Below are 72,089 nucleotides of genomic sequence, written 5' to 3'. Positions count from 1 at the left end.
AAATACGGTAGTTTAGTTGGGAAATGTTGACTCAATTTAAAAGTCTGACATTTTCGACGATACTTTGTCGACATCATGTGGAGAGAGTGAGTAAATCAGGTCGATGACCTTTAATTATGTGTGGGTCTAAGTGGATTCAAACGCAGCATTTATTTATATGACCCAATGCAAACAACCTTCCCAAGTCATGCTCCCAAAAAAAAAATGAAAAAAAATCCATCTAACACAAAATAGTCACAAATAACCTGCTCACCAAACTTTGTGGATATTTTTTTTTTTTTTTAAAACACGTCCATGCACCATAGAAAATTCTAAATTACAAAGCATGATGGGGAAAATGCAAAACACTCTCTACACTTATCTATGTTAGGCACATTTTAGCTGCTTGATATCTCTGATTGATTATAATAATAGTAATCCAATTATATTAAATATACATACCATTATATTAATATATGTACTATATATGTACATGCTGTATATATATATATATATATATATATATATATATATATATACATACATACATACATACATACATGCATATATATGTATGTATATATATATACATATATATGTATATATACATACATGTACACATATACATATATATATATATATATACACATGTATATATATATATATATATATATATATATATATATATATATATATATATATATATATATATATATATATATATATATGTCTTAATAAGGTTATCCAAAAAATAGTGCTCGATACCGTAGTAGAGCGCAATATATGTATGTGTGGGAAAAAAAAATCACAAGACTATTTCATCTCTGAAATAGTCTTGTGATTTTTTTTTCCCCACACATACATATATATATACATACATATATATATACTGTATATATATATATATATATATACATACATATAAACACACATACTGTATATATATATATATATATATATATATATACATATATATGTATGTACAAACCCCGTTTCCATATGAGTTGGGAAATTGTGTTAGATGTAAATATAAACGGAATACAATGATTTGCAAATCATTTTTAACCCATATTCAGTTGAATATGCTACAAAGACAACATATTTGATGTTCAAACTGATAAACATTTTTTTTTTGCCAATAATCATTAACTTTAGAATTTGATGCCAGCAACACGTGACAAAGAAGTTGGGAAAGGTGGCAATAAATACTGATAAAGTTGAGGAATGCTCATCAAACACTTAATTGGAACATCCCACAGGTGAACAGGCTAATTGGGAACAGGTGGGTGCCATGATTGGGTATAAAAACAGCTTCCCAAAAAATGCTCAGTCTTTCACAAGAAAGGATGGGGCGAGGTACACCCCTTTGTCCACAACTGCGTGAGCAAATAGTCAAACAGTTCAAGAACAACGTTTCTCAAAGTGCAATTGCAAGAAATTTAGGGATTTCAACATCTACGTCCATAATATCATCAAAAGGTTCAGAGAATCTGGAGAAATCACTCCACGTAAGCGGCATGGCCGGAAACCAACATTGAATGACCGTGACCTTCAATCCCTCAGACGGCACTGTATCAAAAACCGACATCAATCTCTAAAGGATATCACCACATGGGCTCAGGAACACTTCAGAAAACTACTATCAGTAACTACAGTTGGTCGCTACATCTGTAAGTGCAAGTTAAAGCTCTACTATGCAAAGCGAAAGCCATTTATCAACAACATCCAGAAACCCGGGGCCCGAGATCATCTAAGATGGACTCATGCAAAGTGGAAAAGCGTTCTGTGGTCTGACGAGTCCACATTTCAAATTGTTTTTGGAAATATTCGACATTGTGTCATCCGGACCAAAGGGGAAGCGAACCATCCAGACGGTTATCGACGCAAAGTTGAAAAGGCAGCATCTGTGATGGTATGGGGGTGCATTAGTGCCCAAGACATGGGTAACTTACACATCTGTGAAGGCACCATTAATGCTGAAAGGTACATACAGGTTTTGGAACAACATATGCTGCCATCTAAGCGCCATCTTTTTCATGGCTTATTTCAGCAAGACAATGCCAAGCCACATTCAGCACGTGTTACAACAGCGTGGCTTCGTAAAAAAAGAGTGCGGGTACTTTCCTGGCCCGCCTGCAGTCCAGACCTGTCTCCCATCGAAAATGTGTGGCGCATTATGAAGCGTAAAATACGACAGTGTAGACGCCAGACTGTTGAACGACTGAAGCTCTACATAAAACAAGAATGGGAAAGAATTCCACTTTCGAAGCTTCAACAATTAGTTTCCTCAGTTCCCAATCGTTTATTGAGTGTTGTTAAAAGAAAAGGTGATGTAACACAGTGGTGAACATGCCCTTTCCCAACTACTTTGGCACGTGTTGCAGCCATGAAATTCTAAGTTAATGATTATTTGCAAAAAAAAAATTAAGTTTATGAGTTTGAACATCAAATATGTTGTCTTTGTAGCATATTCAACTGAATATGGGTTGAAAATGATTTGCAAATCATTGTATTCCGTTTATATTTACATCTAACACAATTTCCCAACTCATATGGAGACAGGGTTTGTATATATGTATACATACATATATACATACATATATACACAAACATATATATACACACACATATATATATATATATACATATATATATATATATATACACACATATATATATACACACATATATATATATATATATATATATATATATATATATATATATACACACACACACACACACACACGTACGTATATATATATATATATATATATATATATATATATATATATATATATATATATATATATATATATATATATATATATATATATGTGTAAAAGTTAAAAAGTTTTAAAGTTAAAACATAATGTCATGGCTGTCTTGAGTTTCCAATCATTTCTACAACTCTTATTTTTTTACATGCAGTCGGTTTTCGGCCCTCAACCAATATGTATTTAGCCATTTGGCTCCCAAGTCAAAAAGTCTCCCCCCCCCCCGTCCTAAGGGAAGCACCGTTTAAATCTCAGTTGGCGCAATGAGCTAACATTAGCTTATAGCTAGAGATGGACATACCGGTAACTCTGTTGTTACCATGGGAACGTAGAAAGTGAGTGTGAAGGACCGTGCTTTGATTGACGGACTTTGAGTGTTGTCATTTGTTTACACAATGTGGACTTCACTCATTTGCCATGGATAGTAAATCTATACGGCTATTCAAGCTGTACACGGACTACTCTAAAGTGCATCATATCTGCCGTGGTACAGGATTCCAATGAAACGTAAACAACTCCAAGGTTTGAAGTAAAAGATCCGACAGTGGCCGTGAGATCCGTGGTCATGGTTCAAGCTCAAACAAGGTCCTCAAGGGTGTTTAGAGTTTTAATTAAGCCTCTGGGCACTTTTACCACTCTGCACTTTAACGACCCAACTACGACGTAGAAAGTGGGAATCCAAGTCATCCATGTCAAACCAACATGTTTGGACTATTGGACGGCGGCCATGCTTGCCAAGCGGAGAGCAGCACAAGTCGTTTACAAGGCATCCGACGGAGACCAAAACCCATGATGAGCTTTTTGGCTCGATCGAGGATCCGTCCTTGGATTGCGAGGCACGGACATAAAAACAAGTGAAGGGGAGAAGGGAGTGCCGCGGGTCCCATTAAGGATAATAGGTCATTAAGACTCAACTGGTTAAATCACGCATGCCAGAGTGAGGCGCCAAAAAGCGCTTAGGAAACCGCCCCGGGATATTAAGAGATGGTCTCTTTGGGAAAAGCCAATCATTTTTGGATCAGGTTTGTGATGCTAATAGAATCTGGAAAGTGCTTTGAAGATCCTAACTATCCTAAAGTGCACCGCATCATTGTGAGACCTATTTTTGGTTACCTCCCTTCGCTAGGAGGGAGTCACTATATTATACCTCTCAGCAGGGTGCCATGCATCCACATCTAACCAAATACATTCATATTGTTCCTCTTGTATTTGTACTTTGGATCAGGCAGGTCTACCTCACCAAATGCCAGTGAGTTCCACATACCGCATTTGTCGGACAATAAGTCGCAGTTTTTTTTCATAGTTTGGCCGGGGGTGCGACTTATACTCAGGAGCGACGTATGTGTGAAATGATTAACACATTAGCGTAAAATATCAAATAATATTATTGATCTCATTCACATAAGAGACTAGACGTATAAACCCCGTTTCCATATGAGTTGGGAAATTGTGTTAGATGTAAATATAAACGGAATACAATGATTTGCAAATCATTTTCAACCCATATTCAGTTGAATGCACTACAAAGACAACATATTTGATGTTCACACTCATAAACTTTGTTTTTTTTTTGCAAATAATAATTAACTTAGAATTTCATGGCTGCAACAGGGGCCAAAGTAGTTGGGAAAGGGCATGTTCACCACTGTGTTACATGGCCTTTCCTTTTAACAACACTCAGTAAACGTTTGGGAACTGAGGAGACATTTTTGAAGCTTCTCAGGTGGAATTCTTTCCCATTCTTGCTTGATGTACAACTTAAGTTGTTCAACAGTCCGGGGGTCTCCGTTGTGGTATTTTAGGCTTCATAATGCGCCACACATTTTCAATAGGAGACAGGTCTGGACTACAGGCAGGCCAGTCTAGTACCCGCACTCTTTTACTATGAGCCACGTTGATGGAACACGTGGCTTGGCATTGTCATGCTGAAATAAGCAGGGGCGTCCATGGTAACGTTGCTTGGATGGCAACAAATGTTGCTCCAAAACCTGTATGTACCTTTCAGCATTAATGGCGCCTTCACAGATGTGTAAGTTACCCATGTCTTGGGCACTAATACACCCCCATACCATCACAAATGCTGGCTTTTCAACTTTGCGCCTAGAACAATCCGGATGGTTCTTTTCCTCTTTGGTCCGGAGGACACGACGTCCACAGTTTCCAAAAACAATTTGAAATGTGGACTCGTCAGACCACAGAACACTTTTCCACTTTGTATCAGTCCATCTTAGATGAGCTCAGGCCCAGCGAAGCCGACGGCGTTTCTGTGTGTTGTTGATAAACGGTTTTCGCCTTGCATAGGAGAGTTGTAACTTGCACTTAAAGATGTAGCGACCAACTGTAGTTACTGACAGTGGGTTTCTGAAGTGTTCCTGAGTCCATGTGGTGATATCCTTTACACACTGTCGCTTGTTGATGCAGTACAGCCTGAGGGATCGAAGGTCACGGGCTTAGCTGCTTACGTGCAGTGATTTCTCCAGATTCTCTGAACCCTTTGATGATATTACGGACTGTAGATGGTGAAATCCCTAAATTCCTTGCAATAGCTGGTTGAGAAAGGGTTTTCTTAAACTGTTCAACAATTTGCTCACGCATTTGTTGACAAAGTGGTGACCCTCGCCCCATCCTTGTTTGTGAATTTCATGGAATCTACTTTTATACCCAATCATGGCACCCACCTGTTCCCAATTTGCCTGTTCACCTGTGGGATGTTCCAAATAAGTTTTTGATGAGCATTCCTCAACTTTATCAGTATTTATTGCCACCTTTCCCAACTTATTTGTCACGTGTTGCTGGCATCAAATTCTAAAGTTAATGATTATTTGCAAAAAAAAAAAAAAGTTTATCAGTTTGAACATCAAGTATGTTGTCTTTGTAGCATATTCAACTGAATATGGGTTGAAAATGATTTGCAAATCATTGCATTCCGTTTATATTTACATCTAACACAATTTCCCAACTCATATGGAAACGGGGTTTGTATAAGATTTCATGGGATTTAGCGATTAGGAGTGACAGATTGTTTGGTAAATGTATAGCATGTTCTATATGTTATAGTTATTTGAATGACTCTTACCATAATATGTTATGTTAACATACCAGTTGGTTATTTATGCCTCATATAACGTACACTTATTCAGCCTGCTGTTCACTATTCTTTATTTATTTAAATTGCCTTTCAAATGTCTATTCTTGCTGTTGGCTTTTATCAAATACATTTCCCCAAAAAATGCCACTTATATATGTTTTTTTCCTTCTTTATAATGCATTTTCGGCCGGTGCGACTTATACTCCGGAGCGACTTATACTCCGGAGCGACTTATAGTCCGAAAAATACGGTACCCAACGTTCCCTCTAAGGTGCGCGCCTGCGCAATTGCGCACTGCTCAAGCGTCCTCTGCGCACAGCAAATATATGCCGCGCACCAAATCAAATCCCATCTGAATTCTAAACAAAATAAACACATTTATTCTGTGTAATTTTGCAATGCAAGCGGCACTAACGGTGTTCGTCAACACCGTTCAATTGAACACCGTTCAATTATTGTAACGTCTATCGAGATGCTTCGAGGACAGGAATTATATCGATCACTTTATTGAGCAAAACTGTTTATATTCGACCATAACCACACCAAAACATCAGTAAAAAACTTATATCTCGAAAAACTAGTCATTTTCTGCCGTACAAACCAGGCCAAAACCAACTTGTCATCTGTTACCAACACCCATACCACTAAGCCACTGGTGCGTTTATGGCCACACAAAAAGTCGGACAACTCAAACACCACACAAAGTTACACTATGACTCCTCGGTCATACGTGTGCTTATTCTACTGTCATTTATTATTAATGTTAATTTATTGATATTAATCATGGAATGCTGTTACTAGAGAAAGTTACAGGAATGCACACTTCATCCCATGCTTACATTTCATTGTGCAACATGAGGATGTTTAAAGGGGAACATTATCACAATTTCAGAAGGGTTAAAACCATTAAAAATCAGTTCCCAGTGGCTTATTTTATTTTTCTGAGTTTTTTTCAAAATTTTACCCATCACGCAATATCCCTAAAAAAAGCTTCAAAGTGCCTGATTTTAACCATCGTTATATACACCCGTCCATTTTCCTGTGACATCACATAGTGAAGCCAACACAAACAAACATGGCGCATAGAACAGCAAGCTATTAGCTCGGATTCAGACTCTGATTTCAGCGGCTTAAGCGATTCAACAGATTACGCATGTATTGAAACGGATGGTTGTAGTGTGGAGGCAGGTAGCGAAAACGAAATTAAAGAAGAAACTGAAGCTATTGAGCCATATCGGTTTGAACCGTATGCAAGCGAAACCGACACGACAGCCAGCGACACGGGAGAAAGCGAGGACGAATTCGGCGATCGCCTTCTAACCAACGATTGGTATGTGTTTGTTTGGCATTAAAGGAAACTAACAACTATGAACTAGGTTTACAGCATATGAAATACATTTGGCAACAACATGCACTTTGAGAGTGCAGACAGCCCAATTTTCATCAATTAATATATTCTGTAGACATACCCTCATCCGCGCTCTTTTCCTGAAAGCTGATCTGTCCAGTTTTGGAGTTGATGTCAGCAGGCCAGGGAAGCTAGGGTCGATATTCTTCTCTTGATCATCTTCGGTGGCATAAGGGACGGTGTGAGCCAAGACATCCAGGGGGTTTAGCTCGCTCGTCTGCGGGAACAAACTGCCGCCATTGCTTGCCATGCTACCGAGGGCCTTTGTCCCTGAATTGCTCACACACTCCGGCAGATTCAATGGGGGTCTGGCGGCAGATTTCTTTGACTTTATCGTTGGAAATGCATCTGCTTTGAGTGTCGCAGGATATCCACACATTCTTGCCATCTCTGTCGTAGCATAGCTTTCGTCGGTAAAGTGTGCGGAACAAACGTCCAATTTCTTGCCACTTTGGCATCTTTGGGCCACTGGTGCAACTTGAATCCGTCCCTGTTCGTGTTGTTACACCCTCCGACAACACACCGACGAGGCATGATGTCTCCAAGGTACGGAAACAGTCGAAAAAAACGGAAAATAACAGAGCTGATTTGACTCGGTGTTTGAGATAATGGCGGATTGCTTCCCGATGTGACGTCACGTTGTGACGTCATCGCTCCGAGAGCGAATATTAGAAAGGCGTTTAATTCGCCAAAATTCACCCATTTAGAGTTCGGAAATCGGTTAAAAAAATATATGGTCTTTTTTCTGCAACATCAAGGTATATATTGACGCTTACATAGGTCTGGTGATAATGTTCCCCTTTAAGGGGAACTAAATGCGATCTCTGAAAGGGGTACACATGATTTCCAAAGCAGGACTCCCACCCAGACATATTGTACAATACTAATCCATAGATTATGAAAAACAAGATTTCTTTTATTTTCATTACAAGTGGGCCAAATCACTAATATTAGAAAATGATCTCATGAAAATGACTCCTGTCATTTAAGTGTTATTATAAAAGATTGGTTTGAGACAGGTGTGCTGCTGGTGATGTTGCTCACATGTGCTCCACTGAATGCTCAGGTAGTTTTTGTGTTTGCTCACACACATGAACAATTAGAGGGAACATTGACGGTACCCTCATTTTTTTTGTAGCGGCCTCGCCACAGAAACACTTGTCCTTCGCCACGTCGCTGATACGTGTACAGGGGGAAGGAGAAGGCACAGACAGGAGGGATGTCGTTTAAGCTCTATGCTTATTTTATATATACATAATAAATGAAGTGTGTGTACTAATCCAAAATGTGTGCGGTGTGTGACTATGTCTAGAGATTAGCTGTAGGGGACAGCGTGGGGAAGTTGAGAGAGTGGCCGTGCCAGCAACCTGAGGGTTCCTGGTTCGATCCCCAGCTTCTACCAACCTAATCACGTCCGTTGTGTCCTTGAGCAAGACACTTCACCCTTGCTCCTGGTGGTTAGCGCCTTGCATGGCAGCTCCCGCCATCAGTGTGTGAATGGGTGAGTGTGGAAATAGTGTCAAAGCGCTTTGAGTACCTTATAGGCATACTTGCCAACCCTCCCGGATTTTCCGGGAGACTCCCGAAATTCAGCGCCTCTCCCGAAAACCTCCCGGGACAAATTTTCTCCCGAAAATCTCCCGAAATTCAGGCGGAGCTGGAGGCCACGCCCCCTCCAGCTCCATGCGGACCTGAGTGACGTGTTGACAGCCTGTTCTCACGTCTGCTTTCCCACAATATAAACAGCTAATGATGGAGGGCGAGTTCTTGGTTTCTTATGTGGGTTTATTGTTAGGCAGTTTCATTAACGTCCTCCCAGCGCGGTAACAACACACAACAACAGCAGTCAAGTTTTCGTCTACCGTAAAGCAGTTCGTCTGCCGTAAACAGCAATGTTGTGACACTTTTAAACAGGACAATACTGCCATCTACTGTACATGCATATGTGACCCACCCATAATGTGTCACATTGTTGTGTTGATTTATTTATTTTATTTTGTGGTTTGAATTCGTTTTTGGAGCTGTCATTACACATTTATCAGTATTCACATTGGTCAGTAGGAGGCAGTAGGGCGTTTCTTCCCAATTGAATGCTATCACCTGCAGACCGGAAGTGTCTTGTCATTCTGATGAGTGACCTGTCTGTGAACAATTGAAACGTCCTGTGTGCTTTTTAATCCTGTATAACAGGTTAGTTTTGGTGAATCAACTCACTGAATAATATCCATGTGATCTTTATAATGGTGGAGCCTAACTCTAAAGTGTTTGTGAGTTGTAGTTTGTATTTGTGAATGAATCCAGTGCACAGCTGCAGTAATCAATACAAAAAGGCGACGTGAGTGCGCAATGTTTATATAGGAACTTCTGATCCTAATTCAGACTCCCAAATTAGAGCTCCCGTTTTCTTATTGATTTTATAATGTATATTTGTATAATGTGTGTGTTCTGAAATAGTGACAGAGAATAGAACAAGGATGGGCAATTCAACCCTTAACTCAACAATGAGTAGATTAGTGTTATGTGTGTGTATATGTGTAAATAAATGAACACTGAAATTCAAGTATTTATTTTATTTATATATATATATATATATATATATATATGTAATAAAAAAAAAAAAAAAAAAAAAATATATATATATATATATATATATATATATATATATATATATATATATATATATAGCTAGAATTCACTGAAAGTCAAGTATTTCTTATATATATATATATATATATCTTAACCAAGCCCCTCTCCCCCCACCCCCCGAAATCGGAGGTCTCAAGGTTGGCAAGTATGCTTATAGGTAGAAAAGCGCTATACAAGTATTTACCAAGTATTTACCATAGTGTGTTGTACCGGTAGTGTTGAAAGAGAGGCGCGGAAGTCCAATAGGGGCGAGGCAGGCACAGGCAGGAAGTCGGGGGCTATAGCCAGGCGTCAAAAATCTGTGTCCGGGCGGGAGGTCGAGATCCAAGATGCAGTCAGGGAACCAGAGGGAATGCGGGGAGCCGAGACTCACCGCTTGTGACGTGGGAACGGTGGCAGGCTGCAGAGAGGCGACAAGGAGGACACGAGACAAATAAACACGAAGGGGGGAGAAAACACAGAGAGAGAAATGAATACATAGAGCTTGACAGGTTGGGCTTACTTAGCTACGTTCTGGCCCGGAACGCCAGGTCCGCACTGGCTTAAGAAGCCCAGGAAGCTCATCAGCGACAGGTGTGATGAGTGTAGGGATGATGTTTGATAAGAAATTATCGAGTTTGAGCCTATTATCAAATCCTCTTATCGAACCGATTCCTTATCGATTCTCTTATCGAATCCAGATAGGTTGTTGCATCTGGAAAAAAACACAATATTTGGTTTAACAAAAGCTCACTTTTATTATATAAGAAAAAAATTAAATCTAATAAATAAATAAATATTGACTGTAACCCCCTAAAAAAATTTAAAAAAATAAAAAAATATTGACTGTTGTTACCCAAAGTATATTAAGTGGTATTTTTCAGAAAAACAAATATATACAGTAACATTATCAGACACATACAAAAAGGCTCACCTTAACGTTACCGTTAGCCACCGACTATGCTTAGGTAACGTTAGTCTAGCTAACATTACTGCAGTCCTGGTTGACATAAGAGGTTACGTTACTACAAGTGAGCAGATATGGAAATTAACCGGCAACAGTTAACGTTAGTTACTCACCGGCGTCACCGCCACTGTAGCTGGGACTTGGGCAGCTGGCAGAAGAAGAGGGGCGTTCTTCATCGTCTCTGCCGCTGCTTCTCCATGTGTCGAAGACACGACACGGTTCTCGAACTTTCAGGTTATGCGCAGCCTGAACATGTTTCAACACGCTTGTTGTGCTCCCCCCGTTACACGAGAGCGAAGCCTGGCAATATTTGCATATTGCCGCTTCCTCTTTTGTTTTTGGTGAAATGAAGCCATGCCTTGGAGCGCTTTTTCCGGTCCATTTTTTTTTCCTGCTTTCCCTATCTGCGCCTAATGACTGACCTACGTGATGTCATTTCTTGTGATGTCCCACTGGGCATTTCTTGTTGGGACGGGATTCGTTCCCAGCGATTCAAATAAAGAACCAACTCTTTTTTTTTTACTATAGTGGTCTCGATAACGGGTACCGGTTCTCAAAAAGGGATCCGAGTCCAAGGACTCGGTTCTTTTCTTATCGAACAACCGGGAAAACCGGTTTCGAGCATCATCCCTAGATGAGTGCTGATTGATTGCAGCTGCGCACCGACGCAGCTTCTGCAGGAGTGGCGCGCATTGGAATGTGCCCGGGCCGTGACAGTCGCACTTTAAAGTCTGCAGCTTCGCTCAATATTTTTTTAAAGCATATTCTACGTATTTTTGGACTGAAATAAGTATTTTGTAGCCAAAAAATGGCCAGAGTTACAGTAGTGTTGGCCACGACATGAAACCAAACCAATCAGAGCGTGTCGTTCAGTATCGTGGCCACTGATTGGCTCAAAATAAAAAAGAGTGTCAAGGTGACTACATGGATGTTATTTCATGTCTGAAGAGCTCTCGTAATGTCATACTTGCCAACCTTGAGACCTCCAATTTCGGGAGGTGGGTGTGGGTGTGGGGGGCATGGTTGGGGGCGTGGTTAAGAGGGGAGGAGTATATTTACAGCTAGAATTCACCAAGTCAAGTATTTCATATATATATATATATATATATATATATATATATATATATATATATATATATATATATATCCCCGCGATCCTGAAGGGAATAAGCGGTAGAAAATGGATGGATGGATGGATGGATGGATGGATATATATATATATATATAAGAAATAATTGACTTTCGGTGAATTCTAGCTATATATATATATATATATATATATATATATATATATATAAAAGAAATACTTGAATTTCAGTGTTCATTTATTTACACATATACACACACAACACTCATCTACTCATTGTTGAGTTAAGGGTTGAATTGTCCATCCTTGTTCTATTCTCTGTCACTATTTTTCTAACCATGCTGAACACCCTCTGTGATTATGCATTGCTGTGTGGCACGCACAAAAGTGCTTTCATCAAATGCACTAGATGGCAGTATTGTCCTGTTTAAGAGTGTCACAACATTGCTGTTTACGGCAGACGGACTGCTTTACTGTAGACGTTCTTTATATTGTGGGGAAGCGGACTCAGGTCCGCATGGAGCTGGAGGGGGCGTGGCCTCCAGCTCCGCCTGAATTTCGGGAGAAAATTTGTCCCGGGAGGTTTTCGGGAGAGGCGCTGAATTTCGGAAGTCTACCGGAAAATCCGGGAGGGTTGGCAAGTATGCATAATGTTAAAACCTATATAATATCCATCTACATGGTATTAAGCACAGATGTCCAACTCAAGGGCCGGGGGCCAAATCGGGCTCGTCACATCGTTATATGTGGCCTGCGAAAGCCTGGAAACCATATGGGTCAATGAAGTACTTTACCTTTTCTGACCTGATATAATCGCTCTTTCCGTTTTGACAGAAAGAAATACATCTACAGCCAGCAATTGCATGTATTTTTACTCAATATTATAATGTAACAAATATATTATCATTTGAACAGAACACATTTTCTTAAAATAAAAATGAATACCGTACTCAACTGTGTGCTTGACTTATGTGTTAACCTGTAATAATAATGTTCTTAAGGTGAGGAATTGTTAGTTACATTTGTGTGAATTTAGGTTGGAAAGTAGTTATATCTGATGGAAAATAGTTATAATCTGTAATATTAAAATTACTTTTGTTTCCTAATAATGTAACAAATGTATGATTAAGTATTACAAACTTGTTTTTGTTCATTAAAAAAAAAATCTGACAAAATGTAGTTATAATCTGTAAAAACAATGAACTATTTGTTTTGTTTCCTAATAATGTAACACATCTAACATGCATCACAAAACTTTTGTTCAAATAAAAATAAACATCCGACTTATGATTTCGAAGGAAGTTATCCATTAAATTGTAAATTGTAATTATTAACAGATTTTACAGTAAAAAAAAACTAAACATAAAACAGATGCTGTTGCCAGAATTTTACTGTTAAAAAGAAGGGTTACCATTTTTCTTTTTATAGTAATACACCGTAATAATTCAATAACTGTACGCACTCAGCACGGTTCCTTTCCAAGATTTCTTCTTTTTCCCTATTTTGGGCTTTTAGAGTTTTTCTTTGCCCGGATGTGGGTTCAGATCAGGGGATTTTACATTCATACATATACATACACATATTCATATATAATATATATATATATATATACATACACACACACACACATTCATACATATATACATACATACTGTATATATAAACACATTAATACATATATATACATATGCATATATAAATACATACATATATACATACACACATTTATATACACATTTATACACTGTATATATATGATTACATATAATATAAAGCATATATAATTAATAATTATTATAATAGAATAATAAGAGTATGTGAAAGTTCAACTCTTACCTTGTTTACTTCCGTGACGACCTCTTTAAAGCTTTGTAATCAGAAATATTAAGCAGTTAAAAGTCAAACATTGGTAGGAGTGGAGAGTGTTTTGCATGTTTTCCCCGTCATGCCTTGCAATTTATTTAAATGGGTGTAATTAAAAATGTTTTTATGGTGATAGGACTTTTTCATTAATTATATCCACAAAGTTCAGTGAGCAAGTTGTGTTGTGTGTGACCGTGTGTTGAATTTTTGTGCTGGTTGATTTTTTTTGCCTGCACAATGACTTGAAACGGTTGTTTGGATCGGGTCATATAAAGTAATGCTGTGCTACTGACATCAAGCACAAAAAGATCATGGTGACTGACCGGAGTTCCACAAGATGGCAACAAACTGCCACCTGTCAAACCCCTGGGTATGTAAATTTGTTATGAAAACACCCCACACAGTCAAGTTGCTCATGGAAATTGAACTTGTGCCATCATCTTGCAGGCCTAATTGAGGATACCAGAGGGCTGCATTTTGGGCAACCCTGTCCTAGTGGTTAAGCATCATTATAAAAGGACATCAAGACTCAGTTTGATTGACTGTGGAAGAAGAATGAAATAAAAGAAGAAATAGCATCACCTAGCGGTTGTTGGTAGAATAATCATACACCCATTGGCCTCCTTGTGTGTATAGTTCATTGTGATCCAGCACAATATTATTAAAAAGCTACATATGCTTTTACAAAGCTAATAATGCTTTCACTATTAATGTACAATTTCAAAGATTATTTTAAGACCAATTTGCAAATTCATGATCCTTATACTAGACCAGGGGTCGGCAACCTTTACCAGTCAAAGAGCCATTTTGACCAGTTTCACAAATTATAGAAAATAATGGGAGCCGCAAAAAAATTTGAAATTTTAAATGAAATAACACTGCATACAAAGTTTTTTTTTTTTGCTTTGTGCTATTTATGAACCAGGGGCCTCAAACACGCTGCCCACACCTTTTTATGGAATTTTTAAGCTGGTGCGGCACGCGGGTTTTATATGAATAGCGCTTGTCAGCGTCATGCGTGCCGTGATGGTACAGCATATAGCACCCACTACAACCAGCGTGCCTGATCAGCCACATGTTGAATGGGGCTTCCGCTAGTTCACGTAGGTGACAGCAAGGCATACTTGGTCAACAACCACACAGGTTACACTGACGGTGGCGGTATAAAAAAAACTTTAACACTCTTACTAATAATGCGCCACACTGTGAACCCACACCAAACAAGAATGACAAACACATTTCGGGAGAACATCTGCACCGTAACACAACATAAACACAACAGGACAAATACCCAGAATCCCATGCAGCCCTAACTCTTCCGGGATACATCAGAGTGATCAAAGAGCCGCATGAGGCTCCGGAGCCGCGGGTTGCCGACCCCTGTACTAGACAAACTGATCATCTCTGTCCTATCTTTGGCCGTATCACTTTTAGCCAGTTTTCCATGAAACACCTATGTATTGCAAACTCCTCATCTTCACTCACTAACTTTAAACATAGATTAATGGCCAGCCTGATGAATCAACATTCTCCATTTGTTCCTACCTTATAATGTAGCCCTGTACTTCACTATCCACTCTATCCACACAAGGTAGACTACTTGTTGTGTAATTTTTTACATACTATGTTTAATTTTGTTTGTTAATTTACTGCTTTAGGTGAGAACCTTGCATAAGCCCTTCTTGGGTTTCTTTTCTTACCTGCACTTCTTTCTTATTACGTATTTCTCATTACTTGTCTCTGTTTTTAACAATGTTACCTTTTGTACTGTTTATATTGTGCGAATAAATAAATAAATAAATAAAAGATTGTTGTGACTTGGATGAAGATCAGAACACAATTTATGCTCCCATTTACAAACCCCGTTTCCATATGAGTTGGGAAATTGTGTTAGATGTAAATATAAACGGAATACAATGATTTGCAAATCCTTTTCAACCCATATTCAATTGAATGCACTACAAAGACAACATATTTGATGTTCACACTCATAAACTTTTTTTTTTTTTTTTGCAAATAATTAACTTACAATTTCATGGCTGCAACACGTGCCAAAGTAGTTGGGAAAGGGCATGTTCACTACTGTGTTACATGGCCTTTCCTTCTAACAACACTCAGTAAATGTTTGGGAACTGAGGAGACACATTTTTGAAGCTTCTCAGGTGGAATTCTTTCCCATTCTTGCTTGATGTACAGCTTAAGTTGTTCAACAGTCCGGGGGTCTCCGTTGTGCTATTTTATGCTTCATAATGCGCCACACATTTTCAATGGGAGACAGGTCTGGACTACAGGCAGACCAGTCTAGTACCCCACTCTTTTACTATGAAGCCACGTTGATGTAACACGTGGCTTGGCATTGTCTTGCTGAAATAAGCAGGGGCGTCTATGGTAACATTGCTTGGATGGCAACATATGTTGCTCCAAAACCTGTATGTACCTTTCAGCATTAATGGCGCCTTCACAAGTGTGTAAGTTACCCATGTCTTGGGCACTAATACACCCCCATACCATCACACATGCTGGCTTTTCCACTTTGCGCCTATAACAATCCGGATGGTTCTTTTCCTCTTTGGTCCGGAGGACACGACGTCCACAGTTTCCAAAAACAATTTGAAATGTGGACTCGTCAGACCACAGAACACTTTTCCACTTTGTATCAGTCCATCTTAGATGAGCTCAGGCCCAGCGAAGCCGACGGCGTTTCTGGGTGTTGTTGATAAACGGTTTTCGCCTTGCATAGGAGAGTTTTAACTTGCACTTACAGATGTAGCGACCAACTGTAGTTACTGACAGTGGGTTTCTGAAGTGTTCCTGAGCCCATGTGGTGATATCCTTTACACACTGATGTCGCTTGTTGATGCAGTACAGCCTGAGGGATGGAAGGTCACTGGCTTAGCTGCTTAAGTGCAGTGATTTCTCCAGATTCTCTGAACCCTTTGATGATATTACGGACCGTAGATGGTGAAATCCCTAAATTCCTTGCAATAGCTGGTTGAGAATGTTTTTTCTTAAACTGTTCAACAATTTGCTCACGCATTTGTTGACAAAGTGGTGACCCTCGCCCCATCCTTGTTTGTGAATGACTGAGCATTTCATGGAATCTACTTTTATACCCAATTATTGCACCCACCTGTTCCCAATTTGCCTGTTCACCTGTGGGATGTTCCAAATAAGTGTTTGATGAGCATTCCTCAAACTTTATCAGTATTTATTGCCACCTTTCCCAACTTCTTTGTCACGTGTTGCTGGCATCAAATTCTAAAGTTAATGATTTGCAAAAAAAAAATGTTTATCAGTTTGAACATCAAATATGTTGTCTTTGTCGCAAATTCAACTGAATATGGGTTGAACATGATTTGCAAATCATTGTATTCCGTTTATATTTACATCTAACACAATTTCCCAATTCATATGGAAACGGGGTTTGTATGTAAAAATCCCAGTAATCCCAAAGGGTTCACATACTTTTTCTTGCAACTGTATGTTCATTATTGTGCTTGTAGTTTGCATCCATCAAACTGAAAGCTGTATCTAATTTGTATATACAGTGATTGTATTGGCTCTCAATAGTGTCGTTCTATTTCCCCAATAAACCAAGTCAGAATATTTGCTTCCATTTATTAAATACTAAATGAGTGAGGTGGGATGTTTGACAACATCTCACTTGATGTTGTTACTCACATGTGTGAATTTCATATAAAAGAGATTACCTTCTTGACTTTCTCCACACACTTTGTCAGGTGGCGTTCCTGTAGAAGGACAACATGTCGGCCAGACTTTGGGAGGAGCCTTGAGGGGGCTGCTGAGCCTGTGGAACCTCTGTGGGTTGCAGGGGCGGCTGAGGTAGGACGGGGTCCGTGGGTCGCGGGGACGGCTGAGGTGGGACAGGGTCCGTGGCTCGCGGGGACGGCTGAGGTGGGACAGGGTCCGTGGCTCGCGGGGACGGCTGAGGTGGGACAGGGTCCGTGGGTCGCGGGGGCGGCTGGAACTGGAAGGGACGCGGCATAGGGGGTGGACACTGTGGAGGGTACTGGTTTTGGCAGGGAGGCCGTAAGTGGGGAAATGGGAAAGGTGGACATACAAATTGGGGAGGAGCAAAATGTGGATACATAGGAGGAGGGGGATAGTGGCGGTTGGCAGGGGGAGGAGCGGGAGGGCGACATGGGGGCGGAGGCTGTGGTTGGACTGGGGGGTTTTGTGTAGGAGGAGGATGAGGGGGAGCAACTTTAGCAGCAGGCTGCGGATCGTCCTTTTTCTCAGTGGTCTCATCCGAGACTTGTGTCCCCCTAAATGACATTTTAGGAATCTTCTTTTCTGGGATGCGTGTCTTTGCAGGTCTTGGACGCCACTCCTCGGAAAAGTATGCGGAGGGAGGCGCAAACTCGGAGTCTCGCTCCTCCTGACGCCGGCCTTTCCACTGGCTGAACATGGATTCTGGGATACAAAAAGTAAAAACATTGTAAAAATACGTTGTTATTGAAACCACGACTGACTTTGAATGTATTGCCAAAAGGAGTATTTGTCACAAACAGTTCAAACTCCTCACCTTCAGCAGGTCTTACAAATCACTGTATGCCAAAACAACCTGTCATAAAAACAGTTTCTTCCCTAAGGCTATCAATTTAATGAACGCTGTGAAATAACCAAAGGTGGGCAGAGTAGCCAGACGTTGTACTCAAGTAAGAGTACTGTTACTTTAGAGATTCATTACTCAAGTAAAAGTAAGGAGTAGTCATCCAAATATTTACTTGAGTAAAAGTAAGAAGTATGTTGTGAAAAAACTACTCAAGTACTGAGTAACTGATGAGTAACATACACACACATATCATATATATATATATATATATATATATATATATACATATATATATATACACACACATACATACATTGATATATACAGTATATCATTTATATGCATTTATTTTGCCGTTTTTGTTTACATGTTAAAGGTGTTTTAATGAATATACATGCATGTTTAACATCTAGATTCCTTTCTTTCATGAAGACAAGAATATAAATTGGTATGATTGTGATGACTTGCATTGATTGTAATCAGACAGTAGTGCTGATAACGTCCACGTTTTCAAATGGAAGAGAAAAAAAGTTCCTCCTTTCTGTCTAATACCACAGGAAAGTGGTTGGTTTTTGGCATCTTATTTGTCCAGCTTCCATATTCGTTTTTATACACTTTACAAGAAATACATTGGCGGCAAACTCCGTAGCTTGCTGGCTTGTTTGCGCTGGCTTTCGGAGACTCTTATTTTGTAAGCGCAGGCGCGATGGAGCGGCACTTTTATTGTGAAGACAGGAACTGTGCAGTCAGTTTTTAGGCTTTTGACGGGATGTACGTTTGAAATAAAAAAAGTGTCTTTTTTCCTTCACACTTTTGATTGATTGATTGGAACTTTTATTAGTAGATTGCACAGTACAGTACATAATCCGTACAATTGACCACTAAATGGTAACACCCCAATAAGTTTATCAACTTGTTTAAGTTGGGTCATGTGACCGCCTGGCTCTGTTTGATTGGTCCAACGTCACCAGTGACTGCATCTGATTGGTGGAACGGAGTGAAACGTCACAAGTGACTGCATCTGATTGGTGGAACGGAGTGAAACGTCACCAGTGACTGTATTTGGTGAAACGCAGGCACTTTGAAGGTCTGTCTGACAGACCAAAACAAACAAAGCGTGCATTAACAGATGGATAAAAATCAGTAACGAGTAGCGAGCTGAATGTAGATAAAAGTAGCGGAGTAAAAGTAGCGTTTCTTCTCTATAAATATACTCAAGTAAAAGTGAAAGTATGTTGCATTAAAACTACTCTTAGAAGTACAATTTATCCCAAAAGTTACTCAAGTAGATGTAACGGAGTAAATGTAGCGCGTTACTACCCACCTCTGGAAATAAGTTAAATGTCACTGTCAATGTACCAACTCATGTTCACGTCGTCATCTGTTTGCTTTTGCTTTATTCGCCTTGAACATATCAGAGTAGTTATTTAAGTACTTGTTTATATTTTCAGTTAATCGTTAATAGTCATTGTTTATGACTTAAGTTTATTTCGAAGATGCATGCAGTTACAAAATGATGCATCACATATTTCCAGTTTCTCTTCACAACATGTCCGAAAAGGATTAGGAAGAAACAGATCGTATTAATCTTTTTCCATTTCATAGCAATTGCTAACACATTTAACTCACTTCCTGTTCTTAACCTGTATACAATTTAACTCCATAAATATTAAAGCTCTCAATAAATACTCAAATAAATTGTAATTCACAAATGAGATGAATAAGATTACCTCATTTTTAATAAGGTTGATCAGAATTCTACTTACTTGTACTTTGTAAACACTTTGAGTTTGAACAGTTTCTTTAACTGGATCATATTAGTACATTGTCTATTAATATGTTCCATAATTCAATTCCCCATACTGATAAACTAAATGCTTACCGGTACATGGAACAAAGAGAGCACAGTCTAACAAGTCTAATTCCTTGGGAGTTAAACATGATTGTGACGAGAGCGGTGGTGTATGTGTGATGTGATGTGTGGGGCGGCGAACAGTGTCGAGGATTTTTTCAATTTATTCATGTTTTAATAATGCAAATATTCCAATGTTGACCTGCATTTATTTAAGAATGGAAGTTATGGCAAGCAGGGAAAATATGTATTTAAACTATTTCCCTAAAATACGCATTGAGGCTATAAAGCAGGGGTGCTCATTACGTCGATCGCGAGCTACCGGTCGATCACGGAGGGTGTGTCAGTCGATCACCAGCCAGGCATTAAAAAAATAGTCCTAAAAATGAGCGATCATAAATCTTCACTATGATGTCACTTGATTGACATTCACGGCACCCGAGGGTCTTCTGAGATGACGCTGGCTGCTGCCAGCTCATTAAAATTACCGACTGGAAGGCGAGAAACACTTTATTTCAACAGACTCTGGCGCCGTACCCGTCGTCAAAACTCCAAAGACCGACTGCACAGTTGCGCTAACAAAATAAGAGCCTCAGAAAGCTGTCGTGCACAAGCTAGCAAGCTACGGAGTTTGCCGACAATGTATTTCTTGTAAAGTGTATACAAAGGAGTACGGAAGCTGGACAAATAAGATGCCAAAAACCAACCACTTTCATGTGGTATTGGACAGAAAGGAGGACGTTTTTTCTCCTCCATTCGAAAATGCGGACGTTATCAACACCACTGTCTGATTCCAATCAATGCAAGTCATCAGAATCAGGTAATACACCAACTTATATTCTTGTCTTCATGAAAGAAAGGAATCTATATGTGTTAAACATGCTTGTATTATCTTTAAACACCTTTAACTTGTTAACAATATTAACTATATGTGTTAAACATGCTTGTATTATCATTAAACACCTTTAACTTGTTAACAATATTAACTATATGTGTTAAACATGCTTGTATTGTCTTTAAACACCTTTAACTTGTTAACAATATTAACTATATGTGTTAAACATGCGTGTATTATCTTTAAACACCTTTAAGTTGTTAACAATATTAACTATATGTGTTAAACATGCTTGTATTATCTTTAAACACCTTTAACTTGTTAACAATATTAACTATATGTGTTAAACATGCTTGTATTATCTTTAAACACCTTTGAGTTGTTAACAATATTAACTATATGTGTTAAACATGCTTGCATTATCTTTAAACACCTTTAACTTGTTAACAATATTAACTATATGTATTAAACATACTTGTATTATCATTAAACACCTTTAATTTTTTAACAATATTAACTATATGTGTTAAACATACTTGCATTATCATTAAACACCTTTAACTTGTTAACAAAAACATATATTTCATAAATAAGTAAATATAAATTATATATATGAATGAGGTAGATCCCCACGACTTGATCAATTGAAAAGTAGCTCGCCTGCAGAAAAAGTGTGAGCACCCCTTCTATAAAGCATGTTTTATCCAGTGACTCGATTAATCGAACAAACTAATGGAGAGATTACTAAAATAATCAAGAGGTGCAGCCCTGGTTGTCACAGTCGAACCGCTGTGTGACCTTGTCCGCATTGACTCACTGAAAGTATCTCTTCTCCCTTCTTGTTGCTCATTTAACAATGCACAAATGTTCCCAGTGTGGGCACTTCCAACTGAGTTGCGCCATAAGCTCTCAACCCCCTCCAAACTGAGCCTACTCCCACACACCCGCCTTTTATTCAGTGTACAACGAATAATGCATCTCTCTTCCTACTGCACACTCCTTACATACTTTGTTATGAATGTGACATGTGCCTTTTGAGATGTTTGAGCGTCTCATATACATCTAAAAGACAACATTGTTTGACTACTTGATTAGAAAAATGTCCTCGTTGGTTGACATTTCTCCCATTTTACGAAATCTTAATATCACTTCGCACTGCCTTCAGAAGAGTACGCCGTATGGTCATGAAAACAAACAAAAGTGACATGTTTCCTCAGACTAGCTACACGTGAACGCGTATTCTTGCAACTACGTACTCTTCCGCCACAAGATAGTTCCTTTTCTTCTTGTACAGTGTTAATCATTGCAACAAGGACTGCCTAATTGCGTTTTATTCCTCACCATAGTTTGCATTAATGCCTTTTTTGGGCTCTTCTACACAATAATTTTCTCTGAGTGCATTTTACAACCCTTCAGCGTTGTCACCCGACTCCTACAAGGCCTTAACAAACGTGATGCATTACGGCAGAAAGATTAATGGGGAGTCATCAAAGCACAACTGTACCTTTGCCTCTGTCCCATTCTCGGACATAAGGGACTCCAGGTTTGGTGTCCCTCCTTTCCTGAATCTCCACTTCCACCTTCTTCAGTATGCTGACCTCTGGTGGTGGAGGCGAGGGTGCCATCTCATCCTCCTCTTCTGTGAGAAACAACTCATAAAATGTATAAAACGTCTTCATTACTATCAGATCAAAGAATGGTGTGATTCTAACCTTCCTTCTCTTCCTCGACCGGTTCTTCTTCTGAAACAACACCGCCCTTTGCCTTAATCTTCCTCTGCTTTATTTTGGCCAGTCTGGCTTGCAGGATGGCCTTCTTCTTCTCTTTCAATCGTTCCCGCTTGCTGCGCTGGTCGGTTGTCTGACAAAAGTGGCAATGATGGTACAACTTACTGTGTACAATAATGCATACAATACATGGGAATATACACAAGAACTCACAAAATTAAGCATGCTTATATTTCAGCAACAGATGGGCAATACTATAGAGCAGAGGTGTCAAAGTTGTTTTCACTGAGGGCCACAACGCAGTTGTTTGGCCCCAGAGGGCCGTTTCTAACAGTGAATACTATTATTACACAATTTTTAATGCATTTTATTAGTAGAGTTTAAAAAAAATAAAATGTAAAAAAAATATGGTAAGTTGCAATAATGTTACCTCAAAATGTAGTATATATTACTGTAAATGGAAACAGTACTGCTGTTTCTATGGTTAAAAAAAGGCAGCTCAGTTGCCAGAATTTTACTGTAAAATTTACATTTGTTTTTTTACTGTAAATAAAAAAACTGCAATTTTACAGTAAAATTTTGGCACACGAGTTGCCAGTTTTTTTTTTTACCGCAAATTAATTGTAGATTTTACTGTAAATGCCAAAACGGCACCTCAGTTTACTACAGAAAAATTTTTTTCGAAAAAAATGCTGTAAAAACCACAGTAAATTTCCAAATTTTACGATGAAATCTATTTCTACTTTTACATTGCACAATTTGATGGATAACTTGCTTTGAAATCATTATTTAGTATTTATTTCTATTTAAAATTATATCTGACAATATATTTTTGCATAATTAGACAATATTTAAGTTAACATAATTTACGATTACATGGAGTAGATATATTTTTTAAGAAATAATACATCTATTAAGAAAAGTTACAGTACTTTATTGATACATATTTGCAGGCTTTTGAGGGCCAAATAAAATATAGTGGCGGGCCACATCTGGCCCCTGGGCCTTGAGTTTGACACCTGTGCTATAGAGAGTAAATATGGACATAGTTTAGAGTAGTCAATGTACAGTTGAACTACAAACCCCGTTTCCATATGAGTTGGGAAATTGTGTTAGATGTAAATATAAACGGAATACAATGATTTGCAAATCCTTTTCAACCCATATTCAATTGAATGCACTACAAAGACAAGATATTTGATGTTCAAACTCATAAACTTCATTTTTTTTTGCAAATAATAATTAACTTAGAATTTCATGGCTGCAACACGTGCCAAAGTAGTTGGGAAAGGGCATGTTCATCACTGTGTTACATGGCCTTTCCTTTTAACAACCTTTTATATTAAAGATGTCAAGAAAAGCTGTCTTTCTATACTATCATAGCTAATTTTAATGATCATATTGATTTTGAACATTCCATGCGCAATTGAATGAAGGGCATTCTTACTCAACAGCCATACATGTCACATTAAGGGTGGCCGTATGAACAACGCCAACACTGTCATAAACATGTGCCGTATTGTGAAACCACACTAAACAACAATAACAAACACATTTTGAGAGAATATTTGCACCGCAACACAACATAAACACAACAAAACCAATACACAGAATTCCCTGCTGTATCAACTCTTCCAGGACGCTACAATATTTAATTTGGTACAGGGTGTAATTATAAGTGTGACCAGTAGATGGCAGTCAAACATAAGAGATAAGTCTCAAGTAAACAATACCAACATTTTAACTGGAGACGATAAACGCTTTAAGATGTAATATCGGAAATTATCGGTATCGTTTTTTTTTATTATCGGTATCGTTTTTGTTTTTTTGTTTTTTTATTAAATCAACATAAAAAACAAGATACACTTACAATTAGTGCACCAACCCAAAAAACCTCCCTCCCCCATTTACTACACGCATTCACACAAAAGGGTTGTTTCTTTCTGTTATTAATATTCTGGTTCCTACATTATATATCAATATATATCAATACAGTCTGCAAGGGATACAGTCCGTAAGCACACATGATTGTGCGTGCTGCTGGTCCACTAATAGTACTAACCTTTAACACTTAATTTTACTCATTTTCATTAATTACTAGTTTCTATGTAACTGTTTTTATATTGTTTTACTTTCTTTATTATTCAAGAAAATGTTTTTAAATTATGTATCTTATTTTATTTTTTTATTTTTTTTTAAAAGAACCTTATCTTCACCATACCTGGTTGTCCAAATTAGGCATAATAATGTGTTAATTCCACGACTGTATATATCGGTATCGGTTGATATCGGTATCGGTAATTAAGAATTGGACAATATCGGAAGATCTGATATCGGCAAAAAAGCCATTATCGGACATCCCTAATTTTAACTGTTCCATTGAAAATATAGAAAATTACACACGGCGCTCAAAAATCTATCGAAATGTTTTAGTAGTAAATGTTTTAGTGCCATTTCTAATATAAAGTAGTGTAAACTTCTTACTTATATCTGTCAGCCACGAAAGCGCTAAAACATACCGGTGTGGTGAATTTATATTATTCACCCAAGGAACTTTAGTTATATTATTGGTTGACTTCAAAGTAATGCACTTTCCGGTACAGTTTCTTAAATTTTGTTTCGCCGAAAGTTTTATCGATCACAAATACTGCATTTGTTTTCTTTTGTATTTTTTTTTTTTTACTGAATTAAGTAACGTTTATGACAACCTTTTTCCAAAACACAATATAGAATGTGAGATGTAACAGGATAACGCATACATTTATCATTTGTTTTCAAAACGGTTACAAAAAAAGTGGGACCCCAAAAATGTACTGTGGGACACCATTTTTATGACTTGATGGGGTCCCTGGGACCCCATTTTGAAGATTCCTAGCACAAACACTGTTATGTATGGCTAGCTTGTGTGCTTAGCTGCTGTGTAGCTGCTCGACTGCAATATTGTTCAATTAAGGACACTTATTACTATGTTTAGCTTGTGTGCTAAGCTGTTGTGTAGCTCCTAGTAGCTCTGCACAATTAAAGGCGCTGCAGGACTGCTCGTATCGGAGCACTTGTATCTGAGATTTTAAAGGTAAGCCGATATAATCTGGCACTTATTTTTATTATTGGATCAAGACACCACTACTTGTGTTTCCCTCTACTGTATCTACACAATAATGGCTGGGTTTTGACTCATTTTCAGTGGATAAGTAAACCTATGCAAGCTGTACCCTGCCTACTCTAAACTACCGTATTTTTCGGAGTATAAATCGCTCCAGAGTATAAGTCGCACAGGCCGAAAATGCATAATAAAGAAGGAAAAAAACATATATAAGTTGCACTGTAGTATAAGTTGCATTTTTTGGGGAAATGTATTTGATAAAAGCCAACAGCAAGAACAGACATTTGAAAGGCAATTTAAAATAAATAAAGAATAGTGAACAACAGGCTGAATAAGTGTACGTTATATGAGGCATAAATAACCAACTGAGAACGTGCCTGGTATGTTAACGTAACATATTATGGTAAGAGTCAATCAAATAACTATAACATATAGAACATGCTATACGTTTACCAAACAATCTGTCACTCCTAATCACTAAATCCCATGAAATCTTATACGTCTAGTCTCTTACGTGAATGAGATAAATAATATTATTTGATATTTTACGCTAATGTGTTAATAATTTCACACACAAGTCGCTCCTGAGTATAAGTCGCACCCGCGACTTATAGTCCGAAAAATACGGTATATCCGAGTTTCAATTCCATTGTACTGTCCTTTGAGAAGATATTGCCCATCCATCCATCCATCTTCTTCCGCTTATCCGAGGTCGGGTCGCGGGGGCAGCAGCCTAAGCGGGGAAGCCCAGACTTCCCTCTCCCCAGCCACTTCGTCCAGCTCTTCCTGTGGGACCCCGAGGCGTTCCCAGGCCAGCCGGGAGACATAGTCTTCCCAACGTGTCCTGGGTCTTCCCCGCGGCCTCCTACCGGTCGGACGTGCCCTAAACACCTCCCTAGGGAGGCGTTCGGGTGGCATCCTGACCAGATGCCCGAACCACCTCATCTGGCTCCTCTCGATGTGGAGGAGCAGCGGCTTTACTTTGAGCTCCCCCCGGATGGCAGAGCTTCTCACCCTATCTCTAAGGGAGAGCCCCGCCACCCGGCGGAGGAAACTCATTTCGGCCGCTTGTACCCGTGATCTTGTCCTTTCGGTCATAACCCAAAGCTCATGACCATAGGTGAGGATGGGAACGTAGATCGACCGGTAAATTGAGAGCTTTGCCTTCCGGCTCAGCTCCTTCTTCACCACAACGGATCGATACAGCGTCCGCATTACTGAAGACGCCGCACCGATCCGCCTGTCGATCTCACGATCCACTCTTCCTCCATTCGTGAACAAGACTCCGAGGTACTTGAACTCCTCCACTTGGGGCAAGATCTCCTCCCCAACCCGGAGATGGCACTCCACCCTTTTCCGGGCGAGAACCATGGACTCGGACTTGGAGGTGCTGATTCTCATCCCAGTCGCTTCACACTCGGCTGCGAACCGATCCAGTGAGAGCTGAAGATCCTGGCCAGATGAAGCCATCAGGACCACATCATCTGCAAAAAGCAGAGACCTAATCCTGCAGCCACCAAACCAGATCCCCTCAACGCCTTGACTGCGCCTAGAAATTCTGCCCATAAAAGTTATGAACAGAATCGGTGACAAAGGGCAGCCTTGGTGGAGTCCAACCCTCACTGGAAACGTGTCCGACTTACTACCGGCAATGCGGACCAAGCTCTGGCACTGATCATACAGGGAGCGGACTGCCACAATCAGACAGTCCGATACCCCATACTCTCTGAGCACTCCCCACAGGACTTCCCGAGGGACACGGTCGAATGCCTTCTCCAAGTCCACAAAACACATGTAGACTGGTTGGGCAAACTCCCAGGCACCCTCAAGGACCCTGCCGAGAGTATAGAGCTGGTCCACAGTTCCACGACCAGGACGAAAACCACACTGTTCCTCCTGAATCCGAGGTTCGACTATCCGGCGTAGCCTCCTCTCCAGTACACCTGAATAGACCTTACCGGGAAGGCTGAGGAGTGTGATCCCACGATAGTTAGAACACACCCTCCGGTTCCCCTTCTTAAAGAGAGGAACCACCACCCCGGTCTACCAAGATATTGCATGCACATTATATATGTGTAACATGTGACAAATTCAAATGCAGTCGCTCACCTGATCCCTCAGCATGTCTAAGGTCTTCCTCTGCTTTGTTCGATTCTCCTCGTCCTGAGCGAAGGCAAAGTAGCCAACACCCAGGTCCCGAGCCTCTGACAGTCGACACAAAAGTACCAAGATGAAGAACTTGGAACTCCAGACCGGTAAAGCCACATCCATTGCTAACCTTGGGCCCTGATGTCCTCGTAGTGAATGGGTCCAACGGGCTTCTTCATGGCCTCCTCTTCTTCTCGCTCCCACTCCTGCCTCTGGAGGTCTCGGCGCATGTCCTCTGACAGTAAGGTCTTGTCAGTGGGCACTCTTCTAGATGGAACGCATTAAAAAAAGATGTACGGCATGTCAATCAATGCCTTAAAATGTTTTTTGAATGTCGACACCCCTTCTCAACTGTCTATGCGACATCAAGGCTTGGTTAGCCCAGAATTTTTTAATAATGAATGAGGGAAAAACGGAAATTTCAGTTTTTGGTCCGGCCCTCACTGACTTGGGACCATTGCAAAATTATGTGCGACCCAAAGTCACCAGCCTTGGCGTCACTATAGACAGCGATTTTAAACTTTACAAACAAGTCAATGGCGTTTTAAAATCGTGTTTTTAACATCTTCGTCTTTTAGTAAAGGTAAAACCGTTTTTTAACCTTTTTGAACAAGTCGTGCATGCTTTTATTTCAAGTGGCCTGGACTACTGCAATGCACTTTATGCTGGCATTAGCCAAAAAGCTCTCTCCCGGTTGCAGTTAGTCCAGAACGCGGCAGCACGACTTTTAACAGGGGCCAGGAAACGCCAGCATATAACCCCTATTCTTCAGAGTTTGCACTGGCTCCCTGTTCATCTTAGAATTGATTTTAAAACCTTGCTGTTTGTTTTTAAAGCTTTACATGGACTGGCACCTCAGTATATCTCGGACCATCCATCCATCCATCCATCTTCTTCCGCTTATCCGAGGTCGGGTCGCGGGGGCAGCAGCCTAAGCAGGGAAGCCCAGACTTCCCTCTCCCCAGCCACTTCGTCCAGCTCCTCCCGGTGGATCCCGAGGCGTTCCCAGGCCAGCCGGGAGACATAGTCTTCCCAACGTGTCCTGGGTCTTCCCCGTGGCCTCCTACCGGTCGGACGTGCCCGAAACACCTCCCGAGGGAGGCGTTCGGGTGGCATCCTGACCAGATGCCCGAACCACCTCATCTGGCTCCTCTCGATATGGAGGAGCAGCGGCTTTACTTTGAGCTCCCCCCGGATGGCAGAGCTTCTCACCCTATCTCTAAGGGAGAGCCCCGCCACCCGGCGGAGGAAACTCATTTCGGCCGCTTGTACCCGTGATCTTGTCCTTTCGGTCATGACCCAAAGCTCATGACCATAGGTGAGGATGGGAACGTAGATCGACCGGTAAATCGAGAGCTTTGCCTTCTGGCTCAGCTCCTTCTTCACCACAACGGATCGATACAGCGTCCGCATTACTGAAGATGCCGCACCGATCCGCCTGTCGATCTCACGATCCACTCTTCCCTCACTCGTGAACAAGACTCCGAGGTACTTGAACTCCTCCACTTGGGGCAAGATCTCCTCCCCAACCCGGAGATGGCACTCCACCCTTTTCCGGGCGAGAACCATGGACTCGGATTTGGAGGTGCTGATTCTCATCCCAGTCGCTTCACACTCGGCTGCGAACCGATCCAGTGAGAGCTGAAGATCTTGGCCAGATGAAGCCATCAGGACCACATCATCTGCAAAAAGCAGAGACCTAATCCTGCAGCCACCAAACCAGATACCCTCAACGCCCTGACTGCGCCTAGAAATTCTGTCCATAAAGGTTATGAACAGAATCGGTGACAAAGGGCAGCCCTGGCGGAGTCCAACCCTCACTGGAAACGTGTCCGACTTACTGCCGGCAATGCGGACCAAGCTCTGACACCGATTATACAGGGAGCGAACCGCCACAATAAGACAGTCCGTTACCCCATACTCTCTGAGCACTCCCCACAGGACTTCCCGGGGTACACGGTCGAATGCCTTCTCCAAGTCCACAAAGCACATGTAGACTGGTTGGGCAAACTCCCATGCACCCTCAAGGACCCTGCCGAGAGTATAGAGCTGGTCCACAGTTCCACGACCAGGACGAAAACCACACTGTTCCTCCTGAATCCGAGGTTCGACTATCCGGCGTAGCCTCCTCTCCAGTACACCTGAATAGACCTTACCGGGAAGGCTGAGGAGTGTGATCCCACGATAGTTGGAACACACCCTCCGGTTCCCCTTCTTAAAGAGAGGAACCACCACCCCGGTCTGCCAATCCAGAGGTACCGCCCCCGATGTCCACGCGATGTTGCAGAGTCTTGTCAACCAAGACAGCCCCACAACATCCAGAGCCTTAAGGAACTCCGGGCGGATCTCATCCACCCCCGGGGCCTTGCCACCGAGGAGCTTTTTAACTACCTCGGCAACCTCAGCCCCAGAAATAGGAGAGCCCACCACAGATTCCCCAGGCCCTGCTTCCTCATAGGAAGACGTGCTGGTAGGATTGAGGAGGTCTTCGAAGTATTCTCTCCACCGATCCACAACATCCGCAGTCGAGGTCAACAGAGCACCATCCCCACCATACACGGTGTTGACACTGCACTGCTTCCCCTTCCTGAGGCGGCGGATGGTGGTCCAGAATTGCTTCGAAGCCGTCCGGAAGTCTTTTTCCATGGCCTCACCGAACTCCTCCCATGTCCGAGTTTTTGCCTCCGCGACCGCTGAAGCCGCACACCGCTTGGCCTGTCGGTACCTGTCTGCTGCGTCAGGAGTCCCATGAGCCAAAAGAACCCGATAGGACTCCTTCTTCAGCTTGACGGCATCCCTCACCGCCGGTGTCCACCAACGGGTTCTAGGATTACCGCCACGACAGGCACCAACTACCCTGCGGCCACAGCTCCAATCGGCCGCCCCGACAACAGAGGTACGGAACATCGTCCACTCGGACTCAATGTCCAGCGCCTCCCTCGTGACATGTTCAAAGTTCTTCCGGAGGTGGGAATTGAAACTCTCTCTGACAGGAGACTCTGCTAGACGTTCCCAGCAAACCCTCACAATGCGTTTGGGCCTGCCAGGTCTGTCCGGCATCCTCCCCCACCATCGCAGCCAACTCACCACCAGGTGGTGATCGGTAGAAAGCTCCGCCCCTCTCTTCACCCGAGTGTCCAAAACATGAGGCCGCAAATCCGATGACACAACTACAAAGTCGATCATGGAACTGCGGCCTAGGGTGTCCTGGTGCCAAGTGCACATATGGACACCCTTATGTTTGAACATGGTGTTTGTTATTGACAATCCGTGACGAGCACAAAAGTCCAATAACAAAACACCACTCGGGTTCAGATCCGGGCGGCCATTCTTCCCAATCACGCCTCTCCAGGTTTCACTGTCGTTGCCAACATGAGCGTTGAAGTCCCCCAGTAGAACGAGGGAATCACCCGGGGGAGCACTCTCCAGTACTCCCTCGAGTGAATCCAAAAAGGGTGGGTAATCTGAACTGCCGTTGGGCGCGTAAGCGCAAACAACAGTCAGGACCCGTCCCCCCACCCGAAGGCGGAGGGAGGCTACCCTCTCGTCCACCGGGTTGAACTCCAACGTGCAGGCTTTGAGCCGAGGGGAAACAAGAATTGCCACCCCAGCCCGTCGCCTCTCATTGCTGGCAACGCCAGAGTGGAAGAGAGTCCAGCCCCTGTCAAGAGAACTGGTTCCAGAGCCCTTGCTGTGCGTCGAAGTGAGTCCGACTATATCTAGCCGGAACTTCTCCACCTCACGCACTAGCTCAGGCTCCTTCCCCCCCAGCGAGGTGACGTTCCACGTCCCAAGAGCTAGCTTCTGTAGCCGAGGATCGGACCGCCAAGTGCCCTGCCTTCGGCTTCCGCCCAGCTCACATCGCACCCGACCTCTATGACCCCTGCTATGGGTAGTGAGCCCATTGGAGGGGGGACCCACGTATCTCGGACCTCATCCAAATTTACACTCCTGTGCGCGCTCTGAGGTCCGAGAGCCAGCTCCAGCTCGTGGTGCCCAAGACCAGACTTAAATCCAGGGGAGACAGGGCCTTCTCTGTGGTCGGCCCTAAACTCTGGAACACTCTGCCCCTCCATGTTCAAACTGCTCCCACAGTGGAGTGTTTTAAGTCTCGTCTTAAGACCCACTTTTATTCTTTGGTTTTTAACACTACGTGAGTTGTGTGGTCCTCTGTCTTCCTCTGTTTGTGTTTTTTTTTATTATAAATTTTGATTTCTATTTACTGTTTTAATTGGTTTTACCCTTTATTTTTATATTGGTTTTATATTTATTTATTTTGTGTTTTTATTCAGTCATTGGTGGAGCTAAGGATAATATTTGAATATTGTTTTTAATATTGTTGTGCAGCACTTTGGAAACATATTTGTAGTTTAAATGTGCTATATAAATAAAGTGGATTGGATTACCCATTTCCATGAAGGTCTTGGTCTAGTTTTTTAAAATCTGGCAAGTCCTTCTTCATACATCGTCGAGATCGTCCCAAAGCGTCCACAAAGTCCACCCTGCAAAGATGCTTTCAGGTGATTCATCTGGTCAACATTGTGGAAACCGATACAAAGATGGACTATTACCATTCCTCATCTGGGTTCTGAGGAGGGGGAATAGGAGACAATCTTCTCGTTTCTTCGTCCTCACTTTCTGCGCGTCCTTCTCTTCTTTTGTCAATAATCTTCTGAGCAAAATCCACCAGGTACAAACCCTCGGTTTCTTCATCTGACACATTTCAAGACACTGTCAATAGCAGGCATTTCAAATGAGATGCAAGTGGGAGTGACACGTATGACCAACCTGGAAAGTCTCCTTTCGTCATCTGCTCGTAGAGTTTGGCTTTCTCCTCCAGCTTGCTCCTGACAGGAACAAAAAACTGGTCAGGTACCATTCAATTATGTCCTTTAGGACTGAAGGTGGGTATCGTTAACATTTTAACTGGGGATATTCCAGTCAGGGTTTTATGATGCCAATTCCAATACCAATCATCCATGAGTGAGATTGGCCGTAATTGTAAAATTTGAAATACATTTAAGGTGAGTGCTATTGACAGTACCGTAATAATATCAACACACATTTTTGCTAGTTCCTTAATGTCTTTTATTACATACAATTGTTTAAATCACAATAAAGTCAATAGCACACATATTTACAAGTAAAAACTACAATATATTACTAATTTAAATCTTTTGTTTCTAGTCATCAAAGTACTCCTGTGTCCAGGGAATTATTCCCAGAGTTTGTAAACGTGAAAATAATAAAACAGACTTCTTGAAGCACCAATTTATTGTGTTGTTTCAAGCTAGCTTAGCAATTAACATGCCTGCTCCTGGCTCGCTCTTCTTGTACTGTGTGAAATATGTTTTTATCCTCCAGTGATGTAAAAGAAGTTGGTTTTCTGCAATGTAGGTGATTATATTTTTACGCTTGTAGCCGCCTCTGTCGGACGAGTGAATAAAAAATAATAATATATGATCAAATAATTTTTTTTAATTTTTTTTTTTACAAAAACCCCCCCCCGTCCGATCCCTAATTTTAATCGATATGTGTGTTAAATTTGTACTTTGGAAACCTGAACCAATGCCACTGTTTAGAGGTCAGCCCTAGTTAGGACCAGGACCAACAGAGGTAAACATGCAGCGACGTGCAAAAATGCTGCAAACACCAAAAACACACAAACCACCCCAAAATTTGCACAAGATGTTGATGATGAAATGCTGGGAGTTTGCGGGACAATACAATGAAGATAACCGCCACACCTGAGGAAGGTAGGTACGTGACAGTTGGACGCTCACCTACTTATCTTTATGTGCCTCAACATTAAAATGTTCGGTTCTGTATGAAGATGACAAAAAAAATCAAGACTCGAAATTTTAGGTCAAAAGATCGTAAAGAAGATAAGTTAGTATCACTTTAATCCATCCATCCATCCATCCATCCATCCGTGCATGTCTTTGGAGGTGGGAGGAAGCCGGAGTACCCAGAGGAAACCCACGCAATCACAGGGAGGATATGCAAACTTCACACAGAAAGATCCCGAGCCCGGGATTGAACTCAGGACCTTCGTATTGTGAGGCACATGCACTAACCCCTGTACCACCGTGCTATAATGTAAAATATTACATGCAATTGTGTATATATATATATATATATATATATATATATATATATATGTAAAAGCCAGTAAATAATAATATTTTGAAAAACTTGATTTATTTCAGTACCGGTAATTGCATTCAAAAGGTGTAACTTGTACATTATATTTATTCATTGCACACAGACTGATGCATTCAAATGTTTATTTCATTTAATTTTGATGATTTGAAGTGACAACAAATGAAAATCCAAAATTCCGTGTGTCACAAAATTAGAATATTACTTAAGGCTAATACAAAAAAGAGATTTTTAGAAATGTTGGCCAACTGAAAAGTATGAAAATGAAAAATATCAGCATGTACAATACTCAATACTTGGTTGGAGCTCCTTTTGCCTCAATTACTGCGTTAATGCGGCGTGGCATGGAGTCGATGAGTTTCTGGCACTGCTCAGGTGTTATGAGAGCCCAGGTTGCTCTGATAGTGGCCTTCAACTCTTCTGCGTTTTTGGGTCTGGCATTCTGCATCTTCCTTTTCACAATACCCCACAGATTTTCTATGGGGCTAAGGTCAGGGGAGTTGGCGGGCCAATTTAGAACAGAAATACCATGATCCGTAAACCAGGTACGGGTAGATTTTGCGCTGTGTGCAGGCGCCAAGTCCTGTTGGAACTTGAAATCTCCATCTCCATAGAGCAGGTCAGCAGCAGGAAGCATGAAGTGCTCTAAAACTTGCTGGTAGACGGCTGCGTTGACCCTGGATCTCAGGAAACAGAGTGGACCGACACCAGCAGATGACATGGCACCCCAAATAAACATTTGAATGCATCAGTCTGTGTGCAATGAATAAATATAATGTACAAGTTACACCTTTTGAATGCAATTACTGAAATAAATCAAGTTTTTCAAAATATTCTAATTTACTGGCTTTTACCTGTGTATATATATATATATATATATATATATATATATATATATATATATATATATATATATATATATATATATATAACTGTCAACCAACGAACAAGATTTCTCTATAGAATCTCCTCTCTGGTCAACAAAAGCACCATGAGGATTCTGGCGGGAACTCTTGTTCAACCCTTTTTCGATTACGCATGCACCTCCTGGTACCCTAGCACCTCCAAAACCCTCAAATCTAAACTCCAAACATCCCAGAACAAGCTAGTCAGGTTACTTCTAGACCTCCACCCCAGATCACACCTCACTCCTACCCACTTCTCCAAAGTGGGCTGGCTCAGGGTGGAGGACAGAGTAAAACAACTTGCACTGAGCCTAGTCTATAAAATCCGCTACACCTCCCTGATACCGAAGTACATGTCAAACTACTTCCTTAACGTAAATGACCGCCACAACCACAACACCAGGGGGAGCTCCACTAACCACGTTAAACCCAGATTCCGAACTAACAAAGGTCTTAACTCATTCTCTTTCTATGCCACATCAATGTGGAATGCGCTCCCAACAGGTATAAAAGAAAGTGCATCTCTATCCTCCTTCAAAACCGCAATAAAAGTTCACCTCCAGGCAGCTACAACCCTAAACTAACACCCTCCCCGGATTGTTAATAATCAAATGTAAACAATCAAATGCAGATACTTTTTCTTATGCCTTCTGATCTCTCTCTCTATCTATCTATCTATCTATCTATCTATCTATCTATATATATATATATATATATATATACATATATATACATATATATGCTACCAAGTCAGACCTACACTGTTCCAATATCCATTTCTCTGTTCTCAATTGTTGATGACCAGTGTTGGGTTAGTTACTGAAAACCAGTAACTAGTTACAGTTACTAGTTACTTTATTTCAAAAGTAACTCAGTTACTAACTCAGTTACTTACACCAAAAAGTAATGCGTTACTGTGAAAAGTAACTATTTAGTTACTTATTTTTTTCTCCTTTTTTTTAAGGCTCCCATTAATGCCCTTTTAGCCTTCGTTTCAGTACTGTTATTGCACTGGAGAATAATACAATGTGTTGATCAACTTGACATGCATTTGCATCACTGAACTCTGCTAAGCAATGTGCTCTACATACAACACACAAAGACAAAGATATGTTTCAAAGGGCCAATTTATTTCAGGCCACAACAAATTGACAAAACTATTTGAAATAGCTGCAACATAACATACATAAGTAACAAACAGCATAATAACAACATAGCTGTAAAGCTGGCTTCACCCAAGGAAGGCACACATGACATACACAAAGCCTAATCAGGCATTTTTTTTCTCTCAAGGAATTGTTAAATAAAATAATGTATTCAGGAGATCAACACTGTAGTGAAGCCCAGAAGACTCTACACATTTCCCCAGTTTTAGTTTAGAGAAAATGAAAGATTGGCCTGGCCCACTAGCATCCCTCTTTATGTTTGTGAACTTTATAGTCTATACATTTAGAGTGATGTGATAATCAAACACTCTAGAAGTCTAGAATGAAATAGTATATAAGAGAATTGACAGTGTGTACCTTCAATGATGAGCAGAGGCAGAGTTTGGAGTGTTTTCTTTAGCTCGCTTTCCATGTTTATGTACTCACTGTCCAGGTACTTGGAACATGTTTTCTGTGCCATTTGTTGTTTGACGCCGGTATCATGCTATTTAGCTGCCAGAAAACGGGTGACTCCACTGTATAAATAGCCTGCATGTCTTCTAGCACATACGCTGCAATGGCTCTATCAATGTTGTCCTGGCTAGCATTGCCTCCGTTAAAATCCTTAGGTGGAGGTGAAGTGGCATCAGAGTCTGTGTCTCTCTTTACTAGCTTCGTCAAAGCATGTTGCTTATGTGGCGTGGCGAAGTTGGGAGAGTGGCCGTGCCAGCAATCTGAGGGTTACTGGTTCAATCCCCACCTTCTACCATCCTAGTCACGTCCGTTGTGTCCTTGAGCAAGACACTTCAACCTTGCTCCTGATGGGTCCTGGTTAGTGCCTTGCATGGCAGCTTCCGCCATCAGTGTGTGAATGTGTGTGTGAATGGGTGAATGTGGAAATAGTGTCAAAGCGCTTTGAGTTCCTGAAAAAGGTAGAAAAGCTATACAAGTATAACCCATTTACATTTATGTAGCTGTTTCAGCAGATTTGAATGGCTGTTTTGGGCAGTATACCCGGGTGCGGTCACTGCTGCTACTCACTGCTCCCCTCACCTCCCAGGGGGTGATCAAGGGTGATGGGTCAAATGCAGAGAATAATTTCACCACACCTAGTGTGTGTGTGACAATCATTGTCACTTTAACTTTAAGTAGATGGGATCTTTGATCCAAGACACAACTTACATTTAACTAAAATGTTATTTTCTTTGTGCTCGACAAAAGAAAAGTAGTGACAATGTATCCATGTTAAGAACCTCGACTTCTGGCTTCGCCATGATGTCTTTTTAGTTGTTATGAGAGTAGCGTGTGTGTGTGTGTGTGTGTGTGTGTGTGTGTGGCCCTTTAAGATATGACAGCATGTGAGGTGAGTGACGTCAGTGAGTGAGTGGGCGAGAAAGGTGAGGGAGCGCAACAGTGGATGCGTGCAGGTGCTCTAGCTTGGTGGATGGCTGCGTGCAAGACACCAATAAAGTCACAAAATTGCAACAAACCGCCGGCCTCGTCATTCACCCTCGAGTCCGGAGCTGTAAAGACCCACTGCCGGGTAAAGTGAAGGGTGTTAGCCCCGAAGTACATAGGCCCTGGAGGAACGTCTCCCCTGCGCTCCGCTCCTCGGTCGAGGAAAGCACGCCTTTTCTTTTCCTTGTGAGACAGAAGGACGACACTTCTTCTGTTTCTAGCCGATACTACATTAAAAAATAACGTAAAATAACGCAGTAACGCATCATGTAGTAACGGTAACTGAGTTACTGGATATAAAAAAATAACGCGTTAGATTACTAGTTACCGCCGAAACTAACGGCGTTACAGTAACGCGTTACTTAGTAACGCGTTAGTCCCAACACTGTTGATGACTGATGATAACAACCAAACCCAACCGCCCACCTCCACACCCCGGATTGTAAATAATGTAAATAATTCAATGTGATGATCTTGTGTGATGACTGTATTATGATGATAGTATATATCTGATAGTATATATCTGTATCATGAATCAATGATGCAGATAGACCCCGACTTAAACAAGTTGAAAAACTTATTCGGGTGTTACCATTTGGTGGTCAATTTTACGGAATATGTACTTCACTGTGCAACCTACTAATAAAAGTCTCAGTCAATCAATCAATCAATCTGTATCCCGCTCATGTCAAAAGGGACGAACATTCTTTAACTTGCACGTTTCTCCCATGGAATTTTTTTTTTTTTTTTTTTTCTGGCGGGGGGGGGTCCTATACGTTTTTGCCATTTTCAATATTTTTCTTACTCAAGTTTGTCACGCTGCAGCGTTTGTTGTTGCAGAATTTACTCCTTGCATTTTTTTTTCTATGGGTTTTGATATTAGATATTGTCTGTGTTTGGCCGTAGAAAGCAGTTACAAAAAAACTTACCTTGCATTGTCAATGCTTTGCTGCTCCTCAGCCAGTTGCTCTGCATCTTTGTCAGCTCTAGCAGAAACACCAGAGTTTTGCTTGTTCCAAACGTTAGGTTTCTACAGAGGCATTGAATCATCATTTGGCTGGACTGCATAGGACATTTCCTTTAGCATGTAACCTACCTTCACTTTCGGTGCTTTATATCCAGCGCTACTGTGTTCTTGTCCAAGTCTCTCCTGCTTGAATTGCTCCTGCTTTCTGTACAGTTCAGCTTTCAGGTCCACCAGCTAATGAAACAAGTACAACTTGACGTTAGCACTTTAGCATGTTTGCTAAAGGATACATTTGCTCACTTTACTTCGTCAAACGGCGCTGACGAGATTTGTAAGAAAAAATAAAATGCATACTTACCGAAGAGGCTGTCACGTCAAACGGTTTCTTCTTTTTGTCCATTTTTAATATCTTTTCTGCCTCACATTAGCAAAAATGTCGCAGTAAGTGTACAGTATTAGCCTTTAGTCTTCTTCTACGGTTTAGCTTGTCGGCAATGTTGCTACACCGTCAACTAGTGGCCACACTCATGCACTACACCAGCTATCATTGTGGGGAAAGTGACAGTGGACAAAACAGCACTCGGGTCAGTTTGACATATTCGAGGAAACAAACTGAATAGCTAAACAATGTTTTTTATGTGCAGTGGATGATCAACATTTAGCGTGTGATGCTTCAAGTAAACAAAACAAGTCAAAGTTAATGTAGTTGGGGGAAAAAAAAACCCTGCAAAACATCACCTCTGCTAGACCAGTGTTTTTCAACCACTGAGATGATCTAATTTCATCAATATTTTTTGCAAACCAGTAATTATAGTCTGCAAATGATGTGTTGTTGTTGAGTGTCGGTGCAGTCTAGAGCTCGGCAGGGTAACCGTGTAATACTCTTCCATATCAGTAGGTGGCAGCCGATAGCTAATTGCTTTGTAGATGTCGGAAACAGCGGGAGGCAGCGTGCAGGTAAAAAGGTGTCTAATGCTTAAACCAAAAATAAACAAAAGGGTGAGTGCCCCTAAGAAAAAGCATTGAAGCTTAGGGAAGGCTATGCAGAACGAAACTAAAACTGAACTGGCGACGAAGTAAACAAAAATAGAATGCTGGACGACAGCAAAGACTTACTGTGGAGCAAAGACGGCGTCCACAATGTACATCCGAACATGACATGACAATCAAAAATGTCCCCACAAAGAAGGATAAAAAAAACCTGAAATATTCTTGATTGCCTGCGATGAGGTGGCGACTTGTCCAGCCTTCCGCCCGATTGTAGCTGAGATGGGCTCCAGCGCCCCCCGCGACCCCGAAGGGAATAAGCGGTAGAAAATGGATGGATGGATGGATTCTTGATTGCTAAAACAAAGTAGATGAAGGGAAATATCGCTACAGGAAAATAACAAAAAAAGAGAAAAAGACACCAAAATAGGAGCGCAAGACAAGAACTAAAACACTACACACAGGAAAACTTTTTTTAAATTAAATTTAAAATAAGTCAGGGTGTGACGTGACAGGTCGTGACAGTACACCCACTTTGAGTCATGATTTAAAGTCATATCCAACAACTGCGACAACAACTTTTTACTGTCAACTTAGTTTCGTTTTTTAATGATTTCTGCTGGTGGTGGACCTCTGGATTTTTTCAACGCAAAAAATGTGCCTTGGCTCCAAAAAGGTTGAAAAACACTGCACTAGACGGACGTAGTTCAGACTGAGCAGGGAAGAAAGGCCTTCAATAAACATATTTGTACCACCTCCCAGGAACATACATGCTGCAAAGGTACACACCTAATGACCTGGCAACATGTTTTTCACAAACTTTACCTAAGAGCACTATAAATGAACATTACATCCAAGTAAGGTCCTGAGTAGTCGTGAGTTCAATCCCGGCCTCGGGATCTTTCTGTATGGAGTTTGCATGTTTTCCCCGTGACTGCGTGGGTTCCTTCCGGGTACTCCGGCTTCCTCCCACCTCCAAAGACATTCACCTGGGGATAGGTTGATTGGCAACACTAAATTGGCCCTAGTGTGTGGATGTGAGTGTGAATGTTGTCTGTCTGTCTGTCTGTCTGTGTTGGCCCTGCAATGAGGTGACAACTTGTCCAGGGTGTACACCGCCTTCCGCCCGATTGTAGCTGAGATAGGCTCCAGCGCCCCCCGCGACCCCGAAGGGAATAAGCGGTAGAAAATGGATGGATGGATGGATACATCCAAGTAGTAAATGCCTTGCCACTTTCTATAAGTTAGTACATTCCACAAATTCAGGCTGCCCTTTGTCACTGATTTTGTTCATAACTTTTGTGGACAGAATTTCTAGGCGCAGTCAAGGCGTTGAGGGTATCTGGTTTGGTGGCTGCAGGATTAGGTCTCTGCTTTTTGCAGATGATGTGGTCCTGATGGCTTCATCTGGCCAGGATCTTCAGCTCTCACTGGATCGGTTCGCAGCTGAGTGTGAAGTGACTGGAATGGGAATCGGCACCTCCAAGTCCGAGTCCATGGTTCTCGCCCGGAAAAGGGTGGAGTGCCATCTCCGGTTTGGGGAGGAGACCCTGCCCCAAGTGGAGGAGTTCAAGTACCTCGGAGTCTTGTTCACGAGTGAGGGAAGAGTGGATCGTGAGATCGACAGGCGGATCGGTGCGGCGTCTTCAGTAATGCGGACGCTGTATCGATCCGTTGTGGTGAAGAAGGAGCTGAGCCGGAAGGCAAAGCTCTCAATTTACCGGTCGATCTACGTTCCCATCCTCACCTATGGTCATGAGCTTTGGGTTATGACCGAAAGGACAAGATCACGGGTACAAGCGACCCAAATGAGTTTCCTCCGCCGGGTGGTGGGGCTCTCCCTGAGAGATAGGGTGAGAAGCTCTGCCATCCGGGGGGAGCTCAAAGTAAAGCCGCTGCTCCTCCATATCGAGAGGAGCCAGATGAGGTGGTTCGGGCATCTGGTCAGGATGCCACCCGAACGCCTCCCTAGGGAGGTGTTTAGGGCACGTCCGACCGGTAGGAGGCCACGGGGAAGACCCAGGACACGTTGGGAAGACTATGTCTCCTGGCTGGCCTGTGAACGCCTCGGGATCCCCCGGGAGGATCTGGACGAAGTGGCTGGGGAGAGGGAAGTCTGGACTTCCCTGCTTAGGCTGCTGCCCCTGCGACCCAACCTCGGATAAGCGGAAGAAGATGGATGGATGGACAAATTCATGTACTCCAGCTTTTCCTGTGCGTCGCTGAAAGAAACACCTTTCAACTTTCAACTTTTAATGTTTGGCACGCTGTTGACCCATACAGTGCTTGAATAATGAAGAAGGCAACATAAAACATTTTAGAAGCAACTAAAACAAAAGAACATTAGCAGCTTATAGACAGTGATACCTTAAGTCCACCTATCTATAAATGTAAAACTAAGAGCTGCTTAAGATATTTGTGAGCTTAGACTCCATCAACTCTCACGCTCAGATGCCGTAAAGTTGGGTGGTGTTGTTTCGGATGGTGGCGAGGACTGTGGGCATGTCATCCCCCCTCAGGAGGCTCAGCTCTTGCAGGGTATGGATGCCCATTCCTGGATGTGCAAACTTGCAGAGGTCTTTCCTCACCTGTCAAAATGAGAGCGATGTGAGAATTTAACTGTATGTAACTAGTGTTACCAAATCTGAGTTAGTGTGTACAAATATGGGAAAATAACTACAAATGTCCGCTTCATTCACTAAAGATCAATTACAATAATACATATGTTGGATATAGAGCACAAACAAACCCTTTACTTACTGAATCAAAAATATTAAAAGTCAATAACTGGGTGCATTTACAAACAGCTAAAATGATCTACAATGCAAACTATAACCTGCTATTAAGAATGTACAACAATTATTCCCAACAAAAGAGAAATATAACCTTAAAGGAACATCTTATTAAAACTATTGTATAACAATTAAGACCTTTAGCATATCAGTATGTGGAATCAAATTATGGAATGGATTAAGCAAAGAAATCAAACAAAGCACTAATATGATTCAGTTAAAGAGACTATAAACTATAAGTGTTCACAAAGTACAAAGAAGAAGAATTATGATAAACATCTTGAACCTTTTTAATAAAATAAATATGATTATTAATGTATTAAATATTAGTTTACTTACTTATAGTATATTTATTTGTTGTTCACTGTACTGTTAAAGAACAAATAAATGGGATACAACTGCTTTAATATGAAAAGGGGTATAATTAAATAAGCTCTGCTTCTTCCTACTCTTTAAGAATATAAATCGATATATCGATAAAAAGTTACACCCCTAGTTACCATTCTGTAAAAAGAGATGAAAAAAACCCAAATGTGTTCAGAAATGTGTTGTTTTTTCATGTTAAATGAAATTTTTGATGCTTTTAAATGGGGGTGGGGGCCCACATCAGGACTTGCTGCTTGATGAGAAGAGCAATATGTTCGCCTATGTCAGTCTCCAAAAGAGTCCCATAAGACTAAAAAAGGTCGCAATATTTTTTGCTTGTCGTCTTTTAAAGAAAGAGCATTTAGAGAGGTCTGATTACTTGCTAAATATAGTTCAGCAAGTCAGGAACGAGTATGTACGTATTTCTGTTATTGTTGTTCGCACCATGCGTGAGGTGGGTTTTGGATTTGTGACATCCCATTCCTTTGTACAGTGTGATTGGGCATTTGCTAAAAAGATAGCTGCAAATAATAAACAAGCCAAAGTTTGCCTCTCTCACAATAGACACAAAATGGCTAAATTGGCAACACCGATCCCTTTTGCTACATCCTCTTATTCTCTGGCAGATCAGTTGTGTACAAGGTGTGTTATGAGCAATACTGACACCTACTGTACGACCAACTGCTTTCACAGACCGTGCCGTTATGTTTTTGTGAGCCAGGGCGAACAATAATAATAGAATAATCCCATTATCGCTGTTAACTGGTTCCAGGCCTGACCACAGTATATGAATTTCTACAAAGTAGAAATTAAATATAGATCAAATATTTTCAAAGCTATAGTATAATAATAAAATACATGAAAGAACACCCACATTGTTTAATTCAATTTATTAAGTCTGCCTGAGGCTGAGCCAATAAAAGGCAGCGAAACTGAACAGTGCACTCTGATTGGTTAAGTCTCATTTGGTGGCCAATACTGCTGTAGTATTTACATTTTTAGGTCATTTAGCCTTTTTTATGCTTGAAAGTCTTGATTTCGGCAAAATATACATATGAGTATTATATGAACATGCTTATAAAAAAAAAATCTGCAATAGAGTGATGCCGCATACTTCAACATGCAATTTAACGATGAACGACTGTACTACCAGATTTATTATTGGCGGGCGGCAACAAATACATGAATGTACGGGGAGACACCAAGTAAGTGATACAAGTGTGACATCAATGCTTATTTAAACACAACTTTATAATTCTTAAATCCCTTAGTTTGTTATTCAAAACAGCAACAATGGGTCAGTTATGAATGAGCCCAAAAAAACGTGTGAGCAGAAAAAGGAATCAAAGCTACTCGGCGGTATAGCTCGGTTGGTAGAGTGGCCGTGCCAGCAACTTGAGGGTTCCAGGTTCAATCCCCGCTTCCGCCATCCTAGTCAATGCCGTTGTGTCCTTGGGCAAGACACTTTACCCACCTGCTCCCAGTGCCACCCACACTGCTTTAAATGTACAAACCCCGTTTCGTTTGAGTTGGGAAATTGTGTTAGATGTAAATATAAACAGAATACAATGATTTGCAAATCATTTTCAACCCATATTCAATTGAATATGCTACAAAGACAACATATTTGATGTTCAAACTGATAAACTTTTTTTTTTCCGCAAATAATCATTAACTTTAGAATTTGATGCCAGCAACACGTGACAAAGAAGTTGGGAAAGGTGGCAATAAATACTGATAAAGTTGAGGAATGCTCATCAAACACTTATTTGGAACATCCCACAGGTGTGCAGGCTAATTGGGAACAGGTGGGTGCCATGATTGGGTATAAAAGTAGATTCCATAAAATGCTCAGTCATTCACAAACAAGGATGGGGCAAGGGTCACCACTTTGTCAACAAATGCGTGAGCAAATTGTTGAACAGTTTAAGAAAAAACTTTCTCAACCAGCTACTGCAAGGAATTTTGGGATTTCACCATCTACGGTCCGTAATATCATCAAAGGGTTCAGAGAATCTGGAGAAATCACTGCACGTAAGCAGCTAAGCCCGTGACCTTCGATCCCTCAGGCTGTACTGCATCAACAAGCGACATCAGTGTGTAAAGGATATCACCACATGGGCTCAGGAACACTTCAGAAACCCACTGTCAGTAACTACAGTTGGTCGCTACATCTGTAAGTGCAAGTTAAAACTCTCCTATGCAAAGCGAAAACCGTTTATCAACAACACCCAGAAACACCGTCGGCTTCGCTGGGCCTGAGCTCATCTAAGATGGACTGATACAAAGTGGAAAAGTTTTCTGTGGTCTGACGAGTCCACATTTCAAATTGTTTTTGGAAATTGTGAACATTGTGTCCTCCGGACCAAAGAGGAAAAGAACCATCCGGATTGTTATAGGCGCAAAGTTGAAAAGCCAGCATCTGTGATGGTATGGGGGTGTATTAGTGCCCAAGACATGGGTAACTTACAAAACTGTGAAGGCGCCATTAATGCTGAAAGGTACATACAGGTTTTGGAGCAACATATGTTGCCATCCAAGCAACGTTACCATGGACGCCCCTGCTTATTTCAGCAAGACAATGCCAAGCCACATGTTACATCAATGTGGCTTCATAGTAAAAGAGTGCTGGTACTAGACTGGCCTGCCTGTAGTCCAGACCTGTCTCCCATTGAAAATGTGTAGCGCATTATGAAGCCTAAAATAGCACAACGGAGACCCCCGGACTGTTGAACAACTTAAGCTGTACATCAAGCAAGAATGGGAAAGAATTATACCTGAGAAGCTTAAAAAATGTGTCTCCTCAGTTCCCAAACGTTTACTGAGTGTTGTTAAAAGAAAAGGTGATGGAACACAGTGGAGAACATGCCCTTTCCCAACTACTTTGGCACGTGTTGCAGTCATGAAATTCTAAGTTATTTATTATTTGCAAAAAAAAATTAAAGTTTATGAGTTTGAACATCAAATATCTTGTCTTTGTCATGCATTCAATTGAATATGGGTTAAAAAGGATTTGCAAATCATTGTATTCTGTTTATATTTACATCTAACACAATTTCCCAACTCATATGGAAACAGGGTTTGTAACTTAGATATCGGGTTTCACTATGTAAAAGCGCTTTGAGTCACTAGAGAAAAGCGCTATATAAAGATAATTCACTTCACTACTCTGATGGGTTTTGCTACGTCTGCCGAGGAGCTAAAAATGTGTTTCAGTTTCAGGATTAATTACACATTTTTGAGTGAGACAGCTTTTTTACGGTCTCAATTTGAACGTACCGTCCTCGGCAGGAAATATGGAGCGTCGGTCTCCAGCACAATGCGGTTGAGAGGCACCTTGCAGGCAGCATCTCGAGCCAGGAAGGCGCTGGGATATGTGATCAAGGCTGTGAAGCCCACATACAGGTTGGGGAACTCCTCCAAGAAGGGCTCAATCACCGGGTAGCTGTTGGTGAAACAGTGCCTAGAATCCCAAATAAATCAATAAAGACAAAAAAAAGTATTGAGACAATTGTGTATCGTAAGTCAAAAGGGACATCTGTAGAAAATACACACCTGTGAATTTTGTAATCCCTGGGCACGTACTTCTTCATGATGACCATCAGGTCGTCATCTGCGTCGCGACAGTGGATGACAATGGGCTTCTGCATGGCCACAGCCCACTGCAGCTGAAGCCCGAACACCTTCACACCACGAGGACACCATTAGTCCACATTACCTAACAAAGAATGCTCGTTCTCACCTTTTTCTGTACATCGTAACACGCGTTGTTTTTGTGGGAGTAGTCTAAACCCATCTCGCCAAACGCCACCGCTTTCGGGTGCCCCATGGCTTTCAGTATGCTGCGTTCATGGGCGTCGCAGTACTCCTCGGCAAAGTGCGGGTGGCACCCAAACGCCCCCCAGACCTTGTCTTCCGCCAGTAAACCTTCCCACAGGGCGTCCTGCGCCATGATCCGAGGGTTGCAGAAGTCCGCGATGCAGCCGTGAAACTCGGCGGGAAAGCTGCTGCGGTATTTACTTTGGAAACTGCCGAAGGATCCTCTGAAGCGCAGCTTTGCGTAGAGCATGTCAAGGTGGCAGTGGGTGTCTATGAAGCCATATGCACCGTAGGGGTAGCGCGTCCGAGTGGGTTCAGGTTCCCTCAAGGACAGTCTTCTCTTAAGGTTGCTGCCATGGAGAACTGACAAAGGGGTGGAATGGATGGAAGAGCCGGCGTAGGATTGCCTCCGTGCATTTCTTCCTCCACTGTTTGAGCGTTGAGGCAGAGCGAAGGGGTCTGCCAAATCAATAACACTGGGGGAGCGTGCGGTCTTGCCGTCCACTCCGGCGGCTGAAGGACTCGTGCTTTTTTGCTGCTTGCCGGAGACCAACACAGTCCTCTGCGGAGTGTGGAATAGGTCCCGCATGTCCAGAGTGGAAGTTGAAGGTCCGGAGCAGTAATTTAATGGCGGACTGAGGTGTTGCCAGCCGTTGGAGGAGTCGTTCGCAGGACTCACACAGCAAGACAAATAATCTGGGATGTCCTCGAGCGAACGAAGGGACGTATCGCTCCAGTCCTCAGCTTGGGGTTCAGCCGATACATCGTCTTGGCCATCATGAGAGATGCTTTGCTGTGTTGTGTTGGGCTCTTCTTTGAGTTCAGCACTCTGAAACACCACAAGAACACCACTCAAACATCATGAAGGATGTGAAGATTTTGTAGACTGCAGTATTACAGTTTCAAAACCTTCTCCACAATGCCAGGATGGTATCAAACGAAAACTTTGTGTGTAGTTTTCTGGTCTAAAAATAAACTACATCTCCCCAGAATTTGCAATGTGGGGGCGTGGGGCGTAAGAGAAAGCAGGAAGTGTAGCGTATTCCACTTCTTAGTAGATAGAGGAATTGTTTTTTTCAAGATACGTTCATAACTTTTTAAGTTATGTTGTTAAACAAACCCTGGTAAAAACATAACCTCTGTGGGGGGGGGGTAACAAAGCACCTTCGTCTCCAGTGTTCAAAGCCAAAACACACTGGGTCAAGGTGCGCCGTGACGAGGGAAAGCAACTGCTACACACCAAACTACTTGATAAGCTACCATCACCCGGAAAAGATGAAGCCAACGCCATATTGATAATATTAAAACTTTAAATGTGAGTTTTTATCATGAATTGACTTAAACAAGTTGAAAAACGTATTCGGGTGTTGCCATTTAGTGGTCAATTGTACGGAATATGTACTGTACTGTGCAATCTACTAATAAAAGTTTCAATCAATCAATTTACTTTTCTGAGAAACTGTATTTAGAAATTGATAAAAAAAATGTCCACTCTTGTTTGAAAAGTAAAAGTTGAAAGACAGTGGATGTTCCCACACAATTCTTTGCACTTAAACATACTTGTTTTTAAGTTACAAATATGATTAGATCATTTGAGCTTTATGTTTTAGAATTCAATTACAGTAAGTGTGTTTATTTAAAATTATTAAGTCTTTTACTTTTTTGGGACAAACATCACAATAATATCGTACTGTGGTCTTAATAACTTTATAATATTGTACTGTGAGATTTTGATATCGTTACATCGCTAGCTTTTACAATGTGGAATTTGACCAGAATTATCTGTTGCATAGTAAAAAAAAATGGCCCTTGGACTACTGGCACATTTTCACTTTGGCCCTTGGAGACCAAAACATTGGGCAACCCTGCTTTAGAGTGTTTAATATTAAAGGCAAAACACGGGTGTTCTTTTTTATGGGGAAAGACTTGTATCCGTGATAGCATTTAAGCTAGCTAGCGATTAGCGCGCTAGCTGCTTCTCCAGGAAATGAGCATTATGAGGTTTTCAAAATGTGATAATCACAGTTTTACGATGATCAAAATTAGAAACGGTAACACTAACTGTAAGGAATTTTACATGGTTTTATTATTACAGTATAACGTATACATCCCTAGTACTCAGTTAACATATTTAGGAGACTCTTAATCATTCTTGCCAACCTTGAGACCTCCGAATTCGGTAGATGGGGGGGGGGGAGTATATTGTAGTGTCCCGGAAGAGTTAGTGCTGCAAGGGATTCTGGGTATTTGTTCTGCTGTGTTTATGTTGTGTTACGGTGCGGATGTTCTCCCGAAATGTGTTTGTCATTCTTGTTTGGTGTGGGTTCACAGTGTGGCGCATATTTGTAACAGTGTTAAAGTTGTTTATACGACCACCCTCAGTGTGACCTGTATGGCTGTTGATCAAGTATGAATTGCATTCGCTTGTGTGTGTGTAAAAGCCGCATATATTATGTGACTGGGCCGGCACGCTGTTTGTATAGAGAAAACAGGTTGTAGAGGACGCTAAAGGCAGTGCCTTTAAGGCACGCCCCCAATATTGTCGTCCGGGTGGAAATCGGGCAAAATTCGGGAGAATGGGTGCCCCGGGAGATTTTCGGGAGGGGCACTGAAATTCGGGAGTCTCCTGGGAAAATCGGGAGGGTTGGCAAGTATGTCTTAATTGTGAATGTTTGTGTAAATTGTTGGTTTCCCAAAGTCAGCTGGGATAGGCTCCAGCTCACCATGACCCTGAGCAGTCGATAAGAGAGGAAATAGTTGGAACTTACCGATATGCCTGCTGGTGTCTTTGTGTCCTGTTTTAGGCCGTCTGAAACCGTAACGAGCCGACAAGGGGACAGCTCATCTGGATTGTCCTGAGAGTCCTCAAACTTGTTTTCAAGCGTGGTCGGACTGCATGCTTCAGTCTTCACCGGTGTCGAAGACAGGCGGTCAATATTGGCACTTTTGGTAGGAGTGTGTGTTGATCCCAAGGCTGCCGTCAAAGCCCTCTTGTAAATAGCCTTCATCACGTCCTCCGCTGTCCCCACCTTCTTTTTCACGTCCAAGGATGTGTGGCTTTCTGTAGAGTCCTGGGAGATGACAAGATGACCAGGCTAACTCACAGTTCTGCAATAAAAATGTGGCAGGAGGTATTGAACGGATTCACCTTGAGTGACTCAAAGGTCATCCTGGAGCGCTTCCTCAGCTCCACTTTGCTGTGAGAGGGGACGGCATCACAGATCACCTCCGCTTTTCTCTTGGGAGTGTCCAGACTGAGCTCAGCGAAGCCCACCGATCCTGGCGTGTCACTGAGGGCCAAAGCTTCTTCGGGTAGCCTTTTTCCCGCCGAGGGCATGGAAGAGTGAGAAGAAGATGGGGTTGGCGAGGAAGCCCTTCGACGCCATCTAAAAGTCACCTTCTTCCTGCTGCTCTCCATGTCATGGAACCTAGACATGGCCAGAAAAGACATGATTCAAATCAATCATAGGATCCATAAATCCACTTTGTAATCCATTTAGGGCAAGGGTGTCCAAACTTTTTCCACTGAGGGCCGCACACTGAAAAATCAAAGCATACAGGGGCCATTTTGATATTTTAGATTTTCAAAACCAATACAATCTATAGATTTTTTTTTACCTTTAGGGCTCCCCTCAGGTTTTAATCTACTGAGACCGGATGAAAATAAATAATATAAAAAATGTTTCCCCTCAAATCTTAAATCTCTAGATCGGGGAGGGAGAAAATATTGTTTTTATATCGCAAAAATACAAAATGTGCAATATTTTCCACAATAAATATTTTAAAGTGGAATTTTTTTAAAGTATTTTTGTGCAATGACAGTTTAAAAAAAATCCCACAACAATTCAACAATTTTTTTAGTTTCAACATTTAAATCTTTAGATCAATTTCTGATCTATTTGTTGATTATAAGTTTTTATTATTTGTGTTTTTGGTTTGTTTTATGCCCTTTTTGCCAAAGAAAATGTTGTTTTTCATATGGCAAATACACAAAAAGTGCATTATTTTCCCCAAAAAAATATTTCAAAGTGGATTTTTTCACAATTATTTTGTGCAATGACAGTTAAAAAAAAATCCACTACACTTATTGGGGATCCAAAAGGGCCCCACTCATAACGGAGTTAAAAATAAGCCATACATTTTTTTTGCTTTCAACACTTAAATCTCTAGATCAATTTCATCGATTATAAGTTTTGATCATTTTTTCATGTTTTTTGTTTGTTTGATTTATGCGCTTTTTGTCAAAGAAAACATTGTTTTTTTATATCGCATATATACAAAAAGTGCAATATTTCCCCCAAAAAATATTTCAAAGTGGATTTTTAAAGTATTTGACAGTTTAAAAAAAAAAAAATCACACTACAATTCCATAAAATAGTAAAAAATAAGTCAACATTTTATTTTTTTTACTTTCAACACTTACATCTCTGGATCAATTTCTGATCTATTCGTTTTTATTATGTATGTGTTTTTTGTTTGTTTTTTGCCCTTTTTCCCCAAAGAAAACTGTTTTTCATATGGCAAATACACAAAATGTGCATTATTCTCCCCAAAATATATTTCAAGGTGGATTTTTTTTAACAATCATTTTGGGCAATGACAGTTTAAAAAAATCCACAACAATTTATTGGGGATCCAAAAGGGCCCCACTCACAAGAGTGAAAACTAAGGCATGCATTTTATTGTTTGCCTTCAACAGTTAAATCTCTAATAGTTATGTGTTTTTTGTTTGTTTGTTTCATGCCCTTTTTGACAAATAATACTTTGTTTTTCATATAGCAAACACACAAAATGTGCAATGTTTTCCCCAAAAAAACATTTCATTGGGTTTTTTTTAAACTATTTTTGTGCAATGACAGTTAAACAAATCCCACTACAATTATTGGGGATCCTAAAGGGCCCCACTCATAAAAGAGTTAAAAATAAGTCATACATTTTATTTTTTTACTTTCAACAGTTAAATCTCTATTATTTTTGTGTTTTTTGTTTGTTTGTTTCATGCCATTTTTGCCAAAGAAAACTTTGTTTTTCATATAAGAAACATACAAAATGTGCAATATTTCCACAAAAAAATATTTCAATGTGGATTTTAAAATATTTTTTTGTGCGATGACAATCCCACTACAATTCTATAAAATAGGGAAAAAAATAGTCATACATTTTATTTTTTTTACTTTTAACATTTAAATCTCTTGATCATTTTATGATCTATTTTTTGATTCTAAGTTTTTATTATTTATGTTTGTTTTATGCCCTTTTTGCCATATACAACTTTTCATATGGCAAACACACAAAATGTGCAATGTTTTCCCAAAAAAATATTTCAGTGTTTTTCTTTTACTATTTTTTGTGCAATGACAGTTAAAAAAATCCAACTATAATTATTGGGGATCCAAAAGGGCCCCACTCATAAAAGAGTTAAAAAATAAGTCTTACATTTCATTTAAAATTTGTTTAAATGTTTAAATCTCTAGATCAATTTTTGATCCATTCGCTGATTATAAGTTTTCTTTTTTGTCTGTGTGTTTGTTTTATGCCAATTTTTGCCAAAGAAAACTGTTTTTTAAAAGGCAAACACACAAAATGTGCAATATTTTCCCCAAAAGTATTTCACAGTGGATTTAGTGATGTATTTTTTTGAGCAATGACAGTTTTAAAGAAAAAAAAACAGCGTGCATGGCAGCTTTGTGTCATTAGAGTCAACTTTGCACATTTTTTTCGTTTCATTTCACCTACTATGAATTGATTAACGTGGACCCCGACTTAAACCAGTTGAAAAACGTATTCCGGTGTTACCATTTAGTGGTCTTTTGTACGAAATATGTACTGTACTGTGCAATCTACTAATAAAAGTTTCAATGAATCAAACCTGTTTGTTCTTTTGTTCCACTTTTTAAGTTTTTTTTTTGTTTTTTGTTTTTAAATAGTACTTTTAGAATGTGTTCAAAAAGGAGCTGCGAGCCGCACTTTGGACACCCCTGACTTACTGTAGGGTGACGTGTGTTCTATCCCAGCTGGTCCTCCCTCCTTAATCCAGGACTGTGTTCCAAACAAACTCTTCAAGCTGTTTGAACTGTAAAGTATGAACATTCACATAGGTATTAATTCATGCAAGTAAACAAAGTATTTATTTATCTTTTTAATCAACAAACGTGTTATGTTGACATCATTTAAAGGCGTTTCCTTTGACAAAATAACATGCATCCAGAGACTGTTTACCACCTGAAAAGGAGTTTAACCTTTGCAACCTCATTATACTATTGGCTAAGTTTTATAATCATAAATGTAAGGTTCTCAACACCCGACCTGTTTTTTGTGCCTTTAAAAAATAATTAGAAATTTACTTTAAAACACTTTCTTCCTCTAACAACCAAAAAGCTGTGAAAACTATGATGCTGTGCTCCAAATTTGGTTTATTTACGGAACTTGTGTGAGCCTATAACTATACACACACACATATACATATATATATATATATATATATATATATATATGTATATATATTAGGCATGTCAGATAATATCGGACTGCCGATATTATCGGCCGATAAATGCTTTAAAATGTAATATTAGAAATGATCGGTATCGGTTTTGTTATTATCGGTATCGGTTTTTAAAAGTCAAATGTATGACGTTTTTAAACGCCGCTGTGTACACGGACGTAGGGAGAGGTATAGAGAGAGACAATAAACCTTTTAGGCACTTCCTTTACGTGCATCCCATCCCAGTCACATAATACCTACCGGCTTTACTCATTACGAATTGAAGCAAGACATACTTGGTCAACAGCCATACAGGTCACACCGAGGGTGGCCGTATAAACAACTTTAACACTGTTACAAATATGCGCCACACTGTGAACCCACACCAAACAAGAATGACAAACACATTTCGGGAGAACATCCGCACCGTAACACAACATGAACACAACAGAACAAATACCCAGAATCCCTTATAGTACTAATTCTTTCGGGACGCTACAATATAACCCCCCCCCCGGCTAACCCCTACCCCCCACCTCAACCTCTCATAGTCTCACTCAGGGAGAGCATGTCCCAAATTCCAAGCTGCTGTTTGGATAGATAGATAGATAGTACTTTGATTCCTTCAGGAGAGTTACCTCAGGAAAATTTAAATTCCAACAGCAGTGTACAGAATCGAATTTAAAAGGTAAAAAGTAAATAATGGGGGTATAAATGGAAACAGAATAGAAAAATATTACAATAAGAATAAAACTAAAAAGCAACAATGATAATAAAAAATATAACAGTAAAATAAGAATATAACAAGAGAAACTAGGCAGTAGTGACCATGTCATGAAAAACTATTGCACTGTTATTGTTTTGAGGCATGTTAAAAAAAAAAAAAAGCACTTTGTGACTTCAATAATAAATATGGCAGTGCCATGTTGGCATTTTTTTCCATAACTTGAGTTGATTTATTTTGGAAAACCTTGTTACATTGTTTAATGCATCCAGCGGGGCATCCCAACAAAATTAGGCATAATAATGTGTTTATTCCACGACTGTATATATCGGTATCGGTAATTAAGAGTTGGACAATATCGGAATATCGGTTAAAAAAAGCCCTTATCGGACATCTCTAATATATATATATATATATATATTAGAGATGCGCGGTTTGCGGGCACAACCGCGGAGTCCGCGGATTATCCGCGAATCGTGCGGATGAAATTTAAAAAAATTAGATTTTATCAGCGGGTCGGGTCGGGCGATTGAAATAAAAAAAAAAAAAAGATTTTAAATAGATTCAGGCGGGTGGCAGTTAAACCAATTCGGAAATATGATGTAGCGGCTAGCTACGGGGTGTTAGCCAACGGCTTTGGCTGGGGGGCGGGACTTCCGGGCAAGTTAGGGAAGTGACGTTGTTGACAGGAAGTGTTAGTTCGAGTTTTGCCGGGAAAGAGGGGAGACGCACATTGGAGCTGTTGTGTGGTTACATTGCATCTTATTACAATAAATACGAGACAAACGAATAAGTCTATGAGCCTACGTTCCTGGGAACATTACAATATATACATAGTTAAATGTTGTTACCCACATACGAAAAACGAGCAGGCACCTGCTGCATATGCCACAACAGAAGAAAAAAAAAAAAAAGAGATGGACACTTTTACGGAGCGGAGAAGGCCCCCGACGCCTCGCCGGGGTCCGGGACCGAGGCCCCTTCCCCCGAGAGGGCCCCACCGGAAGCCGTAGCTGAGGCGATCCGCGAGAAGGGCCCGACGCACGTCCAGGGTCACCACCGCGCCCACCGCACCGACACCCCGCCTCGTCCGCCTTCGCCGCGGCCGGCGTCACGGGCAGCAGGTAAGCAGCTTACCTGCCCGCCACCCCCGTGGCCGGGGGCTCGTAACAGGGGTCACTCCGCGCGCAGTGCGCTCACGAAAGGGGTGGGGCTCACCCTGGTTGATATAGACAGCAGCTAGGACGGTGGCCATGGAAGTTGGAACCCGCTAAGGAGTGTGTAACAACCCACCTGCCGAATCAACTAGCCCTGAAAATGGATGGCGCTGGAGCGTCGGGCCCATATACCCGGCCGTCGCCGGCAGCGAGACGCGCTTGGGGGTGCGCTCAGCGCGGCTCCCATATGATTGCGCACTGGTGTGCGTCTGGGTCGTGACAGCGTGGCACGCGAATGTCTGTGCTGCGTTGGATCAGTCTCCTTTCTTTAACAGGCAAAAGCTTTATAACCTCACTAATGCCTTGCATCGTCTATATTAGATATATAACAACGGGCGGGTGCGGGCGGATGGCGGGCGGATGCAGTTCTGATCAAATGTTAGATCGGGTGGATTGCGGATGGTTGACGACTTTCTGATGCGGTTGCGGATGAAATAATTGCCTATCCGCGCATCTCTAATATATATATATATATATATATATATATATATATATATATATATATATATATATATATATATATATATATATATATATATTGCATTCTTATTTCGTTGCTTTATTGACTTTACAACCTTCTGGCGCTGTTTTGTACTTGTTTTGACTATTAGTATTTCTTTAAAGAAAAAAAAGAAAAAAGAAAAAAATAATAGTCAGAGTTTTGTGGAGCACCACCTTACAAAACACGACATAAAAGGCTTACAACTCTACCTTACCTTGTGGAAAACAATTATTGTGACTTTCGTCTTCGTAAAAAGTGAAGTATTTGAATGTTTAAGGGGATGTGTGAGTAGCATGTTAGCTACCTAGTTAGCATTTCGCGCTTAAGTCAATTAGTGCAGGCTAGCGGCTAAGCTAGCTGCTAACTAAGCTAGCTTCGCTTTAGCCACGAACGTTACTTACGTCGACACTCAAAATATTCCCTTTTTACAGAAAATTGGCACAATTAAATAGAGACCAACTTACTCAAAGTCATATTAAAAAGCAAATGGCCATGCATTTAACGCACAGTCCGTGTTCGTATAAAATGCCAAAGGCATGTACCTTTTTCTGTGGGGGAAGTTGAAATGTCTTGATGAAATATCCACGCAGCCTTTTCACTTGAAGCTGCCGCTACCAAACTAAAAGTTTAAAAAAAACTTTGAACGGAACATACATTTATTTTTTTGGAGTGCATTGCCTGGACTCAGGAGGATGTTTTAGTCAAATTAAAGAGAGGCTACCGCCAGAGGGCGACAAATTCCAGCTTGGTCTCATCTCGCGAGATTTTGTGCCGAGGGCCCTTTTATAATGCAAACATGTCTACGACTATATTATTAAATGACATGTGAATGTAGACACAATGTTTTTCCACTTTGAAGAGCTGTATTATTTATCACATAAGCAAAAACAAGTTTGTGGCATTTGATTTTATTTATTTTTTTACTTGTGTTTGCATTACATTTTTCCTTGGACAGTACAAGAATTGGCCTAAGAATAGGGATGTCCGATAATGGCTTTTTGCCGATATCCGATATTGTCCAACTCTTTAATTACCGATACCAATATCAACCGATATATACAGTCGTGGAATTAACACATTATTATGCCTAATTTGGACAACCAGGTATGGTGAAGATAAGGTCCTTTAAAAAAAAAAAAAAGAAAAAAAAAAAAAAGAGAGAAATTAAAAATATTTTCTTGAATAAAAAGAAAGTGAAACAATATAAAAACAGTTACATAGAAACTAGTAATTAATGAAAATGAGTCAAATGAAGTGTTAAAGGTTAGTACTATTAGTGGACCAGCAGCACGCACAATCATGTGTGCTTACGGACTGTATCCCTTGCAGACTGTATTGATATATATTGATATATAATGTAGGAACCACAATATTAATAACAGAAAGAAACAACCCTTTTGTGTGAATGAGTGTAAATGGGGGAGGGAGGTTTTTTGGGTTGGTGCACTAATTGTAAGTGTATCTTGTGTTTTTTATGTTGATTTAATAAAATAAAATAAAAAATAAAAAAACGATACCGATAATTTCCGATATTACATTTTAAAGCATTTATCGGCAGGCCGATATCTCTACCTAAGAACAATGAGAACTGATAAATATGTTTTCTTTTAGAACAAAGGCGGAAGTAGCAGAAACACTGACACTAAGAGCATTAACGACAACTTCCATAAACTGTACAGAATGTCTTTAATGTCAGTGAGGGGCATTTTGTACGCCCTCGTCCCAGGAAGAATGCTTTGCGGAAATCTTTTATTTATAGATCTGTATCGCTCTGGAATAACCTGCCTCCAATTCTCACCGGCATTGAAAGTAAACAGGTTTTTAAAAAGAAAGTAATATTTTATCTGAGTCTTTAAATTAGTTTGCTCGTTGATGATTTGTTTGGTTTTATATTGTGTAGTTATATTTATATGGTCATTTTTATTCTGTGACTGTAAATTGTTTGCTTGTTTTCTTATTGATGCTTTTATTTTTTTCTGTATTGTGTAGTTATAATTATATGCTTTTATTTGTAATTGTATTGAACTGTGGGTTGTTGTGGCAACCAGCTAATGGGGATCCTTAATAAAAATCAAAAATCAAATGTCAACAATATACAGTCGTGGTCAAAAGTGTACATACACTTGTAAAGAACATCATGTCATGGCTGTCTTGAGTTTCCAATCATTTCTACAACTCTTATTTTTTTGTGATAGAGTGATTGGAGCACATACTTGTTGGTCACAAAAAACATTCATGAAGTTTGCTTCTTTTATGAATTTATTATGGGTCTACTGAAAATGTGAGCAAATGTGCTGGGTCAAAAGTATACATACAGCAATGTTAATATTTGCTTACATGTCCCTTGGCAAGTTTACCTGCAATACGGCGCTTTTGGTAGCCATCCACAAGCTTCTGCTTGAATTGTTGACCACTCCTCTTGACAAAATTGCTGCAGTTCAGCCAAATTTGTTGGTTTTCTGACATGGACTTGTTTCCTCAGCATTGTCCACATGTTCTCAATTGGGTGACCAAAAAAGTAATACACACACTGCGAAAAGTCAGTGTTCAAAAACAAGAAAAAAAAAAAAAAAAAGAGGGGTATTTTATTTGAACTAAGCAAAAATATCTGCCAATAGAACAAGAAAATGTGGCTTGTCAAGACTTTCCAAAACAAGTAAAGTTAGCTAACCTCAATGAACCCAAAAATACCTTAAAATAAGTATATTCTCACTAATAACAAGTGCACTTTTCTTGGTAGAAAAAAAAGAGACCTTTTTGCTCAATATGTTGAAAAATATTCTTAAATGAAGTAAATGCTAGTGCCATTATCTTGACATAATGACAAGGATTTTTTTTTTCATGCTTGAAGTAAGAAATGATTACTTAAAAAAAGTAGTTTTATACTTGTGAGTGTTGATGAACAGTTGATATTCTAGTTTCAAGCATGTTTTACTCAATATAGCTCATCAAATCTCAGCAACAAGCTGTAATATCTTACTGGGATCATTTAGAACCAAAACACTTAAAACAAGTAAAACTAACATAACATCTGCTTAGTGAGAATAATTATCTTATCAGACAGAAAATAAGCAAATATCACCCTTATTTGAGATATTTCATCTTACTTAGATTTCACTTTTTGCAGTGTATAACCTCCCCCTCAAAGAAAATCTATTTTGATTCATTTTAATTTAAATTCTCAGAGTTTAGGGAGTCCAAGAGATGTCTTGTAGGCACCGAGGCTGCATCCTTTACCTGTAAGGTGAAGAAATAAAGACGGAGGGGGTCACTCATGCAACATTCAAGTACATTATGTCAGTGACGTGCGGTGAGGTTGATGGCTGGTGAGGCACTGACTTCATCACAGTCAGATTTACAAACATATGAACCCTAAAGAGTATCTTATTCACCATTTGATTGGCAGCAGTTAAGGGGTTATGTTTAAAAGCTCATACCAGCATTCTTCCCTGCTTGGCACTCAGCATCAAGGCTTGGAATTGGGGGTTAAATCACCAAAAATTATTGTTATTATCGCTGCTGCCCACTGCCCCCCTCACCTCCCAGGGGGTGATCAAGGGGATGGGTCAAATGCAGAGGACACATTTCACCACACCTAGTGTGCGTGTGACAATCATTGGTACTTTAACTTAACTTTAACTTTACACATACAAACTGTAGCACACAAGAAAGCACATTTAATTAAAAAAAACGTTATTATGGTCTTACCTTTACTTATAAGTGCGGGAACAGTGGTGTTCGTGTTGGAGGAGTTGTGAATGAATGAAATATGAAATCCATGCTGCAGTCTGCAGGTGTACCTAATGTTGTGTCCCTGCAGTCGTTCACGGCTCCTCCGACGCAAGCATTGTTGTTTTTGCACTTTTTGGCTTCTTGTTAAGTGACTTTTTTTGGGTGGATTCGGTCTTGCACGTGGAGGGTTTGGGTGTGGGCTTTGGTTGGTGTGGTGCTCCCGTCGGGGGGGGGTGTGCATTCTGCGGCGGGGGTGCATTAACCGGCACCAGGAGGCGGGATTACTGCGAGCCTCACACAGTGCGTTTTCGCAGCAGTTTTATGATTGCTCAGCATAAAAAATACGTTACACACATACAGTTGTTGACAAAATATACTGTACATTATATACCTCAGCTGACTAAACTATGGAAATGTATAATATAATTCATATAGCAATACGGTCTCACTGCACAGCAGGCCAGCAGTTAGCCGAGTCCGCAATCCATGGTGAGGCACTGAGTGACGTGCCTCAACTGGCTGCTGATCACCGCACCGTCTCTTCTCAGTATTTGAACGGCAAATGTGAAAATTCAGCGATTTTGAATAAAAATAATCTAAAACTGGTGAAGTTAAATGGAAAATAACTTTATAGTATAATCACTGGATACATATAACAATTTAATTAATTTTTTTTCTTTTTACATTTTTTTTCTTTCCATGACCGCACGTCACTGCATTATGTTATTATATTTCATGGATAATACTTTTTTTTTTTGAGCAACAACAGTTTCTTGACATAATTTTCCTCCATGTGTGCATATTTTAATGTGGCTTATTGGGTTTTCATATTACATTTTAAACTCTTATCTCGACCACAATGGCAATAAATCAATTCTCTTCTGTACATGCGCCAATCTTTCTTCCTAAACGTTACATTTTGTCATGTAATCTAATTATTTTTGAACTCGACAATATTACGGTAGATTTAAACAAAGAAAGAAAAAAAAAGACCATCACGGATATAATAAAGTCATCTGAAAAAAAAAAGAAAAAGGAAAATATTAAAACATATAAAAAAAACTCCACAAGGCAAGTGTTTGAAAAGGAGCAGGAAAAAGTTAAAGTTAAAGTGTGGCGAAATTATTCTCTGCATTTGACCCATCACCCTTGATCACTCGCTGGGAGGTGAGGGGAGCAGTGAGCAGCAGCAATGGCCGCGCCCGGGAATCATTTTTGGTGATTTAACCCCCAATTCCAACCCTTGATGCTGAGTGCCAAGCAGGGAGGTAATCGCTCCCATTTTTATAGTCTTTGGTATGACTCGGCCGGGGTTTGAACTCAAAGTTGATCTTATAGCATTCTGCCCTATGCTCAGTTTACCATTTTCTGAACATATTTATCTTACGCATTACACATGATCAAACTACAAGTGTTGTACACTTTAATTATCATGGTCTTGGTCACCTCCCTGACTAGACTAATGCAAGAACTGGGAGACTAGTCAGGATAGAGGGAAAGATGAATGCAGAAATGTACAGAGACATCCTGGAGGAAAACCAACGCTTCCCATCCAACCTGATGGAGCCTGAGAGGTGGTGTAAAGAGAAATGGGTGAAACTGCCCAAAGATAGGTGTGCCAAACTTGTGGCATCGTATTCAAAAAAGACTTAGGCTGTAATTGCTGCCAAAGATGCATCAACAAATTATTGACTGTCAATACTTAAGTATATGTGATTTTTTTAATACATGTGAAATGTAAAAAAAACTTGTCACATTGTTATTATGGGGTATTGAGTGTAGAATTTTGAGGACAAAAATGAATGTGTTCCATTTAGGAAAAAGTGAAGCGCTGTGAATACTTCCACTGCATATACAACTTGTATTTTAAGCTGCATGAAATGTATCAGTGAACGAGTACTGTTAGAACAATTTTTTCTAAATGATCACAAAAACTTTGTATTACATTGAGTTCCTAGCAGGGGAACGGGAGCTGTCTTTCAAACCTACCAAGAAGAAGTCTCCTAAAACTCCACTGTGTAAGGGGGACGCAAGATGGTGTTCCTGTGTTCTCTCGTGTATGGTAATCAACAGAAGGATGTTGTTCTGGCCCAAGGACTTCAAAGCGGAGAGAACCAAGGATCTGCCCAATTTCCAGACAAACTCTTTTTGAAGTATTTTACGAACTCTTTTTGAACTATTTTACGACCTCTTCTTTTGAACTGTTCGGTAACCAAAGGCAACGCTGTTTACGACCCACTTCCCTCTAAAAGCAGCTGTGGTCAGGTGGGGGGAGAAAGTCAAATAAAGAAGGAGGAGTGCAATCTTTGGGCAGAGCGTGCTGGAGATTGTAGAAGGGTACAATGTCCGGGCGACTCTCCTCAATATATTGAGTCCAAATTGAATTCTGTCTCTGTTTAATTCTTTGCCTCTTGTCTTGTTTAATAGATGTCATCAGTGTTTGAACCTGACAAGTACAATAAGTATCATGAAGTCCCAGCCCTCATGAAGGCTGCATGCCTCACATTCCTGGTGTCTGACAAGTGAAAGTGAAAGTGATAATTTCGGCGACAAAAACTCACATTTTGTGGCTTTCTTCTCAAGCAGCCAGTAGCAGAAGCCCCTCCTGGCACGTTCATTAAACACATTCCTGTACTCGGGCATGTTTTGAGGCCGCACGATGTTTTTCGCTGTCTTATGACCTGAAATAAAAAGTTAATACAATATACCCAAACGGACTCAAGGAATAAACTGTGTGGAAAAACAATATTATTATAGTACTGACTGTGTGCTTGCAGGGACGTTTCATTCCGGTTCCCTGAAGGCGACGTGTTGATGGCGGCACGTCTTGGAGCACCTTTTTAACAGCAACAATCATAACATTTATTGTGTGAATGCCCCAGCATTCAGCTAGAATTTTGATCGTGTTGGACAGGAAGTCACGCTCAAACACAAAATAAAGTACTTTCAAAATAATATAGTCCGTATTCAAGGCGGATCGTATTTTACACTTTGAAACGTCCGAATGACGTCAGAGTCATTTCACCTTGTTGACCCAAATGCTGACTCTGGACGTCCAAAATTAAGGAATCATATACAGGCATATCCCGGGCAGCTATGTGCGCATATGGGGTCCTGTGTCAATACCAGCTAATAGTGAAGATGCCCATTTTCTTACCGCATTTTGTTACGTTACAGCCTCATTACAAATGGAATAAATAATAATTGTAAAAAGCACTTTACATTGAGTAAACAACCTCAAAGTGCTACAGTGTATTAAAAAAATAAATCAATAAAAATTAAAATAAAAAGATAATAAAAAAATAAATAAAAATATAAACTAGAACAGCCAAATAGCTAGAACTAGTATGCATATATCTAAAAAAAAAAAAAAAAAAAGGTTTTTTTAAAAAGAAGGGTTTTTAAGCCTTTTTTAAAAGCCTCCACAGTCTGTGGTGCCCTCAGGTGGTCAGGGAAAGCGTTCCACAGGCTGGGAGCAGAAAACCTGGCGAAATGCATTTTTGTCCTCAAAATTCTACACACAATACCTCATAATTAATGTTTTTAGAGCTTAATGCAAAATTGATCAAATAAAATAAAAAAATCACATATACATAACTATTCACAGGCTTTGTTCAATAATTTGTTGACGCACATTTGGCAGCAATTACAGCCTTAAGTGTTTTTGAACACGATGCCACAAGCTTGGCACACCTATCTTTGGGTAGTTTCATCCATTGAAGTGAAGTGAATTATATTTATATAGCGCTTTTCTCTAGTGACTCAAAGCGCTTTTACATAGTGAAACCCAATATCTAAGTTACATTTAAACCAGTGTGGGTGGCACTGGGAGCAGATGGGTAAAGTGTCTTGCCCAAGGACACAACGGCACGGCCACTATACCAACCGAGCTAGGAGTATATTTACAGCTAGAATTCACCAAGTCAAGTATTTCATATATATATATATATATATATATATATATATATATATATATCCATCCATCCATCAATACTTGTCAAGTATTTCATATATATATATATATATATATATATATATATATATATATATATATATATATATCATATAAAGTCAAGTATTTCATATATATATATATATATATATAAGAAATACTTGACTTTCAGTTAATTCTAGCTATATATATATTTATTGTATTATATATATTTATTGTATTATATATATTATATATATATATATATATATATATATATATATATATATATATATATAAATACTTGAATTTCAGTGTTAATTTATTTACACGTATACACACACATAACACTCATCTACTCATTGTTGAGTTAAGGGTTGAATTATCCATCCTTGTTCTATTCTCTGTCACTATTTTTCTAACCATGCTGAACACCCTTTCGCAGGTACCCAGAAAAGTTTCGAGTACCACCAAAAAAACTGAATCTCTGAAGACAGTATAAAAATATGTGTTAAAGGTGTACAAATACTGTTTGCATAATAAGCATGTTATTGTTTACAAATGAGGGTTAAGAGTTCAGTACTAAAAAAAAAAAAAAAAGAATGTGGCTTAAGTACAGTTTTTTAATTGAGCAGCTGCATTTTTTGGTTGGGTTGTTTATTTATTTTCAGTAACTTCTACATTTCTAAAAGGGGAGGAATGTAATAGAGTGACCTATGTTTGTCTGTTGCCATCTCCTGGTGAATGTTGGCTATAGCGTACTGGGGTTACTTTTTGGTTGGCCAACGATTTACGTGGTGTTGCGCACCTGACGTCAAGTGTGTGAGTCTGTTCTGAAGTCTACAGTAAAGAGACGTACTTCATCACCTCGCCTGGTTATTGCTTCCAACTCAATATATTACAACAACATTGCTGTTTACGGCAGACGAACTGCTTTACGGTAGAATAAAACATGACTGCTGTTGTTACCGCGCTGGGAGGACGTTAATGAAACTGCCTAACAATAAACCCACATAAGAAACCAAGAACTCGCCCTCGATCATTCTACAGTTATAACGTGTTTGGGCATTCACGCTGTTTATATTGTGGGAAAGCGGACGTGAATACAGGCTGTCGACACGTCAGTCAGGTCCGCATGGAGCTGGAGGGGGCGTGGCTTCCAGTTCCGCCTGAATTTCGGGAGATTTTCGGGAGAAAATTTGTCCCGGGAGGTTTTCGGGAGAGGCGCTGAATTTCGGGAGTCTCCCGGAAAATCCAGGACCAGTTGTTCCTCCCAGGGAATTCAAGTCACAAGTCGCTCCCAAGCTCTTTACGACACTTAAAGCTGAGTAGAAAAACCACCAGAGACAGAATAGGTATTTTGTAATATATTTGTAAAGCTTTGCATATACATTGAGACCAGTCCAGCATAGAACATTCAATCGCGCCGCCAAGATGGTCTGCCCCCCCGACAAAACCCTCTCCCCTCTTAAGTCTCTCTTCCTCCCCCCCTGGCAGTCATGTCTCTCTAGCCAAAACACATGCTCATTATCTCTCTCGCTAACATTCCTCACTCAAGGTTAAGCACACAGTTTTGCAGACAACCAAAAGACCTCATTTGGAAGAAAAACACTAGCTGTTTTGTAATATGATTATGAAATAAAAAGAAGTAACACTTACATTCGGATATACGGTATGTAAATATCTGCCTCCGACAGTTGGCAAGTATGGTAAATGGGACAATGAAAAAGGAGGATTACCTCCAAATTCTTCAGGACAAGCTAAAATCATCAGCCCGGAGGTTGGGTCTTGGGCGCAGTTGGGTGTTCCAACAGGACAATGACCCCAAACACACGTCAGGCTAGAATGAAGGTTTTAGAATGGCCTTCCCAAAGTCCTGACTTAAACGTGTGGACAATGCTGAAGAAACAAGTCCATGTCAAAACCAACACATTTAGCTGAACTGCACCAATTCTGTCAAGAGGAGTGGTCAAAAATTCAAGCAGAAGCTTGTGGATGGCTACCAAAAGTGTCTTATTGCAGTGAAACTTGCCAAGGGACATGTAAGCAAATATTAACATTGCTGTATGTATACTTTTGACCCAGCACATTGGCTCACATTTTCAGTAGACCCATAATAAATTCATAAAAGAAACAAACTTCATGAATGTTTTTTGTGACCAACAAGTATGTGCTCCAATCACTCTATCACAAACAAATAAGAGTTGTAGAAATGATTGGAAACTCAAGACAGCCATGACATTATGTTCTTTACAAGTGTATGTACACTTTTGACCACGACTGTACCTCCTGCTCTACAGTTATCTTATGTTTGAGTTTTCTTGGCCATCATAGCCTCATGCGGTTGCTTTATCGCCCCTTGTGCTAGGTCTTTATGCACCCGCATCATTGTTAGAGCTGTAGAAGGACAACCCCACCCTGTTTCTGGGTTTGCTATGTCACTGAAGGGGGTCAAGCAAAGTGGTGACTTTCGAGAAATGCTAGTTTCCTTCCCTGACAGTGACGACATTGACATAGATTCCATCCGTTTATCTCCCATGTAACTATGCTTTTAATTTTTTACTAGCTTGCTCAGAGAGGGGCGTATTTTAGAAGTGTTGTACTAGTGATAAAGATCTTTTAAGAAGATCTGAAGGGGGAATTGTCGGAAGCTGATATTTACATATATCCGAATTTAAGTGTTACTTCTTTTTATTTCATTGTCATATTACAAAACAGCTAGTGTTTTTCTTCCAAATGTGGTCTTTTGGTTGTCTGCAAAACTGTGTGCTTAACCTTGAAGTGAGGAATGTTAGAGAGAGCGATAATAAGCATTTGTTTTGGCTAGAGAGACATGACTGCCAGGGGGGGAGGAAGAGAAACTTGAGGGGAGAGGGTGTTTCGGGAGACAGACCATCTTGGCGGCGCGATAGAATGTTCTATACTGGACTGGTCTAAATGAATATATACATGCAAAGCTTTGCAAATATATTACAAAATACCTATTCTGTCTCTGGTGGTTTTTCAACTTGGCTTTAAGTGTCGTAAAGAGCTTGGGAGCGACTTGCGACTTGAATTCCCTGGGAGGAACAACTGGTCCAAAACGCAACACTTGCCAGACATATTTTTCCGGTAAAACTCTTGCCGAGTTTAATATTTAATAATCAATACTTCACACAGACCTGTGGCTTCCCAAAAGCCAGATGGAAGGGACGTAAGACACACCGGCGCCTGGTTGGAGGATACAGGAACACAAATTAGTCAAGTGAAGATAATGTTCAACACAATCATTTTACCTTTGTTTTCATTTTGCTCCAGTGATCGGTCTGGAGATGAGGAAACATGACCGGATCGTCCCTTGACCAAAAGGTCATGCTAGTAAAGGATGATATCAGTTACCCCGTCGTCCAAAAGTAAACTGCATGAATGACCAAAGACTTACTGCTCTTGCCTGAAACGCTTTGAGTTCCAGCCTTTTTTTGGCTTTTGTCCGGCCTGCATGTCCCTGCTGCTTCACTTGCAGAGCAATGGCTTGTGTTACCCAGTTGCCTAGCAACACTGTGGGAAACAAAACCCCTGCAAACGTCTGATTATCCCCTATAGTAGGGGTGCGATGATTAACATTTTGACGGAAATACCAAGGATCAGTGCCAGTATTGGCAAAATCGATACGTTTTACTTGAACATTTTCAAGATTGCAAGTAATTTGACATGTAAAAGCGGAATCCTGTGCTGTAAACGTTCCAACAGCATGCCACTTATTCAGAATTTCATTACGGACATCCGTTCTAATTCATCCCGAAGGTGTTCTATCGGGTTCAGGTCAGGACTCTGTGCAGGCCAGTCAAGTTCATCCACACCAGACTCTGTCATCCATGTCTTTATGGACCTGCTTTACACCACTGCATCCGATGCTTTGCCTTGGACTTGGTGATGTATGGCTGAGATGCAGCTGCTCGGCCATGGAAACCCATTCCATGAAGCTCTCTGCATACTGTACGTGGGCTAATTGGAAGGTCACATGAAGTTTGGAGCTCTGTAGCAACTGACTGTGCATTTTCTTTGAGGATTTCCTTCTTTAAATCGATGAATATCATCCGCTTCTTCTTCTCAGCACCGTCCTTTACACTCATGTTCTTCCTTCTAATGCTTTGAAAGCAAAGTGAGGTCAATCCATAGCTATAAGCTAGTGCTAGCACTCAAAACCAGATGTTTTTGTCGGCACTTATGGTGGTCATGTGACATGCGCTACACCAAGTACGTACACATTTATGCCAGCAAGCTGTTTTGCACAGGTAATAATCAGATGTCATTTCTTAAGTTTTATCTGTAAAGTCAAAATTTTGATTTTTCATGAGACAAAAACAAAACAAAACAGTACCGGTAGTTTCTATTTACCGAGTGGCTAAAAACATATGTTCCATTGTCACATACATCAGCTAAGAACATCTACGCACACTCTTAATATGCCATGAAAAACATTATTTATTTAGGTTCCCCCACCACAAGTACGTATTCTGTCACTATTTAGTATCATTTTGAGTGCATAAGTGCATTCACACTGGGAAGTATGTGCATGTTCTACTTAATACGCCCCAAATTGTGAGTGGAGCCCAACCTCCCTCAATAGTCTTCCTTCTAATGCTTTGAAAGCAAAGTGAGGTCAATCCATAGCTATAAGCTAATGCTAGCACGCAAAACCAGATGTTTTCGTCGGCTGTTACGGTGGTCATGTGACATGCGCTACACCAACTACGTACAAATTTTTGCCAGCAAGCCGTTTTGCACAGGTAATAATCAGATGTCATTTCTTAAGTTTTATCTGTAAAGTCAAAATTTAGATTTTTCATGCGAAAAAAACAAAACAAAACAGTAGTTTCTATTTACAGAGTGGCTAAAAACATATGTTCCATTGTCACATACATCAGCTAAGAACATCTACGCAGACTATTAATATGCCATTAAAAACATTATTTATTTAGGTTCCCCCACCACAAGTACGTATTCTGTCACAATTTAGTATAATTTTGAGTGCATAAGTGCGTTCACACTGGGAAGTACGCGCATGTTCTACTTAATACGCCCCAAATTGTGAGTGGAGCCCAACCTCCCCCAATAGTCTTCCTTCTAATGCTTTGAAAGCAAAGTGAGGTCAATCCATAGCTATAAACTAATGCTAGCACGCAAAACCAGATGTTTTTGTCGGCACTTACGGTGGTCATGTGACATGCGCTACACCAAGTACGTACACATTTTTGCCAGCAAGCCGTTTTGCACAGGTAATAATCAGATGTCATTTCTTAAGTTTTATCTGTAAAGTCAAAATTTAGATTTTTCATGAGACAAAAAAAACAAAACAGTAGTTTCTATTTACAGAGTGGCTAAAAACATAGGTTCCATTGTCACATACATCAGCTAAGAACATCTACGCACACTCTTAACATGCCATGAAAAACATTATTTATTTAGGTTCCCCCACCACAAGTACGTATTCTGTCACTATTTAGTATCATTTTGAGTGCATAAGTGCGTTCACACTGGGAAGTAAGTGCATGTTCTACTTAATACGCCCCAAATTGTGAGTGGAGCCAAACCTCCCTCAATAGTCTTCCTTCTAATGCTTTGAAAGCAAAGTGAGGTCAATCCATAGCTATAAGCTAATGCTAGCACGCAAAACCAGATGTTTTTGTCGGCACTTGCGGTGGTCATGTGACATGCGCTACACCAACTACGTACACATTTTTGCCAGCAAGCCGTTTTGCACAGGTAATAATCAGATGTCATTTCTTAAGTTTTATCTGTAAAGTCAAAATTTTGATTTTTCACGAGACAAAAAAAACAAAACAGTAGTTTCTATTTACAGAGTGGCTAAAAACATAGGTTCCATTGTCACATACATCAGCTAAGAACATCTACGCACACTCTTAATATGCCATGAAAAACATCATGTATTTAGGTTCCCCCACCACAAGTACGTATTCTGTCACAATTTAGTATCATTTTGAGTGCATAAGTGCGTTCACACTGGGAAGTACGCGCATGTTCTACTTAATACGCCCCAAATTGTGAGTGGAGCCCAACCTCCCTCAATAGTCTTCCTTCTAATGCTTTGAAAGCAAAGTGAGGTCAATCCATAGCTATAAGCTAATGCTACCACGCAAAACCAGATGTTTTTGTCGGCAATTACGGTGGTCATGTGACATGCGCTACACCAAGTACGTACAAATTTTTGCCAGCAAGCCGTTTTGCACAGATAAGTCAAATGTCATTTCTTAAGTTTTATCTGTAAAGTCAAAATTTTGATTTTTCATGAGACAAAAACTAAATAAAACAGTAGTTTCTATTTACAGAGTGGCTAAAAACATATGTTCCATTGTCACATACATCAGCTAAGAACATCTACGCAGACTCTTAATATGCCATGAAAAACATTATTTATTTAGGTTCTCCCACCACAAGTACGTATTCTGTCACAATTTAGTATCATTTTGAGTGCATAAGTGTGTTCACACTGGGAAGTACGCGCATGTTCTACTTAACACGCCCCAAATTGTGAGTGGAGCCCAACCTCCCTCAATAGTCTTCCTTCTAATGCTTTGAAAGCAAAGTGAGGTCAATCTATAGCTATAAGCTAATGTTAGCACGCAAAACCAGATGTTTTTGTCGGCACTTACGGTGGTCATGTGACATGCGCTACACCAAGTATGTACAAATGTTTGCCAGCAAGCCGTTTTGCACAAGTAATAGATGTCATTTCTTAAGTTTTATCTGTAAAGTCAAAATTTTGATTTTTCATGAGACAAAAACAAAACAAAACAGTAGTTTCTATTTACTGAGTGGCTAAAAACATATGTTCCATTGTCACATACATCAGCTAAGAACATCTACGCACACTCTTAATATGCCATGAAAAACATTATTTATTTTGGTTCCCCCTCCACAAGTACGTATTCTGTCACAATTTAGTATCATTTTGAGTGCATAAGTGCGTTCGTACTGGGAAGTATGCGCATGTTCTACTTAATACGCCCCAAATTGTGAGTGGAGCCCAACCCCCCTCAATAGTCTTCCTTCTAATGCTTTGAAAGCAAAGTGAGGTCAATCCATAGCTACAAGCTAACGCCAGCACGCAAAACCAGATGTTTTTGTCGGCACTTACGGTGGTCATGTGACATGCGCTACACCAAGTACGTACACATTCTTGCCAGCAAGCTGTTTTGCACAGGTAATAATCAGATGTCATTTCTTAAGTTTTATCTGTAAAGTCAAAATTTTGAGTTTTCATGAGACCAAAAAAAAAAAAAACAGTAGTTTCTATTTACAGAGTGGCTAAAAACATATGTTCCATTGTCACATACATCAGCTAAGAACATCTACGCACACTCTTAATATGCCATGAAAAACATTATTTATTTAGGTTCCCCCACCACAAGTACGTATTCTGTCACAATTTAGTATCATTTTGAGTGCATAAGTGCGTTCACACCGGGAAGTACGTGCATGTTCTACTTATTACGCCCCAAATTGTGAGTGGAGCCCAACCTCCCTCAATAGTCTTCCTTCTAATGCTTTGAAAGCAAAGTGAGGTCAATCCATAGCTATAAAATAATGCTAGCACGCAAAACCAGATGTTTTTGTCGGCACTTACGGTGGTCATGTGACATGCGCTACACCAAGTACGTACACATTTTTGCCAGCAAGCCGTTTTGCACAGGTAATAATCAGATGTCATTTCTTAAGTTTTATCTGTAAAGTCAAAATTTTGATTTTTCATGAGACAAAAAAACAAAACAGTAGTTTCCATTTACAGAGTGGCTAAAAACATAGGTTCCATTGTCACATACATCAGCTAAGAACATCTACGCACACTCTTAATATGCCATGAAAAACATTATTTAGGTTCCCCCACCACAAGTACGTATTCTGTCACAATTTAGTATCATTTTGAGTGCATAAGTGCGTTCACACTGGGAAGGACGCGCATGTTCTACTTAATACGCCCCAAATTGTGAGTGGAGCCCAACCTCCCTCAATAGTCTTCCTTCTAATGCTTTGAAAGCAAAGTGAGGTCAATCCATAGCTATAAGCTAATGCTAGCACGCAAAACCAGATGTTTTTGTCGGCACTTACGGTGGTCATGTGACATGCGCTACACCAAGTACGTACACATTTTTGCCAGCAAGCCGTTTTGCACAGGTAATAATCAGATGTCATTTCTTAAGTTTTATCTGTAAAGTCAAAATTTAGATTTTTCATGAGACAAAAAAACAAAAAAAGTAGTTTCTATTTACAGAGTGGCTAAAAACATAGGTTCCATTGTCACATACATCAGCTAAGAACATCTACGCACACTCTTAATATGCCATGAAAAACATTATTTATTTAGGTTCCCCCACCACAAGTACGTATTCTGTCACAATTTAGTATCATTTTGAGTGCATAAGTGCGTTCACACTGGGAAGTACATGCATGTTCTACTTAATACGCCCCAAATTGTGAGTGGAGCCCAACCTCCCTCAATGGTCGCCATCTCGGCTGGGTGGGGGAAGGGGAGGGACTAACACAAATGGCTGAAATTCACCATTCAAAAGGAGAGAAGAAGTATTTTCCGGTAAGTGCACAACAACAGTAATAGCACGACACTGTCGAAACACGCCCCGTCAGGAACTGAGTGTGCAGTGTATATAATATACACTTTGAAGTGTACTGACGGAAGTATTCCAGTTGAGACACAGCCACTACGCAGCGCTCAAGAGGCTACAGGGATATTTTCCTGTGAGAGTCGACAATCAATTTGGAGTGCCTAAAAAAGACATTTTGATCTCATTCAGTTCCAAGTAGAGAGAGGAAATGTAGCTGACCAGTTCAGTCTTGATCTGCCGCGTCG

At 40.4% G+C, this 72,089-nt stretch overlaps 4 protein-coding genes across 7 annotated transcripts in view; all 4 read right to left on the bottom strand.

Moving 5' to 3' along the window:
- Positions 1-10,298, bottom strand: part of fgd5b (FYVE, RhoGEF and PH domain containing 5b) — a 96,047-nt gene extending 85,749 nt beyond the window's left edge. The window contains exons 1-2 of the mRNA XM_072912857.1: positions 10,272-10,298; positions 10,094-10,197 (exon numbers count right to left, since the gene is read on the bottom strand). The gene's annotated coding sequence lies outside the window, so the exon portion shown is untranslated. The remainder of the gene's footprint in view (positions 1-10,093; positions 10,198-10,271) is intronic.
- A 7,090-nt stretch (positions 10,299-17,388) lies between these two features.
- ccdc174 (coiled-coil domain containing 174) lies at positions 17,389-39,198 on the bottom strand. 2 transcript variants are annotated; one of them, XM_061929687.2, is made up of 11 exons: positions 39,031-39,198; positions 38,802-38,906; positions 38,635-38,735; positions 32,824-32,882; positions 32,607-32,748; positions 32,442-32,537; positions 28,166-28,302; positions 27,997-28,091; positions 22,770-22,917; positions 22,562-22,696; positions 17,389-18,228 (listed from the first exon to the last, which is right to left on the bottom strand). In XM_061929687.2, exons 1-11 carry the CDS (start codon positions 39,070-39,072, stop codon positions 17,531-17,533), a joined length of 1,758 nt encoding a protein of 585 aa, XP_061785671.2. In that variant the 5' UTR covers positions 39,073-39,198; the 3' UTR covers positions 17,389-17,530. The 2 variants fall into 2 exon arrangements, with proteins under 2 accessions (XP_061785671.2, XP_061785680.2); XM_061929696.2 differs by having other exon boundaries at positions 28,166-28,299.
- A 2,678-nt stretch (positions 39,199-41,876) lies between these two features.
- On the bottom strand, positions 41,877-56,312 carry tatdn2 (TatD DNase domain containing 2). 3 transcript variants are annotated; one of them, XM_061929660.2, is made up of 8 exons: positions 56,103-56,312; positions 52,624-52,709; positions 49,785-50,064; positions 49,405-49,707; positions 46,560-47,465; positions 46,373-46,500; positions 46,097-46,280; positions 41,877-42,247 (listed from the first exon to the last, which is right to left on the bottom strand). In XM_061929660.2, exons 3-8 carry the CDS (start codon positions 50,052-50,054, stop codon positions 42,107-42,109), a joined length of 1,932 nt encoding a protein of 643 aa, XP_061785644.2. In that variant the 5' UTR covers positions 50,055-50,064; positions 52,624-52,709; positions 56,103-56,312; the 3' UTR covers positions 41,877-42,106. The 3 variants fall into 3 exon arrangements, with proteins under 3 accessions (XP_061785644.2, XP_061785654.2, XP_061785659.2); XM_061929670.2 differs by having other exon boundaries at positions 52,624-52,700; XM_061929675.2 differs by lacking the exon at positions 52,624-52,709.
- Positions 56,313-71,562: 15,250 nt separating this feature from the next.
- vhl (von Hippel-Lindau tumor suppressor) overlaps positions 71,563-72,089 on the bottom strand; it is a 7,421-nt gene continuing 6,894 nt past the window's right edge. Inside the window, exon 3 of the mRNA XM_061940375.2 lies at positions 71,563-72,089. This exon is cut by the window's right edge and continues 236 nt beyond it. The gene's annotated coding sequence lies outside the window, so the exon portion shown is untranslated.

The sequence above is a fragment of the Nerophis lumbriciformis genome, linkage group LG03 (genome assembly GCF_033978685.3).
Source record: "Nerophis lumbriciformis linkage group LG03, RoL_Nlum_v2.1, whole genome shotgun sequence".
NCBI classification, from domain to species: domain Eukaryota; kingdom Metazoa; phylum Chordata; class Actinopteri; order Syngnathiformes; family Syngnathidae; genus Nerophis; species Nerophis lumbriciformis.
This window is presented reverse-complemented; position numbering and strand designations above follow the sequence as displayed.

Coding starts and splice junctions, on each gene's coding strand:
- tatdn2 (XM_061929660.2), bottom strand. CDS start 50,054: ATGGAGAGCAGCAGGAAGAAGGTGACTTTTAGATGGCGTCGAAGGGCT. Junction 49,708..49,784: donor TGACCTTTGAGTCACTCAAG/GTGAATCCGTTC, acceptor GTCATCTCCCAG/GACTCTACAGAAAGCCACAC. Junction 42,248..46,096: donor CATATTTCCTGCCGAGGACG/GTACGTTCAAAT, acceptor TCATTTTGACAG/GTGAGGAAAGACCTCTGCAA.
- ccdc174 (XM_061929687.2), bottom strand. CDS start 39,072: ATGGACAAAAAGAAGAAACCGTTTGACGTGACAGCCTCTTCG. Junction 38,907..39,030: donor TTGACGTGACAGCCTCTTCG/GTAAGTATGCAT, acceptor TTGTTTCATTAG/CTGGTGGACCTGAAAGCTGA. Junction 22,918..27,996: donor TAGACATGCTGAGGGATCAG/GTGAGCGACTGC, acceptor CACTTTTGTCAG/ACAACCGACCAGCGCAGCAA.